Raw genomic sequence first — 65,827 nt, forward strand, 5'->3', positions numbered from 1 at the left:
CACCTTTGCACACCTGGTCTGGTCTGTTTCCCTGTCTTTGCTCCTGCTTTTCTCATCTGTGTACTTATTTCCACTTTCTGTTTTATTTACAGTGGGTGATTGCTTTTCTTGTTCCTTGCTCCTCCCTTTTTATTATCTGTCCCACCTTGATTGCTTTCACTTCTGCTTGAGTCTCACCTGTGTTTTGTTTGTTATGGTAAATGGTACATGAGCTGGTCATTATATAGTGACTTTCTACTCAGTTTGTGGACTCAAAGCGAGTGAGACTTGCTACTAGAGGTCTCATTCACACACACACCTTCATACAGTTCTTGGGCGACTGGTTTCTCAGTCATGTGACAGATGTACTTGTCTCTGTGAAAAAAAGCCTCCTCCCCTGCTCTGTCTTAAAAGTAATTTCAAATTACACCTGGTCTCACAAATGATACTAGGAGCGATTCATTAAATCAGGTTTGTTCTTGTTTCTTCCAGTCCATTCTTTCTGATGACCCCTTAATCCAAATTGGAGTTGCTAGGGCCTGTGCCATCTGTCATAGCATGAGAAGTAGGGTACATCTCAAACAGGTCATGAGTTCAAAGACAACAAAGACAACCACTCTCTCATATCCACACCCACAGGCAATTTAGAACTACCAATTAACCTAAAAAGCACGTTTTTGGACTGTGGGAGGAAACTAGAGACTACAGAGGAAAACCACACAGGCACAGGTAGAATTTATCAACTAACACCCTGTTCTCACCATGGCCAGTTTTATATTTGCCTTAGTTCATCTCCGTCTCTTAGTTCAACCTGAGTGTTGACTAATAAACTCCGTTAAATCGCGTGTTTGTATTTTGTATTCATGTTGTGTTTTTATCCCAGTGTTTTGTTAAACATTTTCTTTTCTTTTCCTCCTTCCTGCTGTTCATTTCTCTGCTCCGACTGCTTCTCATCAGCCTCCTCTTGTCTTCGCAACACTCCTACTTTTTTTCTTTGATGATAATCTTTGTTAATCTTTTACTGATTTTGTTTCCTCCCTCCCTCTCTCTTCATCCTTTCCGCTTTCCTTTGTCTTCTTGGTTCTCTTCCAGTCTCTCATTCTTTCACCTTGCTTTCTTTCTGTCTGTTTTTCCAAACCTTTCTTCCTCACTTCCCTCATTGCTGTCGTTCTCTTTTCTTTCCCCCATCTTGGTCTTCATTCTCCTTTTTCTACTCTTCCTACTTATTTTTTCTCCTTTTTATCCTCCCTTCCTTCTCCCCTTCCTTTCTTCATGACATCAACGCCTCCTTCACCGACTGTCAGACCTCTCTTCTTATTTAAATACTGTTTGATAATCTCTCCATGCCTGCTTCCTTCCCTCCATCCTTCACCTCATGTTATTTTTCCTGGTGGAATTTCTCTGAAATCACTGTTGTCACAGCAACCACATAATGACTTTGAAAGTATTCAAAACAAGCTTTCACACAAGCAAAAGGTGCACGTTTCCAGCCAGCTTTACTACAGTTCTACGATTCACAATTCTTCCTACGCATACTATAAATGTAGCATTGGACACTGTGTTTACCTTTGTGATTAACCAGCTGGAGTTATGTTTAGGTTTTTTCTGATCAATGTGAATATATAGCTTTGAAATGTTCCACTTTATCTCCATGAAATTAATAGATTTGTCTGCCAGCTTTGTGTTGCTGGGCAGGTTGCAGCAACTTTTTAAAACCTTGAATGGGCCTAAATGGCCACTAGCTGCTCCTAAAATTGGGATTGAAAAGTATCTTGAGACTAAATCAGTCAGTGAATGTGCTGTAAAGGTCAATGACAGTAAAAGGTTAAAAATCTCTTTAGTATGGCAAAGTTGTCTAAATGTTTATATGTTCCAAAATGAGAAACATATAAAAAAACAATTTGTATGTCCAGTAAGGCCATTTTCTCTCTCATTAGGAGAGAAACTGTAATATAAGTAATAATGTACACAGAGTAAAATCATGGTTTGTTTTCTTTTACCTGAGTATTCTGAAAAAGAAAGATGTATGAAAACATGCTAAAGCTACACTGCAAAGCTGGGTGGTTTAACACAAGGATGTAATTCATTTTGTTCCACTTGAATAGTCTTGAAGAGTCTTATCACCGCGGGTGCATGTTAATGCCACGTGCAGGCAGTCAAACACATGCGCCCATACAGTAAACATGAATGTAAATGCATGCACGAATGCAAATGCAGTGCACGGAAAACAGTGTGTGCACTGGCTGACTACATGTATATACGGGCGTGAGCACATGCCTCCTTGAGTCATTTGACATTTACTGAGCTCATACAAATATTAAACTGGAGCTATGGTCCTGTCACATCTTTGTTTTGGATGTGAAAATTTAATTATCCAAGTACCACAACATGATGTCCTACAAAATTAAGTGAAAATGGCCCAGAAGTGTCAGTGATGACACATTCATGCTTAGATGAATAGTTAATGCTCATAATTCCTATTAATTCCAAGGGGAGTATGAGCTATTTATGTTTTTGTTTTTTTCAGTGCTCCACACAAATAAAGTCCTGAAGGATCAGGCTTCATTGCAACCGAGGACCTTGCTCTTCTAGAGTTTCTAAGGGAGATAATCTTTAGTTAGGCCCTTCTCCTGTGGAACCAGCTCCCAGTTTGACTGACAGACACCCTCTCTACTTTTGAGGTTTCAAACTTTCCTTTGTGATTCTTACACAATCGTAAATGTTGAGATACGGTGTAAAATGTAAATATAAGTAGGTAAACCATTTACCATCAGAGAGACAATAACAGAGGGTGTCCCTGTTTTTTTAAAAACACATTTCAAGTTTAACAGTCTTATTTCTGGAAAATATAACAATTTTCCACTTTGCCTCAGTCTGTTCTAAATAGTCTGAGACACCAGCATTTCTTCTTCTTTGCATGATTGAGCTTTTATTTGTGTACATTTGTAGATGGCATGGTGAACCATGTTCACAGATAGCAGATCATGGACATCCAGTACTGATTGTTGGCTTTCTCCTTTGTGCACAAAGATTTCTCCAGATTCCTGCAATCTTTTGATTATATCATGCAACCTAATGGCATTGCGTTAAATGGCGTTTTGTTTTCATTTAACGCTTTGGAGAGGCAAAGCATGCAGAAGTTGCAATACCAGCAGGGGGCGATAATATATTTAAAGCCAAGAATTTGCTAGTGACCACGGAGGGTATGAAGTACATTCCAGGGTCCTTCTATGCCACAAACAATTAAGCTAGGTGGCTAATATGTATTTGCATGTAAATGTGTTAATAATATCTCTTTAAACACTTTCTCATGATTAGTTTCATGTTGGTTTGAAATAAAATATCTCCCTGTACTGTTACTGCACCTTCTGCATGCATGTGCATTGCACACCTTGGAGGGGCAAATCATGAAATGAACACGGAGGTCAGACGTGTCTATTACACGCTTTGCGGTGATACTGGGTTGCATTATGTGCTATACACAAGTTTTTGTAGACTGGTGAACCTCTGTCCATCTTTACTTCTTAGAAACTCTGGCTCTCCGAGTTGTTCTTTTTATACTCATTCATGGTACTGCTTTTTTCCCAATTAGCCAAATTAGCTGTAAAATGTTCCTACAGTTATTTCTTTTTGGTCCCACTTACTTTGGCTGCCTTTTTTGCCCCTGTCCCAATTTTAAAGTGTTTGTGTTTTGTCCACTGTCCTGTCCTTTTTTCTTGTCTCTTTCTCCTCACTACCAAACAATCCTGGCAGATGGCTGCCCCTCCCTGAGTTTGTTTTGCCAGAGGTCTCCTTCTATTGAAAGGGAATTCTTTCTCATCACCCTTGCCAAATGCTTGCTCATGGGGATCATCGGATAATTCGGGGTTCTCTTTCTAATGTTGTTAAGCTTCCACATCACATGATAAAGCACCTTCAGCTCATTATTTCTTTAAACTGCCAATATATAAATAAAATGTAATTAAAGATTAATGAGTCGATTACATATGGGATGCAATATATGATTACTGTGGTTTGGCCAACGGAATCAGAGAAGAGAGAAACCAGTAATAACAGATTTCAAAACTAATCAGGCAACAAGAGAAAAATGAATTTTGCACTGCTGGAAGGTGTGACTAGCATACAGATCAATCTAATATATGTAATGAGCCTAACCTTGAAACTTGCTGTCCAACCAGTCAATTTTCCAAAAGCTGTCCCTTTAAATATTTGATTAGTGAGTGCAAGTTAACTCTTTTTTTTACTCTTTAATGAGATGGTAAATAAAGCAGGAAACTATCTCACCAGGGCAGATCAGCTCATATTTATCTTCCAAATAAAAAAAGCGGTTTTTATTGCAGTTCTCAAATAAACATAAAATACCCTGCAATAAAAAGGAAAGTAAAGATGAGGGAGCTTATTGTCTTCCATTACAACACAAGTGTCTGCAGTCCACTGATGCAGAAATCCTGCATTCAGTGTTATAGCGCACATGTGTCGATCTATGTACAGCTGGCTATATATAGCTCTGCTTGTGTATTGGATTTCCTTGGGAGGGAGCTAAAAATAGAATTAATGGTGAGAAAGAGGGGGTGAGATGGACCCCAAAGGAATAAGGCAAACACAGATGGATAAAAGTAGGAGGGGAAAGAGGATCCATATGGATTCTGGCTAATGTACTCACTATGCAGGCTCTCCTTCCCTGCCAAGTTTTACCGCTGGTGCATTTCTGTTTGAATTCAGTTAAATTACTAAAGATTTTCGTTTCACACGACACCTTTTCCTCGATATTCTACCACAAACGGTTTATATACTAGCCAAACAATTCTTGCAGTGGGAGTGCTATATGTCACAGTTAATAAACCTTTAAAAAAGGGGGGGCAGGGTTACATATGTGGATCACTGCCCACTTATCCCTTTTGCATCTTGGTGCCAAGGGAGTTTTCCTTCAGTTACTCCACAGTGGAGCTCTTAAAGGATGCCTCGGGCTGCAGTAGTAGGTTTCCATGTCCACTGGGACATTTTTACAAGCTGTGTTAAGCAGAAGCTTGTGTGCAGTGCTGATCGAGCTGCCTGTGCTGCTGATGCACTGAAGCTTCCGTTCTGCCGGCCGAGGTAGTAAAAGCATCTGAACATCAGGCTGATTTGCATTCAGAACATGTGGTAGTCCTTGCCATAGCATAGCTTTCATATAAGGTGTTGTGTTTAGTGTTGGCTTTAAATGATTTATATTGTTTGTTATGGATTATTTTTTAAGAAGACGTGACTTTCTAAAACCATGGGCTACAATTTCATTGTAATCTTTGTGCTCAATTCTGCTTCATGACTCAGATCCAAGTTTTTTTGTGAAATAAATATGAAAACAAATGTCAGTTTTTACTGACGCTTTAAAGTGATGTGCAATAAGGACCACTTTTAACTATATCTGCAGAGGTCTCACAATAAAAATGTTTGGGGCAGGCAAGTGATACCTTGCAAGAAATCACGCCCATATCTGATTTAGCGCTGCATATGGAAGTGACACGAATCAGAACTGAAAAGATATGATTCCTTATGCTGTTTACACTATCATAGCAGACCTAGCAAACGCACTAGTAAATCAGCTCTGCAGAGATCAACATGATTTTGCAAAGTGTTTTTCTATTCTTCACAGAATTTGTGGAATCCTGAAACCCTGAAGCACTCACACTGTCATGGATTACATGGATGAGATGTTCAAACCTTGGGGATGATGATTTTTATACCCTGTCGTATAAACACCTTTATCTTTTTTCCAAATCTGATAAAGGAAATTAAAAGTGGAGATGTTGAACTTTTGTGGCGCATTAATGAATAAAAATGAGAAACTAAATGCAACACATGACAAAAAGCTCTCTTGACCTCTTTGGGACTGGAATATCAAACTTAAAAAAAAAACACACACCAGGTAGACTCATCTTAAAATGTTTTATATTTAAAATGTTTAATTTATCATGACAACAACAAGCAATAATTTAAACAAACTGCAGGCCCGAGGTCTCGATAAGTTTTATATATGTCTTGATTAAATGTTGCCAGTTTTTATCAGGAATTCTGAACTTCTGACTGCTTACAAATCATATCAATAATTAGATGAAACAATATATCTTTTCACATTTGGTAGGCAATCACTTATCATATATACTAACAGCTTTCTGTTGCTATTAGTTATTTTCTGTTCTGAGAGGTGTTCAGTTGCCTCATTCATATAATATTTGAGATTTTAATGGGATTGGATCAATAATCATATTGATCGTAATTATCCACTTTAGGATTTTCTCTGAGCTGACAGCATCCTCTTCTGAACTCTGACTTTATATAAACACTCATTATCACCCTGTATGTTAAAATAGACTTTTGTCCCTCAGATGGGAGATTGGTATTGACTCAGTGATATTTAGTGCTGCTTTCTTTACCTTTACAAAAGAAAGCATAATGACTGGTTATCATGAGACTACTAAACACAGGTAAAGGATAAGCTATAAAAGTCTTGAACCCAACAGTTTACCTTTCACTTCATTTTCCAGATTTGCTGTTTGCTGTGCATCACAGTGAAACTGTGACATCGTCTACACTCTGAAATTGTAAAACTGCAGCATAGCATGATGGCTGCATCTGTAGTTATTTTTTCCCTGTTCTGTGCAGCAGCGGAAGGCTGTTTGACTCAGGACCAGTTGGTCTGACTCGGGAATAACCAGTTAACTAGGCCATGCGCTCCCTCGCTATTACTATGTTTGTGATAATGAGTCATACATTACACCATAAATGGCATGAGGTTCCTTAACCCTCTGCTGTTCTTAATATCAGGAAACTGAGGTTCACTTCATACTGTATTTATATGTAGCTGAATTTTCCCATAAATAAAATAAAAGTGCAGCATTTTGCAGGTAAAAAGAAAGTACACAAACAAAAAAACCCAATCTGGTCCTTATCAGGTGTTAAAATGAGGAAAATACATCCTCAGGTGAACTAAAAAAGAAAACATGACATGTTACTGTACACAGTGCATTCAGATCATAATTCTGATTGCAAAAGCTGCCAAGTAAGACAGACTAAAATACAAGTAAAAATCCAAAAATGCAAAATCAGTGTGTGAAAAGCCAAGAACACCCTTACTGCTTCCATGGGAATTAAGAGGGTAAGTAGCAGCCAGGTGCTCTTAATCAGATGCAAATCGGCAAGTGTGAGCACCTCTATGAAAGCAGAAGCTTTGAGTGTTTGCTTGTCTGAAGCGTTCAGGTGTGTTTTAACACAATGGAAAGGAGGAAAGACATTGGCAATAATCTTTATGAAGCTGCCCATCAGTGTGGGATGGGTAAAGCCATCTCCAAACAATCTGAGCTCAGTCATTACACAATGAGAAAGATTACAACTGCAAAACATTCAAGGTGGTTGTCAGCCTTCCTGGGAGTTGACATCCCAACAAAGTCACCCCAAGGTCAGATTGTGCCATGCTCAGAGAAATTCCTAAGAGCTACATCTCAGACTTTACAGGCCTCAGTTAGAATATTAAATGTTAAAGTTCACAATAATAAAATTAGAAAAAGACTGATCAAGTAGGGCTTATTTGGAAGGATTGCAAGGAAAAAGCCTCTTCTAAAAAGTATGTGGCCACAGTTTGCAAAGTTGCATCTTCTGGAATAATCGGTTCCTTTTCATATTGTTTTGCCTGGTTGCAGTAAAATGTGAATTGCCATCCCCCTTAACGTGTGTCAAATGTTGATTAGTTTTTTAACAGAGTCCCTGCTGTGCTTATCCTGTCACCCACTTACAATCATTCAATTTTATAGTTTTAAACGTATTTAATGAAGTAGAGTTTAATTCTTTTTAGGTGCTACTGTTACATGTTCAATTTTATTTTGCATTAACATTAAATCCTTGTGAACTGACTGCATGCCTATGGCTCCATCCTCCTGAAATGGGTCACATATAGGCTGTGTCCCAATTCAGGGTATGCACGCTTGAAGTACGCGCACTACGCGTACTACGGACGGTGCGTACTATAAGTACGGGAAGTGCGGAAGTGAGAGGCTTGTGAAATGGGACAGTCTAGCCTTCGTCGTGCTGTTCAGGTTGCCTAGCAACCATGATACTAACCGCGAGAAACGTGTCATACAGCAGTGTGTGACAGAAATGAAGGAGAAAAAATGTTCTGTTGGTCCTTCATTTTTGTCATGACATCACTTTGATTAGTTGAGTATCTGAGGCTGAGACCACAGTACTGTAAAACATGATTGTTGGGCTTCATTTCTGTACTGAACAGTCATTTCAATATTAGTTAGTAAATAACAATCAGCTAATGTTGTTCATGAGACTAAAATCATCTCACTGTGGTAATGTTAATATAATATGGCCAATATTATATGTATTGTCAGATTATTATGGTATATATATATATATACACACATTACAGGATATATTACAGCAGTGAGCTTGAACTCTGGGTCAAAGATTTAAGTTGCAGTTATTTATATTTTTGATCACCTTAAATCTTCACTCAAAGACAAGTATCTTTGACAGTGTATATGTAGATGTATTATACATAAGAGATGAATATTGTTCGTTTAATTTGTTGGCATTATTACATTTGGCTCAATGCTTACATATATGTGTAAAAAGGAAAATGTACGAGCTGTGAAAACTGTTTCTGATGGAATGAAGAGTAGACTGATATATTAAATATTCTTTTATTGGGTGAGAAAATCAGACCATGTCATAACTGCTTTAAGTCATACAGAATAGATATCAGAGTCTTAAACAGGCTGACTTCTGCTAAATGGGTCAAACTGGGCAGAAAGTATACAAACACATAACATCCTTATAGAATATGATGTAACACTATAGATCAACTTACCTCAGAATATATAAAGCATATAAACAATTACAGCAATATGATGCAACAAACACAGCAGTGCTACTAATCCAAAATACTCAAAGCTTCATAGAACTGAAACAAACATTTATTTTTAGCTCCATTCTGCTGCTGATACATACTTTAGGTTTCTGAATATTAAACTTGTTGCTGCCTTTCATAGTGTGTAACTTGAAGGCCCTGAGTACTTTCTCCCACACTGAAAACACTGGAATGATAACATTATTTGAACATTACCTAATAAGACTGATTCAGGACAGACAATTAGTTATTTTAAACTTTTCTAGCAGTCCTTCACAAACAGGGAACAGTCTGTCTATTCTCTCCATCTGTCAGCTGCTGCTGGCTCTTCCTCCTCCTCTTCCTCACACACTGCTGAGTTTGTCCTGGTGGATCATCAGGGGTGCAAAGCCTCACAGATGATGTGCAGCAGTGGGTCCCTCAGTCTGTCCTCACTCTGGACACTTGCAGTTGTCACACATGGAAATCAAATGTGTGATAAGCTGCAGGATTCAAACACAAGTGTAACTTATAAACACATGTTCATACTTTTATTCCACAATCAGAGAGAAAGAAACAGAGAGAGAGAGCAGGACAGACAGACAGGTGACAGTCTCAGGTGTATACACTGCTACAAAACAGCACAAGAGAAGGAGGATTTAGTGTTTGTGTTATTACGAGTGCTAAACAAGAAGAGTTCCCAGATGGTACAGTGGACACATGTGTGACTCCTGTGATTAAAGCATCTTTCTTTCAGCTTAACGAGTGAACCGTCAGCTCGTTCAAACACACGTTAAAGTCCGTTTGGCTCGACACCACCGAACAGAGGCAGCAATATAACATAGCTAACATTAACAGTGCAGTGAATCCTGCTTGTGCCGTGATCAGGACTGCAAACCGAGCAGCATTCACTGACTTTCAGCTTGTTGTGTTTGTGGATATATGACTGACTTTAATTATCCATAAAATCATCACATTCTCTGTAAGATTACGGTCGACTATATATATATATATAGCAGTAAAGGCTTTAAAACCAAGTTAACGCTGAAAGTACAAACATCACTACTGTCACATAACTTTGCCGACATGTGGCCAACAGTAATGTTTTAATGTTCTTCATTATTAAACATTCGCACATAAATAAGTGACATCATATTCAGTACTTACTCTTGACAGTTCACTCTTCGGCCGCTCTGCTTCTGCCGTATTTTGCGGCAAAATTATCCACACCCACCGCTGCGCTATGAATTGTGGGATATATGGGACCACGAAGCGTGCACAGGACCACGCTTGATATTTGGGGAAATCGACGGCGCATTTGGAGTATGCATTTGAAGTACACTTTGAATTGGGACAGCCGTCGTCGCGTGGCGGTGACGTATTCGCACTTGAAATGCGTACTTCAAGCGTGCATACCCTGAATTGGGACACAGCCATAGACTAATTTACTTTTTTTCTTCCCCTTCTCTCTTTTTTTAACACTAAATTTTATATTGAATATTTAGTTTTAGTTTTAGTAGTTTTTTAGTCATAGTATCATAGTCATATTGTCACTTCAAGGTGGGAGTGATCCATTTTTGGCTGAACTCTTTTTCATGGTTTTATGTAATTTAGTGTTGTAAATTTGTTTGTGTATTGTGAATGTAAAAACCCGATGAGTTAAAAATTAGCACCAGTTATAAACTCTATGTGCAGCACACCAGTTTGGTGTTAAAACACATTTTACATGAAAAATATCAATGTAAACATAACAACCAGGAATTTAATGAAATTATATTAAGCTAGTTCTAAGTCTAGTCTAAGATATACTCAACTAAACCTTGAAATATTTTCAAATTTCAATGATTTCTTAGCCTATGTTAGACTAAAAACTCAATAGGCATTCCAGATCTAACTTTCTCAACTCAATCAACAAAGTATTTTTGGTCAAGCTAGGTAAACTGCAGTGTCAACAGCATAGTCGTGAATACAATATTGTGTTTTCTAAAAAGAAAATTAGGCATGGCTTGTAATACGAAGAAAGCAAGCTGTGAAAAAAGATTTTTGTTTGTTTTTACCCTATTGAAAAACACCAACAAATTATTAATAAAAATAAAAAAACAATAATAAACAAACAAACAAAAATAGAAACTGAAACCACTTTCCCTCAAGCTTTCACAGCTTGTCAGCCCAGGATAAGAAGTTTTGAGTTTTCCCCTGAGAATGGGACTAATGGAAGCAGACTGCTTTTCCTGTAAAGCTTGGATATTTACAGGAGATCCGTCTGAGGTGGAAATAATCCATTTTTGGCTAAACTCAGGGGTTTTTGTCCTCTTTTTGGAGTGAGTAATGTGAAATGTGTGTGCGTGTAGGGTGTTGGCTGTAAAAAGTCAGTGTGCAGTGAATAACGTTATTACCTTTGTCTTTGTAACCTACAGAAACCACACAGAGCATGTCAGATCAGATCAAGCTCTTGTTTCACTTGAAACTGTGATGATAAATATATTCAGGCATACACATTTATAACAATTAGTTTTTCTCATGGCATTTGCCACTCCAGCTGGGTGTCATCAAAGAAGTCCCCATGTGCATCTAAGCTGCATTAATCTCACGGGAATTATTATTTGATCATCAAAGTAAAAGCTGTGCTGCAAACATGTATGATCAGCAAATGTGTATGATGTAAAGCTCTCCCTCTGCCCCTCTGTCAACTATCAATCTCAAGGCTCAACCTTGCAACTCTAATAAAAAATATAGAAAAATAAAAAGATAATCTTGGTTCTTTGTGTTGTGTTTTTTTGTTTTGTTTATTTATTTGTTTATTTCTTGGTTTCACTTTTTCAGTTGAATGTGGATACATTGATATCATATTGTAAAAAAAAAAGATAAAAATTGTGACTTTTTTTAACCTTCATTACACTGAGATGGTCAACAAATGTTTACCCTGAGAAAAACAGCAAATCTTACTGAGCATCATTAGTTTAGATTACTTTGACTACTGTTACAGTAGGTGAAGGTTTCGTTGTTATGCTCAGTTGATTACAGAACATGCATACATATCTTGGGGTACAAAGAGTGACCACCTCTGTGAGAGTGGTTCGTGCTTGCAGGTGGGATGAATTCCTACACATGTATTCATGTATTTACACACATGCAGACACACAGACTTACACACACACACACAGGATGAGTCATAGATCAGCACAGTCTACTGTATCAGTCTGTAGATCGCCAGGGGCTGACAGGATCACTCATCCATGAAACAGGCTATGGAGGCATAACGTGCACATACACCAACGCACAATATCACATGTAAGTTCACAGGTAGACACATGCACACTATTAGTTTTGTGAGTTTCTTTCTCTTTGTCTCTCTAAACATTACACTGAAAGCACGCTTACAATATTAAACCAATCTGACAACATTTTTGAAGATTTTTAGCAGTTTAAATCTATCAACACAGAGAATGTTAGACCTACATTCTCATCCTGTAATCCTGTGCTTTGTGTATCCTTTAATCCAAACCAACCCTTGTTTAATACAAAACAACATCTGCTATGAAATATTAGTAGTTTATACTTCTTTTAGGATGCCCAGCTGTACCATCTCAACTACTCATTTAGGCCCTAATGACATAGGTCAAATCACAAGGCTATTCTAAGACCAGTTGTGAGTGGTTGTTGTAGGTTGGTTGCTGTTGTTATGTGAAATTAGTCACAGAGATATACACAGTGTTGTAATTTGACCCTCTTTTTGCTTTGGTTGGTAGCACATTGTTGCAGTGGTACGTAGTTTGTATGGATGATAACACCTCATATGCAAACACTTGCCAACTACTCACTAAGTGGTAATGAAAATGAAGCACAGGAAAGGGAGAGTTTGTTCATAAGTACTTTTTCACAGTTGAAACTAATACCTTTGAAAAACCACAACTTTTACTTTGAAATGAAACATTCTCGCTTTCCAGTTTGTGCTGCACTTCTCACAGTGTCACACCTGCTCTGTTTTGTTATTGAGTGTTTGCAGACAAGTCTTCTATGCAAAGTGCAGGTGACTGTGGCAATCTGCTGACAACCAAAGCAATCAAAAGGAGCTTCTCATTGCAACATCCTCGTGACTAATTTCATGTAGCAACAGCAACCAATCTACAGCAACCACTCACAACCGGTGAGGGAATACTCATTTTTCCCTAGCAACCTGTGGTTGCCAGGTGGTCACAACCAAAATAATTACCCTCTTTGTGGCATATCTCACCAAGTGACAGTCAGCGATTTCCCAAACTGATTGGAAATACACATTTTTCCCTTGACTGGTTGCAGGGACGTCACTGACTGGTCTCTAAGCCTTAGCCAGACATGTGCTGTCAGGAATCCATCTTTTTTGTCTTTTGCAGTTTGATGAAATCATTTTAATGGAAATTTTAAAAGGAAATAATGAAAATGGATACTGTTGAGCCTTTAAATCAAAGGTCTTCTTAATATTCTGTTTAGGCTTTAACATTGCTCAAAGTAATACCAGACGATTTTGCAATTAGTGCGCTTGTAATTAACCCAGCTTTATTACCACTCTCTCCCTCCCTTTTATCCTCATCAGTCATTTTCTCTTCTTTTAGAGCACAGCAGGCAGAGCAGCAGTTATTTTGATGGTGTTTGAAAAATACCTTTTTGGAAGTGAGAAATCTAAGAGAATTTTAATTCCTTTAAATATTTGATGATGCAGTTATTATTGATTATACTGCGATTATTTTAAGGCATTAATGAAATTCTCTAATGTAACCAAGCAACAACCTTTGGGGCTGAAAAATGAACCCAAAGCAGAAGTGTCAAAAATTGCATTTCCTTGAATGGCCATTTGAGGGTGACAACAAAAGCGAGTCAGTGCCCATAGACGTGCATGTTAAAATCCCAAACTTCAGAGCAGAAATAAACACAGGGCAGCTTCAAGTCGGGTTTGAAAAATTGTTTTGGTCTCTTTAGCTTTTTCCCTCCTTTCTGACAATTGTATGCTGTGAAATTTCTTTAATGATTCACCCATTTAGATTATATTGGAGTTTAAACCTTTTCATTGTCAGGTATAACACCACTTTGACAGCTGGGTGGTGACATGATCAAATGTAGTCACTTCCTCCATTTAGTTCAAGTGTTCAAGTGACTGAACTGGAAATCTTGACATTTAATTGCATTTTTAAATGTCGTTATCTGACAACTAATTTCGCCTTACTGTGAGATTAATTGCATTTACAGACCATCTATTAAATCTGTTATTGACTTTCACTACTATGCCGATGACACTATGCAGTTTTTGAAGCAAATAATTTTATTTGCATATTGCTTAGGACATGTGGTACATGTGCAGGCATGTACCTGCACATGTTAGATGGATTTTGCTAACTAAACAGACTAGCTGGCAATATAGGGCTTTTCCCTCTCAAATATGGCCAATTAAGGGGCCAAAACCCTAACGCAGCCATAAACTTCAACTTTGAGGCTTTGAAATGTCAACTATACCCAAGTCATCATCACAAGCAGTTAAACCCCTCACGAGACCCCATATTATCTCCCTCATTCATAAATTCATTCAAGTCTGTGTTAAATCTAATGTCAGTGTAGTCTAATGACAACTAAGCTACATGGGCATTTTGAGATGTTTTGGTGCTTCATTAATTGCACAATGCAAAACTGGCTGCACTTATGAGTCATGATGCAAGTGTGCTGCCAAATGATGATCTGATGCTGATAGTTTTATACAAACAAACAAACAAAAACAATCTTGTAATAGCAGCCTGCAGGCATTGGGGAATACTAGCCCCAATATTCAGGCATTTATTTCAATGTAAGTGTTCCTACTTTTATGGTTCAGCTAACTTGATGTTTTCCAAGATAATAACCTTTTTGATTTTTCCGACTTTTAAGGAACTAAAACTGTTCCTGAAGAGAACCATGAAGGTTCCATGTGCCATTAATCACTCATTTTCATTTGTTATTATGCAGACAAGATGAATGCAGGCCCACAGTATGTTTGGCTGTTTTGTTCATTAATGGCCACTAATTGTTGGTGTATGTTTGAATCATTTATGTTGTCAGTGTACATAATGTGTCCTCAATCCCAGCCAGCGCGCTCTTGGGCCATGCTGCCTTTTGTGCGTGTTCGCGTGAGCCTCATTCTCCCTCCAGCCTACATCACTGTAACCCCACCAACACCAACACCCTTCACACACACACATACCAGTCCCACCTCCCTATACCCAAACTACAGTGAAGCCAATTCAAGCGATTCTCCGCAGTGCTGAAGAGCAGAGTGAAGTAAAGACGGAGAAGGGGGAGGAGTGAGGGAGGGGGCAGCACAGAGAGGAGAAGAGGGGAGATTCGGGGAAACACGAGATAGAGAGGCAGAGCGTGTGCGTACCGAGAGCAGTGAAGAGAGAGACACAGATAAGGGGGTAACTGCCAGTTTGGTACCCAGGCTTCCCAGTGCGCACAGATCTCGGCTGCACCGTCCGACCAGCTCTCATCTCTGCAGGGTGAGTAGCTTCAGCTTCTGCTGTCTTTTCAAACCGCGCCTTCATTTTATTCGTGTATCTCTCATTTCTTTCACGCCACTCAAACCACCTCATTTTCGCATCTGTTTTAAAACCGCTCACACTTTTTGGGCTCGCCTCAGCGACCCCCGTGTCTTTGGATGCGCTCGTCAGGACTTTAGTTTCGGCTACATGGATGACAGATCATGCTCATGCCCATGACTGTCTTGGTGAAACATTTTTATTACGCTAAAAAGCCAAGGATGTTGTATAAGAGAGTAATCTTTGTGCTCACCTCAGGTTGAGGAGGGAAGATGTGTTCTGTTGACAGCTGCTGATGAGCGTGTTTGCACGGCTGATTCCTCGCCTGTTAGTGGAGGAATGTTACTGTACCGTGATTACCGTGGTGCACTTGGAAGGAGCGCGCTGTAAAATTGTACAGTCTGAATACAGTCTGGTGAACAGCACAGTAAAGCCGCTTGGCTTCGGCGCGTGGAGGAGAGAAAAAAGGGAGGCGGGGAGGCAAAGTGTGTGAGGTAGATGCGATCGTGTGACTGTATGTGTGCGTGTGTCAGAGAGGGAGGGGATGTGTGCACACATTTGTGTGTTTATGTGTATGTGCTCTAAAGAACTCTTGGCTGCTTCTTGGGGAACCCATCCTATGATACTGTTCCAGCAGACTGCAGCACTTCCTTTTGGGTCTCGCTCTCTCTCCTGACTTACCTGTGGATAACGTGCGTGCGTGTGCCGTTGTGAAGGAAAAAGGTAAAAATGTTATTTGAAGTCTGCATTTTGTCTTTTACGGTTAAGCTTCTTTGCAAATATGTCCGTTTTAATGATGAGTTTTAATTTGACACGGTATCAGAATATTTTTACAAACGTAAAAAGGCAAATTTGTAGAAATAAGTTCATGCTAATCTCTACAACATGAATTATTCATCTTCTTGATGGTTTGGCAAAGAGTTTGTATTAGCTCTTGCGGTGTGTAGGATGCGAAGTAGCGATGGAAAATTCCATGCCTACAATTTGCAAGCGCTCAAGGCACGAAACATTCAGGATGGTGATTTTTTTAGTGTTTTCAGTTACTCATTAGGTACCAGTGATAGATAGAGTTAGCAATGTGGATGGTTCTAATGGAAACTCAAATTGGCATTAAATTGGGTGTAATTTTGGTTGATAAGCCGTAAGAGAAGTGGTCGATTTTAATTAAAACTGAGATGACAACGTGAACTCTACAACCTGAAATCTGCATCACTCAGAATTCCAGAAAATTAATATTTCCGTGTGAGAGCCATATTTTCTCTGCAGGCTGAGAGAAAGCGCAGCCAGAATTTGTGGTTTCTCCCTTAGAACTCACAAATCAGAAAGGCTTTAATTTCTAACAGGAGGCTCTAATGGAACCAAGTTTGTCTCAGTATGTCCATCCAGCCCCAAGAGCTCACTTCATGTTAGTATAATAAAAAAAGAATCTGTGTAAGACTTATCACAACAGTGATAGAAAGTCCTTTTCAAAAAACAAAAAGCTAATAAAAGACTAAATGACAAACCTTCAAGTTCCATGGATAAATTATGAATTCAGTTGTTGTATAATATTAAAATGGACCTGTAGGGCTCAAGTGCAACACTGAGAATAAAATACGGTGTAGTTAAGAATAAAATATCTGAAAATAAATAAACACACTTTTAGATAGAAAGATAAGAACATTCATTCTAAAGCTGCCTGACATAAATACCAGCCCTCTTTTAGTTAGCATGTTCCTGCAGGTGTCACAGAGAGAAATAAAACAGTTTCTGAGTTAGCAACATTGTACTAGTTTAGGAGGCTATCACACATTTGTTTCACCAGTTCAGTATCTGACCAATTATGGAGTACGGTCACAACCACCCCCACCCTTCTGTACCTCATGTATGCTTTGGAATAGTGGATGAGGAAAATTTCTGGCACAACTTCCAAAGTACATTTCCTACTCCATATAAGAGATTGAAGTTCCAGGAACACTTGTGGTATGAAGAAAGACTTTATTACTTGGATGTAATGAAATTCCCTTCTGACATATAGCCTAGAAGAATGTTTTCCTTATCTGAAGAAAGACACTTATTGTAAATTTTTGTGCTTAAAAAAGTTTATTGTAAAACTTTCCAAAATGAATTAAACCTACCAGAATGCAATGAAACAGTGCTATAGCTTTACATGTATATCCAAAACATTAATACTGTGTTCAAGAAATATAATCTGAAGTTAAACACGGGCCAGGCCGTACTTTCATCCTGTACTATTTTGTCCAAGAAGATGGTACAGTGGATAAATGTAATCTTTATGCTGTGTGTCTTTTACTTCAGAAGTCAGAACTGGGAATGACGTCATTCCCATGTTCACTGTACTGCAGTAGTATTAGCCAGAAAAGCAAGGAAACACATGTTTTGTTATGCTCCCTAGCAGATAGAACCATTCATACAAGACTAGCAATACAACACAATACCTGTCTTTTTGTTATTGTTTCCACAGTTTAAAACACCACTGATGCACGTTCACAGATAGAGCATGGTCAGTGGTCTGTGTGCAGTGAATCACAAGCACACAAACACAGTAGTACAGATCACAAATGTTACAGTTTTACTACCATTTGCGTCCACTGCTGCCATCGTGGATGACAAAGTTGGGATTGCTGGGGCTTTGCTGATTTTCCAAGTGAGAAGTTCGACTTTAGGTGCAGCTTCCCACTTCAGTCTGAACACAGCAATTTTTAACCTTGCAGAAGAACACATTCTCATATACAAAGCCTTTTAAAGAACTGGGACTATCACTAGAAGGAAACAATTAAAAAGATGTTGGCCCATGTGAGGGAAAAGTCTATCTAAAAATGTTAAGGGGTAAAAAAAAAAGTTTATTTTTTTTAAAGTGTGCATTCAAAAATCTGAAACAGAAACACAAAAACATCAACAGTGCTGCATAATAATGATGCTTTCTGTGCGCGCCTCACTGTCACATTGTTATAAAGTTAACACAAAACAAGGCTAGCCCTAGTGGTTAGCATTATTTTGTTCTGTTCACTATGTTCAGGTAGCAGGTGGTATCTGGAAAACACACTTAAAACAACAATTAAGTTGATAACATAAATGGAGATCAAAGGCCATAAAATATGTTTAAAATGTTCACATCATCTAAAACTAGTTGGTGTCATTCCCCAAGAATCAAATATCAAATGGTTCCTAGATTACTGTAACAAACCACCGAGCAAGCTAACAAGGAGAAACACAGCTACCAGTTCTCCCGATTCAAACCAAACGTGGTCCTGTACAGCAGACAAGGTGGTCAGGTATAACAGACAACTGTTAACTTCTCTGCACATGTTTACAGACCTGTGGTTGTATGAGACATGAGGCATCATTATCTTCAGTAGGCGTGCTGTTCTCTGAGGTGAGGCGAAATGAATCATACTCTAACTTCAGTTGTTTAAACAGCAGATTGATGGTATGAGTCACTGACAATGGCAGGGTCAGTGCTTCATCTCCCACTGGGGTTACTCAAGGTACTGTAAAGTGCTTCAGACAGCACTGCTGTCATTGAAAAGCCCACAACTTAAACTACAAGATGAAGTTTAAATTGCGCCTGCAACGTTAGTAAAATTAAATTAGAATGATGTAATTGCAAACCAGTGTGTTACTTAAATGAAAAGTCCATTTTAATTTAAGGAGTAGACAGTGACTATAGTTGGGTATTAACCAGTTATAATGTTAATAATGACATAACACTTTTATCTTATTAATATGACATTGTTAAATGTTCTTTCAAGACCGACAATAACAAAACTTGGTAAAAAATATTGTAACCCGGGGCTTAAAATTGGATTGAAAGCTACACAGTAAAACCAACATCATATGACATGAGAATATACTTCTGAATTCTTTAAGACGACTATAGAAGAGCTACAACAACTAAAACAGGATCGATGGAAAGCTGCCTCATAATTGATGATTTTCTGAGGGGATATTTTGCAGTATCCAGCGCCCAGAGTGAGTCATTGAAATCTTGGAATCATACAGTAACAGCAAACTGATCTGAAACTGAGTTGATCCTGTCTGCAAATTTAAAAAAATGTATTTGTCTTTTTGCAACTAGGCTGCACTGATAGTTACTAATGAATGAAGAAGAAATGAATGAATTAAGAATGAAAAAGAAGAAATGATGCTACGTTTTAGGAAGGTGGTGTGGGGTGGTTGGTTTGGTGTCAGACATTGGAGAACCTACCTCTTACCATTTTCAGTCATTTGTCTGTTTTTTCTTAACTACAAATTTAAACTTAAACAAGAGTCAGCGTGTCAGTTTGTAAAGACTGTGAAAAATATTTCCAGTGTGAACATGCTATAACAAAACGGAAACATGCATCGAAAGTAGATCGCCCATTCTGAAATTAGGTTAAAGATATACCAGAGGTGGGACAACAAGCAAAAGTGTTTCCAAACCCTTTATTTAGCACGTGTATATATAAAAGCAAGAAGGCTAGCATTACCATGACATTATACACATTAACACAGTTGTGCTTGTGATAGCTGTGCTGCTAACATTAGCACTACCATCAGTGACAAATATGGACACTTCTTTCAAACTAACCCAGTTTCAGCGCACGTGTAGATGACGGATATCAACTCACACAGTGCCGTGTTTCTGTTCCAGCTGAGCACTTAAATATTAAACCACCAGGCCCTTAAGCTGCAGCACAGTATTGTACTGTGATACAAGATTTACTTATATAATGATTCGATGTGGCATCTCTAATCTGAGGGAAGCAAGCCAAAATAAAAGCCCCATCCCATCAAAAAGGCCACTAGCAAAACAAAGGGTCAGGGAAAGTAATATGGACCTATATAATACTCAGTCACAGTAGCCTCCTTCAGGGTGTCTTTTTGATTTCTCTCTAACTGCTTCAGGATCGTGTCCTCTATTCTCTGGTAATCCTGCAAATGTGCATAAGGGATCACTTCCATAATATTATTAATACATAATATTGTAGGAAACAAGAAGTACACAAGAATGCTTGGTAGAAAAGGTCACACCCTCCACATCTTATTATACTTATAGCCAAGCATTCTGAGTGGGTGAGCTTATGGGATTGGCAATAGCAGTCCCAATCTCCTATAATTCTATAGTTCTAAATGCATGAGATGAAGGGCTTTCCAGTGTTTTAAATCTGACTAAACCAAGACTAGCTATAAATTGCTAGCTTTGCACCCATCAGCAGTGTTGCATTTTCAGTGTTTGAATCATGCAAGGTCAGTTCGTCTTCAGGCCAGTCACAGCTCAGTGTGAGCTCAAACCCAAATTATACGAAATTCACACTGAAGGTGAATGAAACTGTGTCTGACTGGACATGGAGAGATTCTTTTTGGGGTTTTGTGAATGCTGCTCTGCACAGACATGCACTGCGGGATGTGTCACACTTAACACTGCCTGCCTGCCAGCCCTGGTGCATGCATGTGTGTGACATAGTATTTGTGTATGCGTCCGTGTGCATGCGCATGCGTGTGTGTGGACTTTCCTCAGTTTTTGGGCCAAGGTCTTTCCCTCTAAGCTCTCATTCATTTTTCTTCTTCCTCCTCTTTTATTCTTTCACTGCATGTCTGCTTTTCCCTACCTGTCTTTAGCACAGTAGCAGGCAGTCTCTCATAGGCTCCTTCTACTGTGTGTGTGTTTGCCTGCTGCATAAGCTAATTATCTTTATCAGTCCAGAAGTCATTCTACGACCTATGGGATGACGTTTGTTTCCCAAAGCTTTCTTTTTACAAGTACCGCTTTCTTGTGGCTCCCTCAGCTAAATTCCACGAAAAGTCTTAAAGAATTGTGATGCTATTTTTACGTTGTTTTCCTCCTTCACCCTTCTCTCCTTCCACATTCCCTCTCCTTTTTTCTCCCTTTCTTTTTCCCACTCTTTCCTGATGTAACTGCTTTCAGAATTAATTTCCTCCTTTTCACCCTGATCTTCTTCTCCATAATCCTTTTGACCAGTTCTTGTGTGTCATAGCACACAGTCCAACCCCTTCCTTTGCTTCTTTATTCCATTTATAACTAAATCTGGAGTTCCTTCATGCAGTAGATGCATCTGACCTTCTAGCCCTTATATTTTCTTCTTCCTCTTCTTCCCTCTTTTCCCTCTCTTCCTCTTTATGTGGTCTTTCATTCTTTCTATCTTTAAATATCTGTCTCTTCCCCTGTCAGTTGGCATGAGGCTCTCAGTGCCGACAGAGAGACATATTGCCTTCTCAACAGAAAACAACCCTCCACCCCACCCCCAGCATTAGCTAACTAACCTGGGAACGCCATCTGCGGAGCCCTGCCCGGCACCATGGGACATGTGGACGTTTCGTGGTGCTCAGCAGTTGCTTTGCCTTGCTCAATACTGACCTATCGCTGCTGCAGAGTCTTTTATCTGTTTCTTGTTTTAATTATTTGCCAGTTCCTGATTTTAGGGCCAATATTTCAGTCCTCTCAGGGTTTTCTGAACTAGAAGTTTCCTAGAAGTCTTAGCAAATGACGGATACGTTAAATTTGATGTGGGTGAAAAAAAGCAGTCGTGATGACCAAATTCAGTACTACATAACAGTGAGTCAGATTATTATAAAACAAAACACTAAGTTAATTAACTTGTTTAATTACTTATATAGTATTACAGTATAACTTTTATCTGAGGATGTGATGATCTACTTGATTGTTTTAAAGCTTTCTTTGCTCCATGCGGTTTTAAAGTCTAGTTTAAATTTCTGCTTCCAGCATTTATGATTTTATTTTTTAATCCTATCCTGTTTTACACTTCAGTAATTTCTGCTGTATTTGGTTTTCCATCAGTATTCAGGCACCAGAGCTCAGTCAGCTCATGAATCTTCTATCGTTTATCCACTTTTTTCCTTTTGTCCCCTACATGATTTTTGGTTAACACTGAAGTGAGATTTGGGTAGTTAGGTCTTCCCAACACCAGGAGGGAAACAGTTTGCAGTGTGAAAAACTTCCAACAGATTAAAAAATCCAGAATGAAGCATTTATAAACTTGTGAACTGAAACAGTGAGCATTTTATGAGAACAAATGGTGACAGTGGCAACAAGATATGAGGTGCTATCAACAGGAAAAACAGGAAAACTGCGGCATCCCGACACGCAGCATGGATACATGTGCAGCGTGAGTTTTGTCACTAACAGGTGAAACATTTAAATGGCAGTTTTAATGCTATATTGCTGTAAACTAAACTAAATTATTTTGACACAGTTTAAACTACATGAAAGTGGCTTAGCCAAAAACTGTAGCATTATAACACTGATAACATTAAAGTTCACTATAAAATGGATTATTTCAATTATGTTGCGGACTTTTTAGCAAGTAGCATTTTCTGTTCTTTTTCTTTACCCTTTGTTCTGCCACTTGATTGTGCTGTTTGCCAAAGCTGGAACAAATTATGACCTATGAGCCTGTCATCCTACATCCAGATCTTCTCCTCACTGATATGTTACATCTTGGTAAATTAAAATCCCTTTAAACTTATTTGCCTTTTTTTTTATTAACAGTTGCAATGCCATTCTCTTGATTTGACCACAAAAATCATTTTAGCATAAGCTGCTATGAAAATGAAAGTTAAATAAATCCTCTGAACATTTGCTTTCAAACTGTAAAGAATTCCTTTCTCAGTGAAACCCAGTGTCTTTACAGTCGAGATTAATCCCTAATTATCTTCAAAATTAAATGTTTTTATCAAATTCAGCTCAGTCCAGCTTGTCATTGTGTGTCACACAGTACTACAATCATAACTTTGTTCATTTAGTAATAAGCACAATTACCAACACAAATGCAACATCATAATCACCTTAAAGAGGTTTTATAGTAGATAAAAACCATCTCTTGACTGTACTGCACAATGGTCTTCTTATTAAGTAAATGGCCTATTTCCAGAAATTAATTCAAATATTCAAAGCTCCTGATTAAGAGGAACTTATTATCACTCATAAACTGACAACCCTGTTTTAATGCCTTAATTAGTAAGGGACACTAATTCATTAAGATGGACTTCATTGGGGATACTTCTGAGCTTCCAATAAAATTGGAATTAGTAATAAGTTCAAATTAATATATTAATTGTCATAAGGAATATTGGAGCCATTTGCTTGGTAACGAAGACGATTTCACATTTTGGGATGTGCATATTTAACATTTTGTACTGAAGGACCACAGGTGATGGGCTAACAATGTTTCAGGTTTATGACTGTGATAATTCACTGTACCTAAGTTATAGAACAGGGGTCCCCAATCCCAGTCCACGAGGGCCGGTGTCCCTGCAGGTTTTAGATCTCACCCTGGGTCAACACACCTGAATCAAATGATTAGTTCATTACCAGGCCTCTGGAGAACTTCAAGACACGTTGAGAAGGTAATTTATCCATTTAAATCAGCTGTGATGGATCAAGGACACATCTAAAACCTGCAGGGACACCGGCCCTCGTGGACTGGAATTGGGGACCCCTGTTATAGACTCTAGAGCTTAATCTCAACAAAATTTTGGCTTCTGGGGATAAAGATTTACAGGAAATGGCTATATAATGGATTGGACTGGAAACTATGGTGAAGAGGGGTCTTAGTTAGTACTATTTTATAATTTATGGGGGAAAATATTGACTTTAGCCGAAAAGAAATGTTTTAAGAACACCATGATACCCTCTTCATTTCTTCTGGGTAAGTCAGTGTTCGGTCAGTATTGCAGTTCTTGTCAGGTCAAGGTAGTGTTTGAAGAAACAACTACTGAGTCAGCATTTAAGAGAAGATGAGTGTAAACATTTCAGTTCAGTACATATGATAGTGCTTTTGTCAAAACACACCTAAGCAACATAAACAAAAAGTTGAGGAAGTGTAATTTGTCAAAGGAGTGGAAAATCAGGGGGGGTAGAGTGTAATGTAGAGATTTTCAGCACCGCAGCAGTGGACAGCTCCTCAAAATGCTCCACTGCTGGAATCTCCAGAAAATGTTCTATTAAATGTTCACGATTCTACAGCAGGAAATCATTGAAAGACCAAAAACAATACCCCCAAATTATTAAATATGGTTCAAAAATGATCATTATAGGCTGAATTTAAAGTGTCCTTATTTGATTCTCTGCATTCCAATTAGAGAAAAAGTGAACTCAGGACTAGTTTTGGTATTAAAATTAGAATAAAATTGCATTATTTATGCCTCAAAGAGCCTCAGATGTAGGTTAAATGATTGACAGGCATAACATAACTTTTTGTTTCTTTTGAAATACATTATCATCATTTACATTTGAGAAATACAAACCAAAATGCTTTGAAATAAATCCTGTTAAAAAAAATTTCCACTTTCTTTTTTAACATTTCTTTTACATCTGTGTTCAGTCCTTTTCTAACCACTTCATTAATCCAAGTTACCTTTATCCTCCTCCTCTTCTCCCATTAAACATTTTCCCTCTTGATTAAACTTTTCCTCTTCTTTCTGTCTCTCCTTCCTTCCTTTATAACTTTCCACCTCTTTAGAAGGTTGCTTCCCATTACACTCCATTTAATTGCTCCCTTTCTTTACCTCACCTCCTATTTTCTTCTCATTCCCTTCTTAACCATCTATGTCCCATCTGTTCTTTCTTCCCCTTCCCCTTTTATCCTCCACCCTCTCCAACCCTTATTATGTTCCCTTATAATCATTTCCCCTTTTTTCCACCCACTTTTCTCTTCCCACTTTCCCTTCAGTCCTTCCTTCCCACATCATTACTTCAAGCTGTTTGTTTCTTAGCACCTCTTCTCTATTCATCTGTAATTCATTACATCGCCTCTGCTCCTGGATTGTCCCTGCACACACATAGTTAGCAGCATGGTGCAACCTGGGAATTGTGGTTGTATTCTCAAGGCTTAAACTACAAAGAGAACTTCATCCCAGCCCATTTGTTGTCTGCTATCTCAGCAAACACAGGCCTGGTAGTAGTGTGTGTGTGTGTGTGTGAGTGAGAAAGAGAGAGAGAGAGAGAGACAGTAAAACTCTCAGAAACATTTATGCACTGACCCAGCATATTTGTCCTCCAAACCCACATTTCTTCAAGCTTCTGCCTCTCTAGTGTTTTAAAGCTAGCTCATGACCATGACCAGAATCAGAATCAAACCTTTTTTTTAATCCCACAAGGAAATGCTTTCTAAAGAAGCTCAATTCCATTACAAATATGAACAACAGAATATATGAAGTTGAAGGAGCAATATACTAAAATATGAATTCCATATAAAGTTCAAACAATGGTTTAAAATACTTTTTGTAGAAAATAAGATTTTTCTTTAAATCAAGTTTACAAATGGTAGTCTCGGGGACTGAAAAAATATGTCCCAAAAACTGCAATTCCATAATTGGCCACTAGAGGCTGACTGTAAAAGAAGTCAGTACCCTGTTATAAATGTTATACTCTGGTACTGCCTTTCATTTACAGCAGTTGTGCCAGTAATAAACCTTATTTAAAGTTCATCTGTTTACATTTTATTAGGGTTTAAATTTTGCATTAGTATGGATGCGACCACTTTAACTGCACAGTGGATGCTGACACAGGAGGCTGCCACACATACTTTACATAAAAGATGGATGCACATTCAAGCTTTAAAAGTGAAGGCATTGAGGAAGTGTCTTAAACCAGATTTGTGTTATTATTTTTTTTAATCACCATCATGGAACAACTTCTATAAATGCAATATGGCTTATTGCATTTATAGAAGTTGTTCCATGACTCTTAAGTAAAACTAAGGACAAAGAAAAGTTGTCTCACTTTAGCACCTCAGTAAACATGCTATGGTCTCAATCGTGAGATTCAATTCTTTTTTAAAATAACATTTTTTTAAGACTCAGAAAGGACAATAAAGCACAGCTTTCTTCAGACCACTTTGTGATTGACGAGTTGTTGTTGTATTAGCTCGCAGTGTCTCTCAGCATCTCAGTGAGATCTACTCACTGCTCACTACATCTGCTGTTAGGGCCCTCGGTCGTGACCCAGGAATCTGAGTTTTATAACTTCACTTTGGGTTTTAGTTTGTTTACTTTCTTTTTGTGACTCTTTATGGATTTAGTATATTCTGAGTTTCTTTTCTTGTTGTTTTGTTATATTTGACTTAAAGGTTGTTTCCTGTTAGTTCCCTCTTGTGTTCCCCGGTGTCTCAGTTTCATCAGCATGTGCTCTTTGTTTTTCCACGTTCCCGTCTAGTCCTTGTGTTCTCCCCTATGTCAAATTAACCCTTGTTCCCCATTCAGGTCTGTCTTCCTGTTTTTTTTGTGGTAACTGTTATTTTCCTTGGCTTGTGTTGTGTTTACTTCCCTTTCCTTGTTATGTCTATAGTTTCCAACCATGCATCCCACCTATTTCCTTTCACCTTTAATTATCTCATGTGTATTTATCATCTGTGTGTCCCTCTGTTCTTTGGCAGATGGTAGTGTCTTTCTTTGGTCTGTATTCACGCTGTTTTTACTTTGAATCAAGTTCCTGCTCTGCAAATGTTTCAGTTTTTGTTTGCTTTTGGACTACCAACAAAAAGGTTGTGTTTTTGTCTTTAAGACCTGTCATCTGCATTGAGCCCCTAATCCTGCTTGTCACACTGCCAAATCTGGTTTCAGAAGAGCAAGGTGAAAATGTCCAAAAGTGTCAATGTGGATATGTCTATATTTTAGATAGTCTGTAAGTTGCTACCAGTACCTGTCTAGGCTTCACCTCTGCTATATCAAGTTACTGAACTCTTCTTCTCAGTAGGGATTGTAGTACTTAACAAATAAAAAATAACCCGACTCACTACAAAAGTTAATTGTAGCTTACTAACAGCTGATCTGAGAAGCTGGTGGTTTAGTTCTGTAGTGAGATCTAATTTAGCATTTTTTAGTTAATCAGCGATAATTAACAGGCATCTGTCTCCATGTGGCGCACCCATATAGTCTAACCAATCTCATTAGCATTAGCTGATAACTTAGCATTTCATTTCTTAAACCAAATGTGATGATGTCTAAATCAGAGAACATACAACTAAAGATGAGGTTTCAAAACCACAAACTAGTGGGTCATGTGACCGCTTTCATCGCTTATTTACAGTCTTTGAAAATTTACCACAAACTTCTAACATAAGTCAGTGCTGACAAACTAATTCCTCCAAATAAAGAAACACAGTTTAGAGCACAGGTGTAGAACTCCAGGCCACGAGGGCCGGTGTCCTGCAGGTTTTAGATGTGTCCTTGATCCAAAACAGCTGATTTAAATGGCTAAATTACCTCCTCAGCATGTCTCGAAGTTCTCCAGAGGCCTGGCAATGAACTAAAAATTTGATTCAGGTGTGTTGACCCAGGGTGTTATCTAAAGCCTTGAGGCCTGGACTTCGACACCCCTGGTTTAGAGTGAAACAATTAAATACACACAGAAGGCAAATAAATAAATAAAATAAAATAAAAAAATAAAAATATGACAACTTTTTCATGGGTTTTTTTGCCTTTCAGTACAAACATTTCAGACATGTAGGTTAGTTAGGACAACTATCTACTCTGTAGTGCAATGCCACCAGTCTGAAAGTCATTACATCAACAGAGAGTGAAAAAGCCTGAATGAAGTAATCTAAAAGCCCACAGAGTGAGACAGTTATTTGAGTCCCGCAGGTACTCGACTGTGTCTCTTCTGGTCTAAGTGGTGGATGGATTTTTGTGTTTTGAGTCAGCAGCACTGAGCGCCTGATTGCCTCTCGTGTTGAGCCTGACATTTGCAGCACTAAGACTGATGCTTATTTACTTGAGCACCAATCACCTTTGTCTTTTTCAGAGGATGTGACTTTGGGAGGCAGTGACGTCTCTGAAAGTGTCCGTGACGTCTTACTCGACTGTGCAGAAAGGACAAAGTCACTGTACTCGCTTTGCTTTTCCTTTTTATAACAAGTCAAGGTATAACTCTGACTGTGCATGTGACTGCAGATTTTGTATGTTTTGGAGTCATGTATTTATACTGAGTCCTTCTTCAAAATGTATGTGTTGCCTGAAAAAATAATGCAGGTTATACTCTCTACAGTTTGTTCAAATTTTAAAAAGACATAACCTTTTCATAAGCTTAGCTATTTGAGATCTTTGTTTGGTCCTTGGCTGAGTTCTTAAAGCTAAAGCTAAACTAGTTTTTATTAAAGTCAGGCATTGATACTCCCCAGAAATTCTGCTTCTGTGCACATCCTCCTCGTGTCTCCTGTTCGTTTGCAACCTCCTACACGTGTGCACTCGCACGTACACCATCATATACTTAGTGCCATCATCTTCGCAGGAGGTTTCTGTTGATGGATGTTTTACCTTATCAAATATTTGTAATGGGTGAGTTATGCTTGGGTGAGTGACTCTTCTCTGACACTGCTGAATGTGCTCTGCACCGTCTTACTTGAGCGATGATGTCACGCCTCACTCTTCCTCTTGCTTCCTATCGCTTCAATTCTGATCTTGTCTCCTGACTTAATTTTGTTCTTGGCTGGTCTCTTATCGGCTTCTCTCTTTTCAGCCTCACCTCATAAACAGCATCATAAAAGTCAGTGTACCTCCTTTAACGCCCTGTTTTCACTGTTATTTATTAATAGTAATGCATGAAAACCGTTCAGTGTAACCATAAATATCCTCTTCAAAAAGAGCAATGTCTGCCTTTTACATGAAATTTAAATGTTTTTGAAAATGGAGACGACTTTTGTTGTAAGACCTACAGCAGTAAAGCTGCTGGAGTTTCTGCAGACTCTTCACACTGAGTTCACGGAGTTCAGCAGGTTGACTTGTGTTCTCTGTTTGATGGTAAAATCTAAAATTAATTGAATAACTTTGTCATTGTTATCTTTTTTTTAAAGCCCCATCACACTTTTAAAAGATTGGTCCAAAAATAATGCAGATACTTTTCAAAGTAAAAGGCTTAATTTCGGTGATACACTATTATGTGTTGCTTCAGAGAACATGTTCACAAGTTTCGTTGTTTGAAACTTGTGAACATGTTTAAAGAAAGGTACAAAATAACATGTGACTGAAGTTACATGATATGTGGATACAGGAAACACTTCTAAATTTGTCTTATGTTATTTCTAAACAGCATTATAAAGACCAGCTGCAAAATGTGTCTTTAGATATCATGGAAAGTTGACAGAGATGGCAAATCCTGTTAGACTTCCCTTATATACGTACATGATGCTATATGTGTAATGTACATATATCTATATGGGTGTAATGTAAATATGTCTACCTTCTGTGTCCACCGACCCCTTCACACAGTGAACAAGGGAACACAGTGAGGTTTTGCTCTTCCTCAAACTAGCAGTTGTCTTGACTTGAACCCTCAACAAAGGAAAACAGAAGTTCCACTGAGCCTGACCCTTTTAGGCCTCCACAAAATACAGAGACCTCACCTTTGTTCCACTCCCCCACCATATTACAGGGCCTATTACAATATTACATATTACAGGGCCTACTCAAAGCTGCCTTGTGAAGCTTTTTATGTTTGACCTGTCTTATATACATGATGCTATTTGTGTAATGTATACGTCATTGTTAGTTTGAGGAAGTGCAGAACCCCACTGTGTTCCCTTGTTCACTGTGTGCAGGGGTTTGTAGACATAGAAGGGAGAATACTGGAAATGTTCTGTGGAAAGATAAACATCAGACGTGGATGATCATACCTGCTCTAACAGGTGTGCTCGTCTCTCTTCGCCTTCATATCACGTATTTCCATAATAAATGTCTCCTGAGAGATTATTTCATCTCCTGGATGACTGCTTCTCATTTTCTCTACATGAGGAAAAAACTGGTTTTACAAGATTTCCAAAACACAAAGACAAGAAGGAAAAAATAGGTGTACGATTCTGATTCTAGTATTGATCTTTTCATAAATCAGTGCTTTTTACATGTGTTGTCACTGAGGATCAGGAGCTCAAACTGTGCATACATGTGTATTTTGTATCAGAGCTGAGCCGCATGCCATTTTGTTTGTCATGAGTAAAGCCCATGGCAATTATCGAACTGCATTAACATGATTCAGCCTCAGCTTTAATTAATGGTTCCCACTGTACACTGCTGAAGGTGAACTGGACTGCAGGTGGCCTGCCAATTAGTATAATTTTATGCATGCTCGTAGCAGAGACAGTTGGGTTATTTCTCTAATTTATGTCCGTGTAAAAGTAGCTCACGGTTGAAAATTGAAAGCTGGTTTTCGAGCATGTTCGCTGCCTCAGTCCTCAGCATGTTGAATGTGACCTCCATTTTGACTGGATGTATGAAGCCCTGTGCGTGTTTGTGTGTACATGAGACCAGGATGTTTTTCAGCTTGTCAACAGTTGAAGTGATACATGGCAGAGGCAGCGTTTCTGCCACCTAGTGAGTGCCAACCTGCAATGCATGTGCATGCAAGCAGGAACCTGACACGCTGAATACGAGAAGAAGCTGATCAGCCAGTCACAGTGTGAGCTTTGCCAAAATCATTTTGGCTGCTTACTGATCCTCAGCAGCATCCAAAAGATTTAAAAACAAAACAAAACTGTGACCAGACCACAATTTTAACTATTTGTGAAAATTATTTATTATTTACCAAAGCTTTGCAGCTTCCATATTTTTTCTTTTATTTGTCAAAAGTTTCTTTTCCATTCTTAACTGTGTATATATGCAACGAATTAACTTTGAGATATTCTGATTATTGAATGAATTAACTTTGAGGAGAACAAATTTTCGACACAGCCCTTCGTTCTCAAACAAACAGGACCTCAGTTACTGTAGGATCAAAGTTATCACTGTTCTCCCTCTCACTCGTCAAATGATATGTTTTGTTTCTCCCTTGCAGGAGATGACTTGTTAACACCTCAATAAACTTTTCTTCATTTGCGTTCTGTCATTTTTTGCTGAACTCAAAATATTTCTGAGCATAATTTGTCGCATTGTTGTCTTTCCTTAACTTTCTTTCTTTCTTTTTTTAATTTTTCAGGTCCGCTTTTCAATCTTTGCAAATTTTACAGTCTTTAAAGCATGCTACCTCCATATATATATATATATATATATATATATATATATATATATATATATATATATATATATATATATATATGTGTGTATATATATATATATATATATTACAAAATCATCTTAAATATTAAAATTTCAGTATTGGTATACACATTGCTATTTTCCTTCAACAATGTGTCTTCTTTCAGAGGGACGGACAGAAAATATCCAAAATGTTCATAGTACAGTGTTGGACATTTATAATAAGACAGCAATTTTTGATTTATGGAGAGATACAAAAAGACATTTTTAAAGCTCTTAAAATATTTGACTTTAATATGAATTTAACAAAGAATGTTAAACATTGGATAAAGATGGGCTCAAAATTTCAAGGTCTAGTTTTGAAAATGATGGATTTTATCACATATTTAGAGAGAAGGTGTTGTATTTGTGTATTTAAGGATCCAGCTTCATAAAATGAAAAATATTTGTTGAATTGCTGCTTGATATAAGCAATTAACCTGAATGTTATACTGCCTTTCAACAAGAAAGTGGTTTATTTTTTCTTAGGTTGTCCTTGCATACATATTTCATAGCTGAAGTCAGTGAAACTCAAGACAGGTTGTGTGTCCTCGTCATCTCTTCTTTTCCACATTTTCTTTAACTGACACCACAGAAATCATTAGATAATACTGTACTGTGTCAGGGGCACCACCAAGGGGGTGGCCAGGGGGGCTCTGGCCACACCCCCAGATTTCCTGCCCCCTTGCTGGGGGGATGGGGGATATTTATAAACGTGAGCACAAGAGAGAGGAAAACACCCTACAATGAGTTGAAACATTAATTCTGTTTTTTTGTGCCGCCCCACTATTTGTAGGCCCTCCCGCCCCCGATCTGTGCTATAGCTCGTTTTTTCCCTCTTTGATTAATTTGTTTAATCCAGCAAATTAATTCACTTTTTTCTCCTCCTTATCTTCCTGCATGCTGATCCGTGCTGTATTTATCACAAGCAACACTGATCACCGTGATTTTATCTCCTTTCTTCTCAGATGAGTTCATTCAGTACGAGGGCGCTGACACTTCTCTCCTCGGTTTTTGGGGCCTGCGGTCTGCTGTTGGTGGGTGTCGCTGTGTCGACAGACTACTGGCTGCTGATGGAGGAGGGAATCGTCCTGCAGCAGAACCAGACCACTGAGGTCAAGATGGCGCTGCACTCTGGCCTCTGGAGGGTCTGCTTTGTGGCTGGTTGGTAACAGTTCCACAGTATAAAATTAATTATATTTACATAAACTCAGTTTAGTTATATTTTAAGTCAATTGGTATTCATAAAGATAATTTGATGCCATTAATTTCAGTTGTTTATACATTTAGTCTGCTATCCCACAGCAAAGTTATTTTTTTGCCATGAATATACTTATTTATCAAAAGTCAGACACATTATTAAACAAAACAATTTGTATAGATGTGCATGTACAGCAGGCTACCCATTTTTTTAATAGTCCTGCTCGCCCTCTTTCATATTTATTTTATTGCATTTGACAAACCTTTTTGTCAAAGTGTGGCTTTTGATCGATGTTTCAAGGATAAAATGCTAATGTCTGGTTTGAAATATACACACAACAGTGAAAAAAATATGGCAGTAATTCATGAAACATGCAACCCAAAGGGAGAGCCTTATCTTTGCCATTCAGTCTAAGGCTCACAGCTGGTACAGTTAAAGTTCACCTCATCTGAGGGACTAACATTATTGAATTTGCTCTCTTAATCCACTCTGAGGTTTTGCAAAAAAATCAGTCTTAAAATAAACGCTGAGCACTGCATCTGTTCCACACCGCTTCCAAAGACGGTTATGAATCGAAGTGAAACAGTTAAAATATATTGATTTCATGTTGCACAATGTTTACAATGAATTAACTTTTTTCTTGGCACACTGGCTCAAATAAATTTTGCTCTGTCACATTTGATGTGTTCAAGGCTTAAACAATGCATGACAGCTGCTAATGAAAACAGCATTAGCAGCTGTGCACATGGTAACCTTCATGTGCAACAAGGACCCTTGTCCTGACTGACTGCAGAAGAACAGAAACTGAGTTAGACTACCTTTATCCCTTTTTCTCCAGACAAATGCTGGTACCCAATGTGGAGCATCAGAAAAAGAGGGCAGGAGAATAAATACACGTATATGTGTGTTGACTCAGCAGGGATAAAAGCTGAGAATCGTTATTTGATGCCAGAAAGCCGTGACACATTTTTCAGACATCTTTACCATAAATTGATGCAAAAATGTTCATTAAAAAATTCACCATAATGCAGGAATTTCTCTGGTAGATACTGAGACCCACCACAAAGTCAGTGGCTTCTAAGTTGGAGCCAATGACATCAGTGGCTATTGGCGGGGCTTCACTGTGAGATGCTGCAGCCCACAGATTTTTCCATTACAAAAATTACCCCCAGATAAGCTGTATAATACTCAGTCAGGAACAGAAGTATTAGAGACATTTTGAGTGTCCTGATAGTTCGATAGTTGATAGTTGATAAAAAAAGGTATTTTCACTCGTACACGCAAACAAACACCAGCAGGCAGGACACCGAGACACAAATAGCTGTCCTTATTGCAGTAGCTGTCTCTGTCTTTCGGGTCATGATGGTGTTGCTCTGGGGAGGTGGCCATGTTTGTGTTTCCCTGTTGTCTGACGCCTGGTACAAAAGGTCAGAGGAGGGAAAACGCCAGTGGCATTTGGAAGAGAGTGTGTGGGTGAGAGAGGGAGGAGAGCTATCACATTTGTCTGCAGATTTGTGCATCATTTTCTGGTATGTTTTTGTATGCATACAGATGTCAGGTTTGCGTGTTGTGTATTGCATGTGTGTGTCTGTGGCTACAGTTTGAGGTTAATCGTTGTGTCTGCATTCAGCTCCTCTCCCTCTCTGCTCAGACCTTGTTTTCTCCCGAACCTCCTGACCTCCATCTGTCTCTGCCTCTAATTCACTTTTTCTCTCCCTTCCATTCTCTGCCTCCCTGTTTCTGTTTTTTTAAACTCATCTCTTTTGAGATGCCTCGCTTCTCTTTCACCTCTCATTTTATTTGTCCTTTCTAAATCTCTTTGTCTCCACTGTCGCTCTGTCTCAGTCTGGCTGTCTGCCCTTTCTCTGGGTTTTTATAACCTCTGTTTTTACTTTGTTTGTTTATACTGGTTTTACTTCTGCATGCGCATAATCCCACGATTGTTTGCCACCCAAACAAGTCCAACCGTGCTACTCGCTTGTGGCTTTCCTTTTTCTCGTCTTTCTTTCTTTTTCACTTTTTTCTTTCCCCCCCAGGGTCCGAGAAGGGCAGATGTGTGGCATCGGAATATTTCACAGAGCCAGAGATAGAGATCACGACAGAAAACACAGCCAACATACTCAGTAAGTCACTTTCATACACACACAGACTCTTATATTTATTTAAATTTCAAAGCTTCCACCTTCTTTTAAATCTGCATCTAGAGAAATAGTCTCTCGTAGGAAGACAGACCAGACTCACCAACATTTCTGTCTTTAGTTCTGTTTCACATCAGTCTATTGTTACAGTTGTTTGCTGATTTGTCTTCTGAGTGCTAAATAGAGCTGTGACTCTATGAGTCACTCAACAACAGACACACAAAATACATGCATACATATCTTTTGTTGACTTAAATATTCCTTACACATGGTTTTTGTGATGCCTTGTGTGGGTCTGCAACATAAGAACAAAGGGAAAAAAGAAGTTTGAAAGGAAAGAGGAGAGCGTTGCATGGCTCTGATGACTGATCTGACAGGTGCTCTCTGGTGGTTCAGGTAGAAATAATTAAAAAAAAAAAACACTTGTTACTGGAAGATATTATGTGGGGCAATTATGAAAATGGGAAAACTGAAGGATCTTGTCTTTGATTAAACAGAATGGTTAATTACCATTAAAACATTAAAACACTTCTCCTAAAGACAGAGCACCTATTTGTGCAACATATGGAGTATATATGTCTGGAAGAAAATGTTTATACATGTGATATACAGATCAGAAGTTATTTCTAAAGGCTTACATGTTGCTTACAGTTCAGGGTATACATGAAGTTTAATACAGTTTTTTGTTTTATGTGTTTGGTTTTGCTACATTAGATCATTGCATGTCTCCACCACTACACCACTTTCAAGAGATTTATATAACAATAATATTACAATTTATTCATGTGACATTTCAAACATTGGTTACAAAGGGCTTTACAAAACACAAAAGACAACCCCACGATGTGTTTAATAAACAGAGTTAAAACAGCAACAACAAATACAAATGTTAAAATAGAAAAGTTAAATAAACACTGAATAATACACCAATAAATAAATTAATAAATTACTTAATATAAATTATTTATAGTAAAAGAGATTTCTAATGTCAATGGATATTTTTTTCCTGGTTAAATAACGATTAAAACAGAGCCAGGGCAATGACCAGCTTCTCTGCCAGGTCACTTCGACTTTGGGTTTCAGTCATTACGCAGGACTATACACAGAATTGTGGGACTGTTTTGGAGAGGAGGTGAGGTTAGCACGCTCCCTGTCTGGATAAAGACTTCAAAACTTGATGGTTTCAAACAGAAAGTGCCTTCTTTAATGAGATGAGCTGATGGAACGGTTAGACCAGTCTGACCTGAGAAACAAAGGCAGTGGCTCAAGTCGTGAGGCCTGAGTAAATCTGTAATGGATGCAGAAGGGAGGCCATGTAAATGTAACTAATATCAATTTGATATCAAATGTGTATAGCCAGTGTGGCCTTGTAAAAATGGGATGTGGGATGCAATGTGGTCCTGTCTCTTTGAATTTGTTAAAACTCTGGCAGCTGAATTTTCAACAAGCTGGAGGCAAGAGATGGTCTTTTAACTCAGGCTTGTGTACAGAGTATTACAATAGTCCGAAAGTAATGAGAGTATTAAAAATGAATACATGTTACATGATTTCTTAGTTGGCTGTACTACATTAGCGGTGTATATGTGTAACCTGTGTTATCTCTGTATCTAAGATCACCCAAATACTGAAAATTCACATTTCACTCGTGATTTTTCTACTACTCTCAGAGATAAGATGCACATTTTTTAGGTTTGGTTTATAAGTCTTCCCTTCCTTCAAATATCTGTTCGATGTAGGTTACTGATGTCTAAGAAATGGGAAGCATCTGGTGCAAGATCTAATGAAAACAATCTAGTCCATTTCAGCAGAAAGAAGATTGGTGCACTCTTGAGTTTTATGTTTGGTGGCACAGCTGAGCATTAGGCTTGTGGACAAACTGCACTGATTCAGATGCTACTGATGAGCAAGTGCCAAACCATTTCCTCATGTGCTAACAAACATGCTCCAGGCATGTCTGCATTTTTGGTAACATGATTTTTGTTAACTCAAACTTTTTGTAGGAATTCATAAATTAAGCCAATTATGCCAGATTTTTTTAAATCAAATGTTGCTAACCAAATAACCTATGAAGCAACATTTTTATTTGAAAAAAAAAAAGATAAACTATTTCAGAGTTCACCATTTCTTTTTTTTCCCTTTTGTCTTTGAGCTATTTTAATGATTCAAGATGTTGACACTATGAACTGGCCCTCTGCAGTTTGCTCTTTGAAGTAAAGCAAACACTCAGTGTTGTTAAAGACACCAGGGGGAAGACGTGTGCTCCGCTTAATGCTAGATAAATGTCCTCAGGTACATGCACAAGTCATAACACTGCAGCAGCTCAGTCGGAGAGGTTACTGAATAAATCATAGACCTTACTCAACGTAACACTGAGACAGCTCCAGCAGACTTCTGGTTCCTGTGTTTACTTGAAGATTTCTGACAACACAAAAAAGACAAAGTGTTATCTTAACTGTTCAGTACAGTAGAAGTAATTCTTGTTCATAAAAGGGGATACACAGTCTCATCCTAATGAACTGGCTCTCCTATGTTGTGTCTCTAGTAGGTATCAGTCTTAATACCCCTCACTGCATGGTAAATGCCCTGTATTTGTATAGCGCTTTTACTAGTCCCTAAGGACCCCAAAGCGCTTTACACATCCAGTCATCCACCTATTCACACACACATTCACACACTGGTGATGGCAAGCTACATTGTAGCCACAGCCACCCTGGGGCGCACTGACAGAGGCGAGGCTGCCGGACACTGGCACCACCGAGCCCTCTGACCACCACCAGTAGGCAATGGGTGAAGTGTCTTGCCCAAGGACACAACGACCGAGACTGTCCAAGCCGGGGCTTGAACTGGCAACCTTCCGATTACAAGACGAGCTGCCAACTCTTGAGCCACGATTGCCCGTGCATTGCATAGCATAGCATACATAATGTTGTTCAGCTTGTGTTTAGTTGTTTTGTCCTTGAGAGTAACTAGTTTTGGCCTGGCTCTGCTCAACCGGGATGTTGTGCATGAGAAAAATTCTTTGCACGTCTTTACTTCACACCTTCATTCATGTGACCCTTGGTGACTCACATGGTGACGTCGTGTGTTGACATCTCTCAGGACCACCTGCAAGGTGACAACGCCACAATGAGTTTAGTACCTGGAACTCGCCATCAGTTTTTAGAACTGGCAAAGCTTTTCAGATGAGAGGTGACACATCTTCATGATCGTAAAAGGAGGTCCATTTGCCTCCAACTCAAGTGCTTAAGAGTACCGTGAAGTAGATGACTAACAACTTACACAGACCAACCACAATAAAGCTGAGGCTATATAAAATAAAAGGCAATTGGAAATAATATTACATACAACAACCAGTATGATGTTAAATATAGTTATCTGGCTCTTAATGGTTTGATAGTTTTATGGTGAAATGGTATGCTACAGTATGCTACAGTATGCTACACCTGCGTGGTTACAGTGGTCATCAGGGCAGATTTTCCACTTTTCCCACGACTAAAGAAAACACAGAATTTGTAAAAATAGATGTAACAACATGATACACCTTAAATCATTTAAAATACACAAAACAACCCAAACACGAAGTCACAACGTTGTTATTATGTGCGGCAACGTGGCATTAGACATTTTTGGGCTTTAGAGAAATATTCTGCACAGTATGAAAAAATCCACTTTATCGACTTCATGTGTCTCGTAGTTAATTTGCCTGAAGCTTTATTTTTAATTCAGGAAATAATTTGGTAACATTTTAAATTATTCTTGATTAATGTGACCATTTCTGAAGGCTTAAACTTTTATGAGTTTGAGGTTTTCCCTCATTTTTATTCGTATCACACACTCCTTCTTCTACTAATCCTCCTTCCTTTTTTTTTTCAGAAATGGTCCGGACCGCCACTCCCTTCCCCATGGTCTCCCTGCTCTTTGTCTTCACCGCCTTTGTAATCAGCAATATCGGGCACATTCGGCCGCAGCGCACCATCCTCGCCTTCGTTTCTGGTATATTCTTCATTCTGTCAGGTAAAGTTAATCTAAACCGAAAGTGTGAGTGGGATAAATAAAAGCCTGCGCACACTAACTGTTGTTTACTCATGGAAACAATCAAAACCTCACAGAACTCATGGAACAACTGCACACAACTACACCTTTCTTGTCACAGTTTGTTTCCTGATTTTCCAATTGTTCTGCTGTTTTTTTTCGGTCATTGCAGAGCTGCCTCGGAGACAAACATAAGCACACAGCTGTCATAAAATCTGTGGACGGAGGGTCTGCAGAGAGAAAACACATTCTCTGGTTATACAAGAAACACAAAATCAAATGTTCTCATTGTATTGATGCCAAAAAATAAAAGTGAGCTCCATCAAATTAATGGAACATATGCACATCCTGAGGACATTTCAGCCGCCAGGCACTCTCAGGGGTTTATGATCAGGTGATTAAATCCAACTGTGAACTCTCATCAACTGCTTGCAGGTCAGTCTCTCCTTGCCGCGCTTTAAATTGCAGGCTTTACAGTCCGTGATGGTGGAAGATTTAAAGCTCATCGCAGTGCTACAGATAAAAAGGCTTTAGCAAAAGCTTTGTAGTCTATTAGGGATTATAGTGGTTGAGGTTATAGTTTCTATAATAGCATTTTTAACTTATTGTCCTTAGAGTTAGTTGGATTTTAGTTAGAAAGCTCTTGTCTTTCTTGTTGTGCTGTAGCATAACTGTTGTGAACACCTAAGCCTTGAAGGTGTCAAACTCCTCTTTCACCTGTCTGCTTAGATAAGATGTTAAATAGCAACCAGGCAGCAGAAGAGAAGTGCACTTGTTAAAAGTCAACATTCCTAAAGGTTAATAAAAGAGACGGCTCAGTGGATGGAAGATTCACTCTGCAGCTCTTCTAAGTGTTTCCCAGCTGACAGCTTGTCAGGCCATACCTTGTTCTTGCTGCTGGCTGAACAGTGAATGGGGCTTAATTCCAAATAATTGCTCTCCGCTGGAAGAGCTACAGGGCAGCAGTGATTTGAGGTCTTGCTGTGGGCTTTTGGTAAAAACTTTCAACATAAGTCAAGCCATCTGGAAAGTAGCTTTAGTACATTTTGACATTTCAATCAGAAATTCAGTAATGAGGAGGTTGGTTTGATTCGGGATGACACATTTGGGGTCTGAGCCAAAACTCTCCCATTATCTCACTGCAGTAAGTGGACTGGACATCAACTTCCAATGCAGTCGAATTCTATCCCAGTGGAAAGTTGCTAGGTGTAACTGTTTTGTGTGGTTGATCACGCTTGGTGACCCGTATGGTGCTTTTAAAAAACGAGATTTACTTTATCTGTAACACTCACCCAAATTATATTATGCGGCTTAAAGTGTGCAGACAACCCTGACTAGATATATTTGGCATTTATCATGGGCTCATCTCCAGCAAAACAGAGTTTCAAACAGCAGTGTGTCTCCAACATTTTTGAATATATTTCAACATGACAGTGCCTTTTATCATGCCGCCAAAGAAGAGGTTTTCCCTATTTTTGTGCAGAGGAACCTGCACAAAGACCCGACTTAAAGCTCATCTTCCTTTGGGATGAACTTAAATGTTAACTGTGAGCCAGGTCCCTTTACCTCTTATCAGTACTGGAGCTCACTAATGCCTCTTTCAACTAAACTGGAGCAAATCCTTGCAGCCAACCAAAGAGAAATTGTCATAGTGACAACTTAATGTCCACAGTTTTGGAGAGACGTGTTCAACAGTGGAAATGGATTCAATGGTAGTTGTTTACATATCTTTCTCAGGTGGTAACATACTTTATACCCAGAGACTGTATTGTGCTGCAGAAGCATCAATGAAAATGTGTTATGAAAGAGATTTGTTTTTTCAGGAAGTCTTTGGACTCTTTGACCACGTTTGTGCTATGGATCAATTTATTTTATAAGCAAATAATATAAAAAGTATTTTTTGTATGGCTTGGGTTTCTTGTTATTAGTTTCTGTCCCAGCACTTCCTTTTAAATTTTTAATACATCTTCTCATCCACCCTTGTTAGTTTTTAATGGTTTGTTCTTTTTACATCAATTTTCTGAACATCCTGCTCCCAATCAGTTACATTTCCTAGTATTTATGCTTATTGTGTAGCACTTTCAAGCTGCTAGATTATCTTGTGTCTTGACAGCAAAGGTTTTTTTTTAGGTTTTGAATATTTCTTGATATTTACCTGAGGGGTGTACACCATGTTTGACATAGCCTGGCTTTTTTTTTTTTTAGTTTACTGGCTCAACAACACCTAAAAACCCCATTCAGCAATAATAGGTAACAATCCCTCTTTGTTGACTCACGTTTGTTGCTTCAGTCTCTGTGCACAGAAACGCACATTAAATGTGTTGTTTCACTCTTCTTTAAAAAAACCCAAAAGGAGCGACTGCCTGCTTCAGTCAGACGTTATCAGAGGATAGGCGATAGCAGGCAAAAGTCAAGACAGATCCTGCAAAATAGCCAAGAGAGCATCTGTCAGAAAATTGTGAAATAAAAGGAGCATATGCACTCGGTGCACGCTCAGTGCTGCTGTTTATGTCTAATGTGACAGCTGCACATTAGAGCCCTGCAAATGTAAAATTGGTACATTAAACATCTGTGCATTCAGTTCAGATGCTGTCCCGCAGCCTGATAAGGGCTAAGCACATTAGTGCTTGTTCCAGCAGACTTGTAAATTCCTGTGACTGACACATTTTCCTTTGTGATTTTAGTTTTCCTTTACCAGTTAATCTATATCTCACTTAGAGCATCTTGTAAAAGACTGAGTGAGAATGTGACATTGATTTTAAATTTGCTGTAAACTCGTAAAATACTGCAGACCAGGTTATTTGCTTGTATGGTGACCTAAAGAGTAATGACAGTAAAAATAAAACCACCTTTGTTAGACTAAAATCTCACTTTAAGCTCTAAATATGCACATGCAAGTACCGCTATGAATATCTGTAAATGATTTACACTGATCAGTGGTCAGTATTCATAATGTGTTAAAACGAAGCACTGAGAAAACATGTAGGAGGAAAAATTCAATCTATTAAAAACAAATGTGGATCAACAGTATGAAAAACAGAGCTGCTTTGTCCGAGGGTCCAGCAGGATTTTCTATAGTATGGTAAAATAAATACTTCACAGCCAGCAGCCCATGTAAAGAACTCAGCATTCCCCGACGGTGAGAGCCTGGCATTGTTTCTGTCTTGTACAGTTTAGTACATGACAATGAAATTTGCTGCCGCGGTGCTTTGGGAGGTTTTTGGACACGTCCTTATACTTGTCACCGTTGTAACTCACATGACTTCAGGTTTTCAAGGCTGCTGTTCTGTGAAAGAGCTTTAAATCTGCATGTAATAAATCACGTGATGTTGCCAACAAGCCGCAGTAATTGTTGAAATATAGATTTTTTTAAATGTTTTTATGTTTTATCTTCATAGATAATGGAAACAAACAGGAAACAGTGGAAACATCAGCTTTGAAATTGTATTTAAATGAATAAGAAGAATCTTTGCTTTGCTATGCCTTGTATATGTCTTCCTATTTCTTCATCTAATCACAGTTAAAAACCAGTCTTCTCTCTCATGATGCTTCAACACCACAACAATGAAATGTTTTAATGAGCTTAGTGTCTCAGTTGTGCTTTAAGAGTCAGTGCAGCCAACAAGGTGACATCACCTGCTGCAGGAAGGCCGGGTGACGTTTTTGCTCAGTTTCCTCGGATGGTCCATTAGTTGCTTAGATTTTGTTTTGTTTGAAGTCACTCTCTCTCTTACTATGAGCCGATAAGATGACATCACCTTCCTGTTTCTCTTTCCTTTTTTTTATTATTTCGTGCATGAGGGAGCTTTACCTCGCAGATGCCAGCTTAGCATGGTGGAGTGCTGACTGGACACATGATGTCATAGAAATGTCGCCAAGCCAAGAAGGAGAAACACATTTATGCATCGACACGAGTCAAACACACACAAATCTGTGCATGAAACACATATTACCAAACACCAAACATGTGTACGTACACATATATATATACATGATAGAATTTGCATTAATACACACTGTTTTTTCTGTTATATATATATATGTATTTCCATTATTTCCCTTTTATAAATATATATCATGTGTTATCGCCCAGTGTGTCCATGGGTGGGCACAGTGAACACCCAAGTCTGTGAATGTGATAACTTGGTGACATAGGATTTTCAAATTCACACCATAGGTGCATTTACTAAAAACATCTGTCGAGTTCCAGTGACCTTGACCTTTATTTAGGTCAATAAAGGAGGGCATGCTTTAGGGTAGGCCTGCCTTCTGATCGATGAATGATGGCCAGATGAGCTTGTATATCTTTGGATTTTCAGCCCTTTTCATGTTTGTCGCTGATCGCATCTTGTTTCAAAAAGCTAAGTGAAAATAAAGTAAATCTTCAAACAATAAGGCTTCATAAAATAATGGGTGTTGTGACACCTATATTTTATATAAACTACACCTGCATGTATGTCGTCTGTCACCGCATCTCGTAACTATCTTCGGTCTTCTTCTATTCTAACTCGCTTTTCCACATCCTTCTCCCAGTATACCCAGTATCTGTCCTCTCCATGTGTCTAAGCTAATTAAACAACACCTCTCTTGCAGCTGATGAGTCCAACCAGAGTTGTCTTAATCCTTTCCATTCTTGTCACTCCCAACGCAAGTCTCAGGATCTATAGCTGCCTCTAGTTCTGCGTCCTATCTTTTCCTCAGCTGCACATTTCCAAGCCGTAACTGGTCTCATGACCATCTCGTCGATGCCACATTTCATTAAGACTGAAACTCTATAATTATGTGGTCTTTAAATGGGAATTTGAAGTCTACTAATGAATAAAGCAAAAAAGAAAACAAAAGGTTTATTAAGAGCATCTGAAAGAGGATCAGTTTTTATATTTTTTATTCTTTTTTTTAGTTTTATGTTTGTTTGTTTGGAAAACAGACTCTCAGAATAAACCCTGACAGCCTCTTTTCACCTTTGCTGAAGTTCTGTCGCTTAAAAAAAGAAAAATCAACAACAATTGTTGGGCTTCTTTTGAGAAGTAGTCTGAGATTTCTGTCCTGTTGTTCACGGCTGAAAGCGTTAGGTGAGAAATCGATGGCTGATGATTGCCAGTTTCACTTCTGAACAGCAAATTGACGACACTTAAGCTCACTTCTATTGTGTGCTGTTCTCTTGTCGTTTGCCATAAAAGAGCATGCTCCAAATATCAGTGAGAATGACATCATGCGGTTGCAGAAAATCAGCATGTGTGTATTTTCCTTGTGAAAACTTGCCATCAGTCACAAAGCAGCCTGAGGTTATAACATGGTGACTGTGTACCAGCTGTTTCCTCTGTTTTCTCCTGTCTGTCCTTCCTCCAGTAATTTTCTCCCCTCTCTGCTGTTTCTCCACCTCCTCTCCAATGAATGTGTGTGTGCTCATTCATGTGTGTTCATGGGTCCTAGCACCACATGTCTGGGAGGCTTTTACTGAGATGTGCATTCAGTTCACAACACTGCCATCTGATGGCCAAACGAAGGAAATACAGTGTTCAGACTAATCTCCTTCGTTTCACACTAATAGAGCGGTTTGACATGAAATGAGGATTGACATTAAACTTAAAAATATCACAATATAGATGAGTACTCACCAAAGTCTTGTTGCCTGTAAATACAGCATATGATAACAATTTTCTTTTTGATATGTACTGACTTTTCTGTAGGTGGGATGCTTTCAACACCCAGTCAGTCATTTTTTGTTCAGTCACCTGAATCATGTGCCCTGTTGTCTTTTGTTGGATTTTTCTTGTAAACTTTTATCTTTTCTTGGGGGCTATGAAATTGAAAGGTCAATTACTATTTTGTATCCTAGATATTAGTCTGTTACACAAAGAAAAAGTATCTAGTGAACACATATTTTTAGTCAGGAGTAGTGCTTGACCAGCACTGGTTGCATCTATTGATTGATAAATATATCTGTGGTGGAGGTGTGGTCCCTGGCTCAGCTGCAGGGGAGGAGTGAGGCAGTGCCAAGGAGGCTGGAGGGACAGGTGTCAGGGATTTCACTAACGAGGCTTCTCCCTTTATATATAGTGAAGCTGGAGACCTGGAGGAAGTTGTGTGTGTGAGACCAGCTGAAAAGCTAAAGTGGGTGCTGAACCTGTCATGTATTTGTTAAGCATTTTTGTGCGATTTGCAATAAACACTCCTCAAATTGTTGCAGTCTTTTGGGTCAATCACTACAATGTCCCTAAATAATATTGTCTTCACTGTAAGCTGTCTCAATCACCAACATAGGGGAAAACAATGATAGGATAATTCATGACATGTTGTGCAGCTGTGTCCGACATACATTTACATTTTTAAGGAAGCGCACAGCAGATCTTCTGAGCTACAGAGTTTCTGTGACATGTCAGTGTAGCAGCCTAAATATGGCTTAACACGTTTTTGGAAGCTCCATGTAGGCTAGTGTTTATATATATATTTATTTATTTCAGTGTTATGTAGCACAATCTATGAGATGAATCCACCAGTGACACTTTTAAGAGAAAATGAGCTGTAAGGTGATTTTAAGTGGAAGCATCTGCATCATTTGCTGTGTTTGGAATGAGAGGGTTTCACTGTTGAAGGATTTTGCAGGTCAGTTGCTGTGGTTAGTCTGTCGACAGGGGAGGAACTGACGCACTCCTAATGAGGCTTCGCTTCTCCCATACGAAGTGTGTTTGTGGGATTGTGTTCTTGTTTATCTCTTTTTGCCACGGCACAGCTTGTTTCTCAGCCTATTTACAGTACAAGCAGGACACATTATCATTAGCTATTCCAGCTACAAAGTGCACACAAATACACACGTGCACAAACAAGAAGAAAGGCCCATTCAGATGGGATTAGTATTTCAGGGTAACCAGGGAATGCAGCATTAGCCTCGCCCCTCCTGATTTACTGGTTATTTGTAGTTTGGAGGTTTGTTAAACATTTATGAGGGATAGAGGACTAAATGTCATAAGCTGCTTGTTTCTTTCTTTTTGCTCTTGTATTTAACATGAAACTGTTTTGACTCTTTCAAAAATGATACACTTTGCGCATTTAGATATTACGCCCTGTCCAAAACATTGGTATGTACAGTTGTTTGTCTTACTGTGTTTACAGTGACAGTCCATTATTTTAATTGTCAGAATGAACTCATCTTAACCTCTTGGCTACACTAATTTCCAGAAGCCCTAAAAGGTGACAGTAAAAAAGATCGTGTTCCTTGTTCTCTCACAGAGGAGCTGTTATCATTTTTGAGTCATTGTGGTCACTTTTTATTACAAACTACAGAAGTATGTGTTTTAGATATGTTATTTAATCCAGCGGTCCCCAACCCCCGGGCCTCGGACCGGTAGCGGTCCGTGAGTCATTTGGTACCGGGCCACGAGAGTTGAGGCTCAGGTGTGAAATGTATGGTTTTTAGGGTTTTTATCGGTTTTCAGCGTTATTTTTTTATCGTTTTTATCGTTAATTCGGTTTTCCTGGGTCTTTTCACGTGTGTTATGAATAAATCTTCTTTTTTTCGGTACCGGTACTAGTTTTATTTTGTTGTATTTATCCGCGACACCTTAAAGGCCGGTCTGTGAAAATATTGTCGGGCATAAACTGGTCCGTGGCGCAAAAAAGGTTGGGGACCGCTGATTTAATCCATTTATACTTTTAATTCCTAACTATTCTCCACAGTGGAGATGAGCTAATGAATCCACTGTAGGACCATGACTGCTTCAAAAACTGTGTGTAAAATAAACTAATAAATGGTAAATGGCCTGTATTTGTATAGCGCTTTAATTTACACTACATTCAGTCATCCACCCATTCACACACACATTCACACACTGGTGATGGCAAGCTACATTGTAGCCACAGCTGCCCTGAGGCACACTGACTAGAATGCAATGATTTGCAAATACATTGAACCCCATATTTAATTGAAAAGAGTAACTTAAAAAGTTATAAACAATCCTATAGCATCTACACATGTTGAGTATATCTCACCCTTTGTCTCAGATAGAGACTACCTAAACTTTAAAGACTAACAGTAGATAGTGTCATGGCACTGGGTCTGTAAATTCTGGTTTCAGTTAGAATTCTTTGATGTCGTATGCTTCATGGTTCTGTTTCCTTGCCTCCCCTGTGTCCACGTTTCATATGTAGTCTGTCATGTCTTGTTTCCTGTTTTTCTTTCACAGTCTCACATCCTGTGTTTCACAACTGTATTCAGTTTTGTTTCCTCACTGTCTGATTTTGTCTGATTACTTCCAGCTGTGTTTCCCTCCTGTTTCCCACCCCCTCGTTATCCTCTGTGTATTTAGTCCTCTGTCTTGCTCTGCCAGTTGTTGCGTTGTCCCACATTGCTGTGCGTCCTTCTTGTGGTCCTTGGTCTCTGGTGTTCATAGTTAGCTTCTAGTTTGTCTGTTTATTGTTTCCTAGCTTCCACGTTCTTTGGTTCCATTGTAGATTACATTTTCTTAGTTTGTATTTTTTGAGTTTTTCTACAGTGCAATAAAGCTGCCTCTCTTACTTAATCCCTTTGAGTTTCTAGTCCTGCTTATCTACAACTATCTACAAGCTAGGTGTTCCCGGTCAAGGTGTTCAGGTCAAGTTTTCCTGTTCCGTACTCTGCTGTTTTTTTATGAAGGCAGATATAAGCTATATATTAGAAAACCAAATAAAACCTTAACACTGTCAAATAATAATCCATGTTTTTGAGATTACATTTTGAAAAATAAAACACCTTCTGTGTTTACTAAAGGGTCTGCACAGTAACAGCATCTAAATGCAGCCTACTCAAATGTGATGACAAGCAGACTGCAAACAAAAACCAGAAAGCTTTTTGTAACTTAAATCGTGTCCCTTTTATACAACTTCTGCATATTCATGTGCAGATATGTGTTTATAGAGGTTACCAGCCTGCAGAAATACCCTGTTCCTGAGGGAGTTCCAGTGCCTGCTCTGGGGAAAGCAGATGGCTCAGAATAACATCCAACACTTGACTCATCTTCTGATGTTATATTTTACTTATGCAAGGAGACGTGGATACGCTATATTATCATACAGCGGGACCATCTATCTTTATCACTGTGTGATTACCATATGTGTGTATTTGTGCTCTTGCAGGTCTTAGTCTGGTGGTGGGTCTGGTTTTGTACATCTCCAGTATTAACGATGAGGTGATGAACCGACCTCGAGAGCCTGAGCAGTTCTTCCACTATCACTACGGCTGGTCCTTTGCCTTTGCCGCCTCCTCCTTCCTCCTCAAAGAGGTGATTGAAGCACGCTAATACGCACCACCACACGCATTCACAAAGAGTTAATCAAGCACGAACACGCACGGCTGCTGCACACAGACAAACACGTGAGTGATCGCATGCTGAACGGAAAACTCACACACTGCAGATGTGCTCGGGCACAGTGAGAAGTTCCCAGTGACACAAAAATGTGCTACTGCTCAACATTTATAAGCCTTAATGTTCACGCAGAGATTGTTTGGAATCTTGCTTTGATGTCGACCATGCTGTCTAAACATGTGCACACACAGTCGCACACACACACGCATGCATGCTTGCTGAAAATGCAGACTTATTCAGCTAAACACACACACATTTAAAAAGTGCCTGCGTAGGAGCCCGTCATCCTGCCCGCATCAATATTCATAAATGTTAATAGCTTGAATACTTGAGGGCAGCAGCTCTGTCGCAGCACAGCTTCATATGCATCCAAATATTCCTCACTGGGAGAAAGAGGGTGCTCCATTCCTCCTTCATCCTTCATTCCTTCCATTTCATCTCTGTCCCTTTTGTCTTTCTCCTTTCCCTTTTCCTGCTGCCTCTTCTCTGCCTAACTCAAGTCTTTTCTCTCTTTATATGTCCTCTACTTTTATCTTGTCTCTTTCTCTCTCCTTTTATCTTCAGTTCTTTAATCCTCTGTTGTCCCCTCCTTCTTCTTCTTATCTCCTCTGCTGTCCTCTTGCATGGTGTGCCTTAACTTCATCTTTTGCTCTCTTCTCTCTTACTTCATATTGTACCATTTCTTCCCTTACCACTTCTTTATTCGCCATCGTTTCTTTGATCTTAGTCCTCCCTCTTCAGTTATCTTTCAGTCTATAATCCTGTTTTCTTCTTCCAATCTCCTCCTCCAGTCCTCGCTTAAATCTTTGTCTCATGTTTTCTCGCTTAGCTTTTGCTTTGATTCTCCTGTAAATTTTTTTTAATTCACGTCCCGTCTTTATTTTTGTCCTCCATGTCCTCTAAATTTTTCTTATTTATTCTAATTTTTATCCTTTCTTCTATCCTCCCATCTTGTTTCCCATCTTTCGTGCCCATAAAGTGGCTGTCATCTGTCTTTATCACGTCTTCACCTGCTGTAATCACACGCTCCTCCTAATCTTCTATTAGTCTTGCCCCTCTTTTCCTATTTAATCCTCTTTTCACTCATTTACCTGTCGTCTTTCCATTCCTTTGACATGGGTTTATCCGTCTTAGCATCTTTATTCATGCATGCGTCACTCAGGCATCCTCTTCTTTCTTTTTTTTTTTCTTTTTTTTTCTTTTTCTAATCATCCGTTCACTCGCTTCCCCTTTTTTTTTTTTTACATGTTTTATCACTTCATTCCTTCATCTTACTTCCTCTCCTTTTATTTATTTTCTTCAACTCTGCCCTCTTTCCATACCTTATCTTCTCTTTTCTTCCCCACTCTTCTTCTAATCTGCGCTGGAATAGCAAAGAACATTTAACTACACAATTTTTCTGTCACACACACACACACACACACACACACACACACACACGTTCATCAGCATTCAGGTTTCAGGGTTGTTGTAGCGATGATGTTGTGGATGAATAGTGAATGAGCTGTGAATGCTCAGCGGATGCCCGGGTGAAAACATGAATACATTTTTGATAATGGCTCATTCCGCTGAGGAGCACCGAGCCTTTTTGTCAACTCTCTGCAAAATTAGTACGGATTTATTTCATCCCCCCACCCTCCTCCTTATGGTGTGTTGCACTTTAGGGAGGATGATGCTGATTCTTGTGTTTAGTAAATCTTTATGCGTATGGGAATTTTCTGGGAACTCTGCATTGTTCACTTTGGCTCCCTTAGGCAATGCAGATGTTGTCGTGTCATGGATGGAGAGAGAGAGGGGCCTGTTCCCGCTTCATCTAATTTATGGGTTTTTTTGGCAGACATTGTCAATGCATCAATGTCACTTGCATTGCTGTCTATCCTAAACTATATTACTAGAGCTGTTTTGAATATGGCCAGTTAGATCTGAAATTCTATAGCCAGTAGGTATGTTTTGGAGTATACATGTGATTTCAATCATTTTACATATTTTTAGAAGCTAACTACTTCCACTATAAGAAAGATAGCAATAATATATATAGCAATAATATATATGCAATATTTCCAAAAGTATTTGCTCGTCTGCCTTCACCTGCATGTGAACTTGAGTGACATCCCATTCTTAATCTATAGATTCTATAGCTACAAAGGATGTGAAGTCGACACACCCTTTGCAGCTATAACAGCTTCAAATCCTTTGGGGATTTTAGAAAGTTCTTTCAGAAGTGCCTTTGTGAGCTCAGACACTGATGTTGGAGATAAAGGTCTGGCTTGGTCTCTGCTCTAATTCATCCCAAAGGTGTTCTGTTGGGTTGAGGTCAGGACTCTGTGCAAGGCTCTCGATGTGAGATACTCATCATGTTGGTGTTATTCCTGGATCTACAAAACGTTGATCGCTCTGTTTTTTTAAAGATTTTTCTGAAAGGACATCGGCAAGTTATTGTCCAAGCTGCAAAGCTATGACATCATAATTACGTGATTTGTCAGATGCAATGTTGATCCTAGAAAAACATCAACACAATGATATCAGATAGACCGTGCAAGCCAATCAAGTTCTTCCACACCAAACTCAATCATCTATGTCTGTAAGGTCCTTCCTCTGTGCACTGGTGCACAGTGGCAGCACTGGTGCATGTTGGGACTGGAAGGAGTCATCCCCATACTGTTCCCACAAAGTTGGGAACCACTTCATGTTTAAGTTGCTGTTTTTCCCAACCGCTTTCACTGCTGGTGATTCTATGAAGAAGCCCATGCTACTCAGTAATGTCATATTGCTACACTTGCCTGTTGTACATCAGTATGTACGTTAACATGCTCATACACGACATCACAATGGAGGTGGGTGCCTACATGGTTATTTTATTAGTTGACAGTTCACACCCTCTGCATAATGATTACAGTTTCTTCCTTTTGAATGAAGGTTTATAGTCCCAAAGCATAGCTTCTATATCTTACTATAGATGATAGGGAAGAGGTCTACCTGCAACTAAACCTGAGCTGTGATTACAAGTATTAGCCATAAGCAAAAGCTACTAAATTGGTCTTCTCCTTTAAGGTCATTGTTCCCATGGACCTCAAACTTGTTTCACAAACAAATATCAAATTCTTTCGTCGCTGGTGGAGAGATGGGACTCAACCAAGAGGTCAAATAGCAGTTTTCAGTGCAAGAGTCCATTGTGTCTAAGCCACAATTCACTCGCTGGGCCCACGTCCTCATTTGAGGTTTGACAGCATTTTAGTAGATAAAGGTAAATGGCTTGGACATGAATTGAGCTGTAGTTCAGGGAAGGCCTAGAAGGGGACTGGCGGCGGCTCCCGGGCCTGGCAGATCCCCGTGTACTAATGAGAAGCGAAGAAGTTAAAGAATTGAAAAGGGGACGGAGGGTGGGGCACGTAAATGAGAACGAAAAGGGGGAACATATATAGATGAGAACCGGAAGGAGCATGTTTGGAGGCATGGTTCTGCTCCTGAAATTCAGATACTTTATCTCCAAAAAGAAACATCAGGTCAGCACTGTGACCAGCACAATGGTGTTACTTTTCTCGACATTCATGGACTTGTCGAGTTGACGTTGTCCCCCTGATTCACCCAGGATCACACTCAAAGATGCACAAATGCAAGTGGTCAAAATGTATAGTGTATTGCCACAATGATGGACTGTGGAGAGAATTGCATTGCTTTTGTTTGGAAAAGCATGACAGACATGCTGTATCACTGCAGAGGAGTGTGTTTAAAAAGCCAGAGTGAGATACATCATGCTTAACACCAAACCTAAAGAAACGAAAGAAAAACTCATCAGACCAAATAATATTACCACTGGATGAATCTACAAAACGACAAACAGGATATCCTGTAACGTTGCAGTATTTTGTTTGTGTCTCCAGGGTGCAGGAGTGATGTCTGTCTACCTCTTCATGAAGCGTTACGCTGAGGAGGAGCTTTATCGGCCCCACCCTGCACTGTACCGCCCCCGCATGTCTGACTGCAGCGACTACAGCGGCCAGTACCTCCACCCAGACTCCTGGGCTCCACCACAGCGAGGCCGCAGTGCCTCCGATGTCTCCTCTGACATCTCCATCCAGCTCAACCAAACTCCACCCCAGCAGCCATTTCCCAAGGGGGGCAGCAGCTCCCAGGCAACACCCTCTTCCTCTGGACCGTCATCAGCTGCCAGCTACCAGCTCCAACCAGCTTCTTCCTCCTCCACCTCCTCCTCATATCCACATCCTCTTCACCCAGGTGCCACCTCCACCCTTTCCAGGGGTTCACATATCCACTCCCACCCTCAGCCACACCCTCACCCGAGTGGGCCTGCACCCCAGTCCCTGCCTATGGCGGCGCCACCCTCTGCCGTGCCTCCTCCACGCTACCACGCACACATGCGAATGAGCGCCTCGCCATGCTAGGCTACATATGGAGGGCGCAGGAGGGAAAAACACATCTGGGGTTGGGGATGAGGGTGGGGGGTTAGATTGGTTCTGTTACAGCGCTTACACACCACACGACAAAAACACACATGAACACAGATCCTGTACCCGCCAAGTGTGTGGGAGGAAGGGTTGTAGCAAAGAAGTAGAAGAAGTGAGGTTTAAGGAGATCAAAAAAGAGGAGAGAAAAGAGGGGAGGAGGGGAAGAGAAGCAGGTGGGCGGAGGGATGACTCACTGCTGATGCTGAGCCCGAGATGAAGACAGACACTCAACAAAACTTTTAACACGCTGGGAGGGAACATGGGAGGGAGTGAGAGATACGATGATTAGTAGCAACAAGACGTTTGTGGGGTTTCTGACGGGTACATTCATCATCACGGCCATGATACACAGGCAACAGTGTCAAACAGCACAGGAAACAGGAAGCTGAATCATTTCCAAAATGCTGTCCATTCACAAAAACAACATAAATGTTGAATTATGAATCATATGAAAACATTACCCAAATTTCTTGTAATTAATGTTTTCATATTTTTGTGAATGTGGTTGGGAAGATCGATGCAGTATCTTGATTACTTTAGAAATAAATCTTGGTTTTATGGAAGTAACCCCTTAGTAATGATTATTAAAAAATATGTATATTATTATAATTATTGTTTACATTTTGGTATTTGTCCATAAGGGAAGCTACATGCAGTAGACATTTGAGGGTGTTACATCTAACACGGCTCACAGTTTTCAGAGAATAAATCTAAATTTGACTCCGGTCGTCTCAGTTAAAGGAGGACTTTGACCATTGAATGTTTGTTTGCACATTTTCACATTGTGTAAACTATATTTATTTTATGTCTTTAAAATCTGGTTCACAACTAGGATGGACCATTTTTTAAGGCTATTTATTCTGATTTAAAACAAAATTATCTTGAATTTATTTAGTAATTCATTTCATTTTACAACAAAAAAATAAAAGAGTTTTAATTAAATTTCAGAAAACCTTTATCTTGATGGAAGAAAAGTTTAGAAAAAAAGTAAATAAAAGTACTTTTATTTCCCACAGATTCCCATATTAGTCCAAAAGGCCAATGGAAAAATCCTTGGTGAAATTTCTAATCTCCAGTTTGAGCTATAAAACAAAACAAAAAGATATCGCTGCATTACCACATCATTTTACAGTGCAGATGTAAAGAAATAAATAAAATGTTTGACAGAAGTGTGCTGTAAAAAGGCCAGCAGACAAGCTCTAATAAGGCCTAGCTACTTTAACATATTAAAAAAAATGTTATTAGTGTTTATTGAAAAAAAAAAACATTATTTAATGTTTCGTCTGTTTTCACATGGAATTTCCAGGTGTATGTAAATTTAACACCACCACATCCTTCAGTTCTTCCCAACCCTGTTCATGAAAAACCATCTCTATGATACAGAGTGCCCACTGTATTAATAATCAGTATCACTTATCACTTTTGCCCTTGTACCATGACCTACAGGTACAACCAGAGGTAAACTGTGTATTAATAGAGATTTATACTTCTAATGTACAGATCTTCTTCTCCCTCTTCTGCGATCTTGCTGAAATAAATGTTCTCCCATATGTTTAAGATGTTTTAGCTATCAAATTTTCTAAGTTGTTTGTATTAGAAGTTGGAAGCTTTGAGAATGAATGTTTAACATTTTGAAGACTGAAGCAGAAGATATAACTGAGACTTTTTAACTGAGCACAGTCAAAGACCATCTGCGGGAGCTTCACAGGTTGAAGGTTTCCATGACCTGAGCGAATGGGGACTGTCTCTTTCAGCGATGATCACCCATGGTACAATCAAACTGGATGCCTTGGAGTTTTAACGTTGACGCCATGAACTTAGAATTTATTGTCTTAGATGTATACTTAATACTACATGCAGATATGAGAAAATGTAAAACCAGGTGGAGATTGAATTCCATTTGAATCTATTCAATTCACAAAAAGAACTCCAATAGGACTGAACTTACCTTGCCTTTTTTACTTGGTTGGTTTATATGGAGTTATTAATAATTGATTATCTACCAGTTTTCTAAAGTAAATATCCAAGGAAGATGGCTCTTTCCATTTGTAGTGATTTATATTTGGCGCTTTGTTTCTGCACTGTCTGACGTAGCCTGACGTAGCAACAGCAGCAGCAAACTCTCAGAGCTTCCATCAGTGACAACAGATGTGTCATTAAGGCCTCGGTCACACAGTTCAGTGATACCCTGGCAACCTCTGGTAAATTCCCTAAAAAAGTTGGTAAATGCTGAATGTTCCTGGTTGTCACTAGGTGAAATTGATTGCAAAGGAGGTGCTGCGCCAACAACCTCCTTGTGATTGCATTGGTGGCTAGCAGATTGCCACAGTTGCCTGTAGTTTGCATGGCAGATACCAACTTGTCTGCAAACACTTGCCAACTGCTCTCTGAGCTGTAGTGGAATACATGGAATTTGAAGGGCAATATAAACCAGAAATGGAAAATGTTTGCCTTCAAGTAAAAGTTGTGCCTTACCGCTGCAACTAACACTTTTATTTTGAAGGCCGTTGGTCTCTTGTTTCTGGTTTATGTCGCACTCTTCACAGTTTTACTACCACTTAATAGTACCACCACCATGTAGTTGGCACATGTTTGCAGACATCAGCATTTTTAATGCAAACGACAGATGACTGCAGCTTCCTGTTAGCAACTACAAGGAGGTTTTTAGTGCAACATTGTAACAACCACTCATAACTGATTACAGAATATACATTTTCTGGTAAAAGAATGCACATGTTTCACTTGTAAGCAGTGGTTACTAGATGGCCAGTCTTTAAGCCTGTGTGATTGGGGCTTTAGTCAGATACTGCATGAAAAGGACAAGCCTGGGTTTAGGTAGACTGCGAAAGCGTTTTGAATCCCGATAGCTTAAATTGTGTGAACTCTGTGAGGTTTGACAATGAAATGATCTAACAGTGTTTAACTTTGGTGCACTTTGGTGACGGTGTTCTTACCTGAACTGACAGGTTTATAATGGAATCTCAATCTTCCTGGTTTGTTATAATGAAGTAATGTGTTTATATAAAGAACAGATGGAGGTCGACGCTTTGATGAACATAAACCTGGATGGAGAGCAAACTAAAAATGGGTATGATTACAGGTTTTTGTGCTTTAATATGTATTTAGCTTAGCACTTTAAAGTTTAAAAACACTTTTAATCTGCACATTTTAAATCCTCATAATATGAATCTTTTTTAAACAGCAAGATAGAAAATTTAAGGTCACCTATGTTTACAGTTTGTAGCATAACAGAAAAATGTTAGTCCTTCCAATATTACAAAGAGCAAGTTTGGGATTATTTGGAATTATTTGGGATTGTGTGGGGTTATTTAGAGGTATATTGAAAAAGCTAACTGAATAAAGCTTCTGATTCTGAGTACCTATAAATATGTTACTATGAAACACATTTTCCAGTTTGCCTCCTATCCAAGTTCTCCTGTTGCACAGTGACCAGAAAGATTGCTTGTTTTTGTAGCATATTAACAATCATGCCTAGCATAGGGCATTGTTTGTAGCCATTTTTAGACCTACTGGGGAGAAATGTTACGCTTACAGCCTGTGATACTGTTAACGAAAAACATTGTAGCAAATTAATTGCAGTGTTAATAGCATATTTTATGAATATTTGCTATGTGAAAATGAAATAGAAAATTCTTTAGCAGCTGATTATGAGAGCTTCTGCTTTATGTTTTGAGATGTTTATTTTAAATGCCAAAGCTGAGCATCCTTGCTGTGTAGCGAGCACACACACACACACACACACTAACAACAAACAGACACACACAGAGATATATTTATGTAGCTGACCTCTGAGGGTTTTTTTCTTGATACAAATAAATCAGAACAGCGTTTTTGAGGACATCACATTAGAGATGTAGAGCTCTGATTCCGTGAACCACTTTTGAAAAGTTTACTTCCTTTATTCAGCGCAGACGTTTCCTCAGACTGTGATTTGGGTGTATATATCTTCTCACTGTATATTCTTTATGCCAGTTACCCTGGATATGTTTACATTATCAATGATAGGGGAAAAGTTTACATTAATGATTCATGATCAGACAATAATTGGCCATGATAAAACATGTTGGTTCCAATAGAGACTTTTGTTTTCAATATTCCTGAAAATGTACTATTTGCAGGATTTTAAGCTGCCAGCAGTGTTTTGTTTAAAAGTTTAAAACCAATAAAGCTTGCCTGGTTCCAGCCTCCTTTGTGTTTAGTTGTTCATAATGTGCACTCATTTAAAAACTCTTGTGGGAATTTGAGCAGTAGTTTGGAGACAGTTTGTTTGTTAATTAAAATTGATCGAAAGATTGTTATATAAATGGAAAAAATGGGTAAATAAAATGTTATGCGTCACTCGTGTTTAAAACTGTTATAATTTTGTCAGTTGATAGTTTATATAAAGACACAATTTATTAAAGAGAACAAATTATGATTTTACTTATCTTATGTTTGAAGTGGTAGGTGATCATAAATGTGACCAAATGAAGTCAGTGTTTACACTGTGAGTGGTAGATCTTACTTTACTCACTAGCAAATACAAATACATGGATCCTCTTTTCTGAAACCTGGAATGACCAAAATTTCAAAAACAGACTCAGTCACTGATTTCACATCATACTGAGTGAAACACTGAGTCCATAATTCCAACAGCAAAGTGGTCACATAGGCCAGGGCAAATGGCCATTTTCCCTGAGGTGTTTTTGCAATCACAGGTATCGCCTCCTAGTGGCCATTTAAAAAAAATACAGGTTTAAGGCACTTCTGCACTGGCATCACTTTTCACACCTGGAAGCTACAGCCATATTTTATACTGCCTATAGTGTAAATTGGGGTGGGCATTTCATATATTTCTGGCTCTGTATGATGTCATAAGAGAGAGGATAAAACGGTTATCTCAAGCACATGGCTCTGTGTATGAGACCAGAAGCTCCACCTGCACCCACCTCCTGCCTACGGTTTCTTTTTTTGAGTGACAAGCGCAGCCAATCATAAAAACTTAAATGGGGAGCTGAAAGAGCTTCTTTTAGACAGAGGGACTGAACCACAGGCCAGAATAAGACAAATACAGATTATAGTGAAGTATGAATCATACCAAAGTGGTCTGGAGTCAATGAATGAAAATACGGAAGTACAACAGGTCCATGTTTAAAAGGACTAAATACGATGGTTTTAACATAATGCGTCATGATGGATATCACTGCTGAACTAGTCAGTTGTCTCAGTAATAAGTGATCTCCAGTCCTTAGCAATCCAATTGGGATTATTTTTAACATTTTCACCATTTTTCCACCTTTCACCACACATCCTGGGCTACTGAGGGCAAAGGATCGGCTTCAAATGTCACAGGAGAAAAAATCCAGATCAGGTCACACAGTGAGTGAAAAATTGATTAGTTCAGAAACATATTTGCATGTCTTGATATCAGCACTTATGTAACAATGGCAAGCCTGAAAATGAAATGCATTATGGCCCCTTATTAAAGTATGACTCACCTCTTGCATAACACATTTGCTTACTAAATCGTTTTGATGGTATATTTTTGTGGAATATTAAATGATATTAAATGATTATATTATATTTATTCCAGAATGCACCAAACCAGTATAATTTCTGTATAAGAGCACACCATAGATAAATTACATAACTTTGCGCTGATGTTTCTGCAGTCAGTAACTAAGGAACACCAAACAGTTTTGAACCAGAAGGCTTCAACGCTACCTGGCTAACTTTTTTGAGGCATTGCAGGTAAAACTATTCCTGTTGTAGCATTGTTTAATGTTGTGTTTTAGAACTTAACTGTCATCTTTGCTGCAGAAGCATTTAGCATTATGTATGGCATGGCAAGTTGTAAATGGTCACAAAATGCAGTAGCATCACAATCACAGTAAAACTTTTAAGATTTTATTTCTCAGCATACCATGGTGAAATTTGCATGATGTACAAGTAAGTATGTAGTGCATTACATGTGTACTAGGAATGGGAATTGAGAAACTCATTCCCAGTTCTTGCCAGTTCAATTCTTTGGAATTGCTAGTCTGCCTCCCTTTGGTTCTACTTGTACTTGCCGATTTTAGTCAGTGTGCTGGAGGGGAAAATTAGTCTACAGCCTGGATGTGGAGATTACTTTGATTTTCATTGCACAAAAGGATGAGAGTGCGATAGGAAAGTGCAAACTGCATCCAGCAGCTGCATTATGATGCTAACACAACTTAAGCTCTTTGCTAACATCTGCACAGGCAGCATGCTAACGCTAAACTAGCAAAGAACCGAGAGTGATGAGCTGAGTGTATTTCAACCCCAGCCCAGCAGCCAGACCCTGAACTTCAACTGGTGTGATGAACAGCAGCCTATATATTTATACTGTTAAATAGTAAATATGAGACAATGTGTTTCAAGTCAGTTTAGGGAGAAAGATGGAAGTAATGTAACAAGTAGTGTAACAAATTATCTTAGGAGTAATTAAGAAATGTACTACATTACTGTTGAATGCTTTGAATGAATGCAATGTTTTTGAGAGTCACCACTATTTCTAAGCTGCATATCAAAGTGGACCCAGTTAGAACCCAGTGAGAATGGATAAGAGAACTGATAAGGAATTGAGTTATAAGTGATATGATAACTGGAATCACTGAATTCTTATCATTTCCCATTACTAATGTGTACTAACAAAATATTTAAACAGAAGCTCAGTAATATTGTGAAAACTAATTTTAAGTTAATGCAGTAGTGTAGTATCGTTCAGTCTTGATACTGGGGAGTTGCTCACTGTGTTTAAGTTGCATTGCTGCCTGGATTCTTTTAACAGTCCAATAATATTGAACTTTTGTTTTGTAGGGATATTTGAGCTCATGTTCTGTTTAGTTTTTCTGGTGTTTTGGTGCATTTATTGTTCTAGTGTTTCAGTATTGAAATCTTGGTTTTTATTATCATTTTCTATTACTAGTTTTGGTTCACTCTGTGTTTCCCTGTCTGTGTTGTGGTAACTTCTCTGTTTTCATATTTACTCTGATTCCTGTGTCTAGTCTTAGTTTTCTTTTCTTATTTCATCTTTTACTTTTTCCTTTCGGCCCTTCTGTTAACCTCAATTCCTCCTTTGTGATTTCTTGCCCTGCCCTGATTGTCTTCGCCTACAGTTATTTTGACCTGTGTCTCATTCCTGTCCTTTTTTGTCATTCTGCAATTATTCCTCAGTGTATTTTTATATTCCTGCCTTCCCGTTGTCGAGCCATCTGTTGTTGCTCCCCTTTTATAGTGGCCTATTTTTGCTCTCTTTGACCTCTTATCTTGCCTGGCTTCTGATTATCATTTTTGCATTTCTGTGTCCTTTCTTTTTGATTTTGTTTTTGGACTCATTTATTAGCCTAATAAAGATTTTCATCATAGTCATATATTGGTCTGTTTTCTGATTTGGTCTTCTAACACTCCCCAAGTCAAGGGTGTTTTCACTCCTGCTGTTTTATTCTGTTTAATTTGAACATTGATTTGTTTTCCCCTTTGGTGAAGTTTGTGCAAATGTGAAGACAGTAAACACACTTGGTGTAGACCAAAGCAGCAACACCAAGACCCTTTGGAGGAGGTGCTCTCCAAACAAAAATACAGTTTGGTGTGAAGGTGATCCAACTTTGAGCCGACACAAGTATCAAGTGTTTGTTCCAAAACACCTTCCTGTAGCAATGTGTGCTTTGCATTCTGGCATGGGGCAGGGTGCTATAGACACTACAGACTATAAACTAGCAATAAAACAAATCTAAGTAAATGTAAGTTCTCTAAATTCTCAGTAGTCAAGAACTCAGACCCTTCTTCCTGTATTTACTTTTGTTGCTCCTGTCTTCGACACAACTGGACAATAAGCAGACTAAACATATTCATGCAGTTTGTAATGATGCACTTTAGGATGCTTGGAGTTCACTTGGATGCTTTTCTGTGTGGAAAGAACTGAAACCACTGCGAAGTGTAACCACTTCCCAGTGCTCCCCGTGTGGCTGAAGAACAGCTCTGTCTGTAACTTCTCTGTATTAACATACTTCCCACCCTTCTACAACTCCTTTGAGTACTCACCTCACAAATTATTCTATGGGGCGTTTCTGTGGAACCCCTATTTGTGTACTCTGCTGGGATTACCAACCTCAGCGTCTCTCCCAATTACCAGTTCAGTCTCCTGAAAATCTTCATCGCTGGCATCTCTGCCTGTGCATGCTCACTCTATTCCAATAAATCAGTTAAACTATGATTTTGTCTGTTTTGGGTTTTACTTCAGAGCCCACTTTGCTTTATTTTCAATTCAATTTCTGACAGTTGGGTTAGAGTTTATTTCATCTACCTTGTGTTATTTATTGTGGGTCCTCGTGAACACCTCCACCGCCATCCTGACGCATCCATCAATTTCCTTAAACCGCTTATCCAATTCAGGGTCGCGGGAAGGCAGGAGCCTGTTTCTGCTGTCATGAGACAAGAGATAAGGTACGCTGTGGACAGGTTTCCAGCACATCATGAGGCTAACACAGAGACACACAGACAGACAGCCCTTGATTTTCACCTTTACACCCACAGTATGAATCGCTACCTAACATGCTAACCTAACAAACATATAATGTGAACTGTGTTCATTTGGTCCATTCCATTGGGTACTTTACAAAAAGGTGCTGCAGTTGTCTTCCTATTGCAACATACCTCAATCTTCTAAGCCTCATCATCCTTCTCATTGTGGTCAGATGAGCCTCCTTGTTAACAATATGTTATTAAACACATTATTCAAGCTATATTAAATAACTTGTCTGAATTGTGTCAGACCAGCTGCCCATAAAATGCCTGAAACTTCCTCTCTCTGATCAGAAGAGTGTGTTCCTGCTGCTCTAATGAAAAGTGCAGCTGTGAGCTCAGTGATGCAGACACCATTACATCATTCTCACTTCCAAGCAACGACAAGTTTGAAAGGAACTTGCAAACTTTATAATTAGTGTCTGCCCAGTTATCAGAAATCCCAAAGGGACAAGAACGTTGTCCAAAGTCAAATTGTGCCATAACTGGGCTGGAATTTCAGCTATGTATTTTTATACTTTTATACCTTTTAAATATCCACAGGGCTCTCACACAGACCTCCTTTGTTCTTGAGGCTAATTACCTTTGTCTCAGGAACATTTCAGCTTGAAAAAAACAAAACAAAACTGGGTGACATCTATCAAAATGCCTGAGTGACATCTATCAAAATCTATTGTTGCATTCACTAAAGAAAAAAATTTCCAAACTATTTTCGGCAGAGAAAAAGAGGACTAACTGACTAAAATGGTCACATTTATAAGCATCATCTTTAGTACTATGTTTTTGCATCCCTTAAACAATGTTGATGACCCTGTCTGCCTCAGCAGTTTATATTAGAATAAGAAAAATGCTCTAAACCAGGTATTTCAAACTCATTTTACATAATGAGCCACAGACAGACCACTTTGATATTAAGTGTGCTTGGCCTGTGATACTCCCTTTCCTATGGGTGTAAAGTTTAACTACGCAATTAATCCCCCAGATATTTTAATATATGAAAATGTGCTATTTTTGTAACCTCTGTGAAAAAAATGCATTATTTATGCATTTGTGCCCCATCTACTTTTTCTATAGTGGCTGGTGAAAGACAGAAACATTTCCATTATTTGTTTATCTCTTACTTAATTACTTTGGAGTGGTAGGAATGCCCCAGTGGATGTCTTGAACAGTCAAAAAAGCTGTGAAACTTCTGAACAATAGTTAGATGTCAAAAATTTAGTTCCTCAAATATGTTTTCCAAAGCCTGTATGGTCCAGTGGGCTAGGCTGGAGCTTTTGTTGTGCCGATTCTGGTCCCTGGGCCTTAGGTTGGCATCCCTGGTCTAAACAGTGACCTTCAAGTGTTTTTGATTCAGCGCATAATGCTTCTTTACTGAAATGAAACAAAACATTTTTTGATCTGATAATAGCACTAGATGAATGTTTAAGAACTACATTAAATGGAATACGTTATGAGACATGAATGTATGTAGGAAGCTCTCATGTTTAACATTACCTGCCTTAGTGGTGATGTGTGGAGTGTTTTTCTACATCTCCTTTAAGGGACTCGGACCATGGCTGTAGCCATCAGGTTGATTTCATCATAGAAGATCAAAGTGACCACAAGCTTGGCTGTTGCCACTCTTTAATGCTCTCTTTTTTAATACACAAGATATTTCTAGTTATTTTCCCAAATTCCAGTATTGTGGTTCACTGTTACATGCAGTTTCCTTCACTGAATTTGTTGTGGCCTAGATGCTGAGCTATGAAATATGGGAACACATCCAAGAGTTGACGAGACTCTTCACTCAAAGTGTCTGACTAATGCTGGCTTGAGCCTCTGGGAAACATGAATATCATAACTAAATGTCATGGAAAAGTATCTAATAGTTGGAATATAGTTCAGACTGTCCTAAACTGGTGCACTGACTGACCAACGCACTTCAACAATATTCATACAATACCTGAAATACCAATAACTAAAGCAAAACATCACTTTACTGCAAAAACTCACGTACCTGAGTCAGGGCTTTTTCCCAGGTCTTGACAGTGTTATGAGTCTCTTCTTTTTTGTGTAATCTCCTGCTGCCCGCTGTGTGACTGGACTGTGAATGCTAGTGGAAGTTTGGGCTGACTGGCTTTTACTGTCACTACAGAGAGGGACTGCAGTTCATTTCTAAATGTTTGTCTCTCTGGCCTGAACATTGATTTCCTCTCTGTCTGCCTTTATTGCCTTGGATCCCCTCCTGTGAATACTTCCAACACACACACACACACTCTCTCTCTCTCTCTCTCTCTCTCTCTCTCTCTCTCTCTCTCTCTCTCTCTCTCTCTCTCTCTCTCGACTATCCTCTCCCCCCCAGCGATTTTCTGATCCATATTGACTATCCATCTTAGTTGAGCTCCCTCTGTGTTCCTTATGAAACCTGTAAAGGTTGTCCCATTCTGTCCGTTCTCTTTTCCACAGCCATTTTTCACCTCATTCTTATTTCTTTCTTTTTTCTTCTGTCTTACATGGCTGTAGGGCAACACAACTTTCATAATCATCAGAATCTGAGTCCTCTAACGTTTAGAACATGCAGATTCTGGTCTGATCCAATAACTTTATTTGTACTCAAATCTTTTCCTACATGATGACAGTATGATGATCCTAATGTAAAGAAGGAAAAATAACTGGAATCATTTACAGACTTCATCTTGGCTTCCTTCATAGATCCTGTGAGAAACTCCTGAAAATTCCAAACTCATTTTGATGAAAGTGGATTTGGACTGTGCATCATATTTAAAAGAAGGTCATAGCCACCATAACATCATTCACTGGTTTGTGAGGTGTCATTTTGAAGCCTTGAATTTGCAGTGTTGTCAGTGAATTCCAACAGTGTTGGTTAACAAAGTGTAGCAATCAGCTGTACGGCTGCATCATGTCAGTAAAATAGCCAGAGTTGTGACGACCTAACCCAGAACAGTATAAAATGTCTTTATTTTGTGTTTTCTATTTTTCAAGCCAGAATTTTAGCACCTTTCCTGTACTCACTCAGCGATCATCAACCCCCTGCAGACATGCTTAAAATTTTAGGTCACTCCTAAAGATTTGGGAGTTCCACCCTGCTGTGCTTACGCCATATCTTGATTGTGAAGATCACTTAAATAAAAGTTTTAGCCATCTCATCATCATTCATTCTCATTTGGGAGTGGCACAAATAAGTAATCACAGGCTGGTATTTGGAAAAGTGTTTGGTCTCCTTGTTGTTTTGTCGACTAAACGCACTGTCGTTTGTTTTTCCTCTTGGGGGCAGAAAAGTTTATATATTGCAATATGAGACATTTTTAAAAAAGATTAACATGGTAATGCAGCAGTTGGCACTGTTTCCTCACGGCAAGTAGATACTGGGTCTAAACTTCCTAACTGGCCATAGGCGTAGATAGGAGTGTGGTTGCCAGGTTCTGTGATGTGTGGCATTCAGTGTTTACACCATATCTTGACCTGGGATAGGCTCCAGATTTATGTTCCACTGCACATTGTTTTTTGTGTTCTGGGGTGAGAACTCACTACATATGAAATAAGGGAAGTGTTAACTTAGCATTCATAAACTGTATAGCTTTAATGCAGACAGAGATAGTTCATAATTGTTACTTAGTACAAGAAGACTAAAATACTAGAATTTCATTCACCTAAACCAGCGGTCCCCAACCCCCGGGCCTCGGACCGGTACCGGTCCGTGAGTCATTTGGTACCGGGCCGCGAGAGTTGAGGCTCAGGTGTGAAATGTATGGTTTTCAGGGGGTTTTTTTATCGGTTTTCAGCGTTATTTTGTTATCGTTTTTATCGTTAACTCGGTTTTCCTGGGTCTTTTCACGTGTGTTATAAATAAATCTTCTTTTTTTCGGTACCGGTATTAGTTTTTTTTGTTGTATTTATCCGCGACACCTTAAAGGCCGGTCCGTGAAAATATTGTCGGGCACAAACTGGTCCGTAGCGCAAACAAGGTTGGGGACCGCTGACCTAAACTAAAGCTGATTAAAGATTATTGGATTTTATGTAGCATACAGAAAACAACATTTTTAAGATAACTGCATTTAAAATGCTCTGAAATGCACCAACAGCACAAACCGTAGAGAGGTCCAGTTCAGTGTCTCTGATTAGTGGAGGTGAAGCAAAGCAGACACAGGTCAGCTACTGTTGCCTGTCTCAGGACACCTGTCCATTAAGACAGTCATGACACTAACTTTAAGCTTTACAAGAATTCAATTCAGTTTTATTTATACAGCACCAAATCACGACTACAGTCACCTCAAGGTGCTTTATATTGTAAGGTAGACCCTACAATAATACATACAGAGAAAAACCCAACAATCATATGACCCCCTATGAGCAAGCACGTTGGCAACAGTGGGAAGGAAAAACTCCCTTTTCACAGGAAGAAACTTCCAGCAGAACCAGAAGAATCCAGATGGATGAGTCAAAATAAACAAAAATGTGCCATTGTACAGGTGTTATGAACAGCAAACCTATCTACAGATCTAAAGAGGTGAAAATGATTTTTTTTCTGTACCATAATGTGAACATGCTTTTTTTAATACTGTAAACTATAGCATTTTATGACCTTTGCCACTTCCTTGTCGGGTTTCAGTTCTCAGTCTTGGGATGGGTGTTAAAGTCAAAGAAGAGAGATATCCCAAATCCAACAGCAAAGCTGGATTCCACATAACATGGGTG

General features: G+C 38.9%; 1 protein-coding gene across 2 annotated transcripts; it reads left to right on the forward strand.

Annotated features, from left to right (window-relative positions):
• Positions 1-15,200: 15,200 nt before the first annotated feature.
• cacng7a (calcium channel, voltage-dependent, gamma subunit 7a) lies at positions 15,201-56,809 on the forward strand. Of its 2 annotated transcripts, none has more exons than XM_063465605.1 (6): positions 15,201-15,348; positions 32,379-32,574; positions 34,648-34,734; positions 38,623-38,763; positions 47,893-48,038; positions 52,004-56,809. In XM_063465605.1, the coding sequence occupies exons 2-6, from the start codon at positions 32,379-32,381 to the stop codon at positions 52,523-52,525; spliced, it is 1,092 nt and encodes a 363-aa protein (XP_063321675.1). In that variant the 5' UTR covers positions 15,201-15,348; the 3' UTR covers positions 52,526-56,809. The 2 variants fall into 2 exon arrangements, with proteins under 2 accessions (XP_063321675.1, XP_063321676.1); XM_063465606.1 differs by lacking the exon at positions 15,201-15,348 and adding an exon at positions 16,008-16,110.
• Positions 56,810-65,827: the final 9,018 nt, after the last annotated feature.

This window comes from Pelmatolapia mariae, linkage group LG22 (assembly GCF_036321145.2).
Source record: "Pelmatolapia mariae isolate MD_Pm_ZW linkage group LG22, Pm_UMD_F_2, whole genome shotgun sequence".
Taxonomy (NCBI): Eukaryota; Metazoa; Chordata; class Actinopteri; order Cichliformes; family Cichlidae; genus Pelmatolapia; species Pelmatolapia mariae.

What these genes read in the sequence shown, in the direction of transcription:
- cacng7a (XM_063465605.1), top strand. Translation starts at nt 32,379, where the DNA reads ATGAGTTCATTCAGTACGAGGGCGCTGACACTTCTCTCCTCGGTTTTT. An exon ending in GAGGGTCTGCTTTGTGGCTG is followed by an intron (nt 32,575 to 34,647) that starts GTTGGTAACAGT and finishes TTTCCCCCCCAG; the next exon opens with GGTCCGAGAAGGGCAGATGT. An exon ending in AAACACAGCCAACATACTCA is followed by an intron (nt 34,735 to 38,622) that starts GTAAGTCACTTT and finishes TTTTTTTTTCAG; the next exon opens with AAATGGTCCGGACCGCCACT.